We start from the raw sequence: 72,089 nt of genomic DNA, 5'->3' as shown, positions 1-72,089 counted from the left end.
GAATAAGCTGCAGTGAGCTGGAGTCATGTTTGACACTGAAGCTGAACGTGAGGCAGGAAAGCACCGTTTGAGACGTGAACTATATCAGGACAGAGAATCACTGACTAACATATTAATTTATCTCTTTAAACAAGCCTGAAAACATCGACCATGGTAAACACGGACAGCACTGTCCTGTCACATGATGCATGGAGCTGCTGTGATAATGTCCCTGTAAAAAGATAAAGGGCCTTTTCTGCGGCGCACATGCCAGCCAACTCCCAGCGGCCTCTTTGTTGACACAGTGGCCACAATGGGAGCTAAAGGCCTCCCATTATGAGGCTAACCCCGGGCCCAGCCGCTGCGCTGCAGGGTTATCCAGTGCAGGCCAGCATGCATTGGCCAAAGCCCTCTTGAATATTAGCCTGGATATATAAGACTGCCCCCCTGCCCCCTGCTGCATTGTTCGCCGTTATTCTGTTCCCACAATGGGACATCACACTTTGGAAGTAATTTTCAAAAAGGGGAAGCCAATCAAAAATAAAGGCACTTATTGTTTCTCTTTTGACACACATTGGTGAGCGGCCTGCCCCTCCCTCTGCCGTCGCTTTCTCTGCCTGTGTAGGCCTAAACCCCGGGCTTCATTCATGTCCATTATACGCACAAATTAAATAAAACCCCCAATGGGTCCGAGGGCAGCGGAGAGCCACGCTGGCCGCCAGCGGCGGTGGTGTTGGGAAGAGTCTGGGTTGAGAGGAACGATATGGAGGGAAAGGGAGATAAGTGGCTGTTAAAAGGAGACCAGAGAAGGGTTAAAGACAGGAATCAGACATGACCAGGTGGAGGAAAGTAGAAGTAAAGACACAGAAGTAGAGGGAAGCTTCTAAAGTGTTGATGCAGGAGATGGATTCAGAGTTCTGCAGGAAGTTCGCCAAAGCAACCGTGTTTTTGGAGCATTAACGCCAACAAATGGCTGGAATACTGATGGGAAATGTGTTCATTTGGGATTTCTAAGACTTCCAGGAGCATTACTTGGAGTTTGGACAAATGGCATCCATTTGAATTTTAAACTGGCTTCACTCTGGATTGTCGTATAAATGTCTGGATGGATATTTCCACATCTTTTCTGTCTGCTCATGGATTGATGGACGCCTGGGGATAGAAAAGAGGAAGGTACGTCGCTGCTAACCAAAGAGGGAGGGCCCTCGTTGGGCAGGTGGTTGGGGTCTATTGGCGTATGATCAACAGCGTTATAGTAAACGATGTGCTTTTTAGCGGAGATGTTAGCTTGGCTCTTACACTTTTAACTAAAATGCTGTCTTTGTTTGCATTTCTGCCTTTAAATGTCTCTTGAGTATGATGCAGAAGTCATGAGAGAAAAAATCTACTTGAAAAACCTTCATTTATCTGTAGAAACATGAACGGCCCCCTCCTCTAAGACTAGAGCCTCTTTGACAGCGATAGACCACACAGATGGACCACCTCGGGCCAGACAGTTCTGTCTGTGAGGGGACGAAACTTATAGGCCATATTACCTCGTGTATTTAGAAAATGTCCTGGAGTTGCACTCACTAACGACAGCACCTCTTCTCTTTAGTTTGTAGATCTGAGTTTATGTTGCTTTTAAAAGTATGCTACGAGACGTACTGAAGCGTTGGGCTCTTTGTAAGAATGTACCGTGTTTCCACTGATTACCTAGACTGTGGGGGCCTGCCAGAATCAAATGCACCTGCTAATGTTAAAACCCTAATGGCAAAAAAGTTGGGAATGGAAAATGGAAATTAAAACAGAATGCAACGACTGTCAAATCTCATAAACCCATATTTTATTCAGAGTAGAACATAAACAACATTCCAGATGTTGAGCCATGCTGTTGTAAAGGATGTGGTTTAGTATTATCGTGCTAAAATAGTCAAGACGTTATCTGGATGGGAGCGTATGTTTCTCTAAAGCCTCTCTCTACTTCTCAGCATTGGTAGTGACTTTCCAGATCTGTAAGCTGCCAACGCCAGAGGCACTAATGCAACCCCATACCATCAGAGAGGTAGGCTTTACAACTGAAAACAAGCTGGATGGTCCCTCTTATCTTCAGTCTGCAGGACACAGAATCTATGGTTTCCAAAAAGAATATCAAATTTTGATTCCCGTGACCACAGAACAGTTTTCCATTTAGCCTCAGTCCATTTTAAATGAGCTTTGTATTTCTGGATCCTGTCCACATCTGGCTTCTTCTTTGCATGGTCCAGATTTAACTTGCGTTGATGGATGGCACGGCCAACTGTGTTGACAGACTGAAAGTGTTCCTGAGCCCATGCAGTGATTTCCAGAACAGAATCATGCCTGATTTTAATGCAGTGCTGCCTGACAGCCCAAAAATCAAAGCTTTTAATACTGACCTTCAGAGTATCCCTTGCATACTGATGTTTCTCCAGATTCTCTGAATCTTGTGATGTTATGATATGCCTGGGATATTCAAAGTCTTCCCAATTTTACATTGATTAAAATTTTTCTGAAATTGTTGTGTAATTTTTAGTTAGTTTTGCACAGACTGATAAACCTCTGCCCATCTTTACTTCTGTGAGACTCTTTTATACCCAGTCATGTTACTGACCTGTTGCCAGTTAACGTAATTCGATGTAAAAATGCTCCTCCAGCTGTTCAACAATACCACTTACTTTTCCAGCCTTTTCCTGCTATCAAATTCAAAATGAGCTAATATTTTTCATGACTGGTAAATGCCTCAGTTTTAAAATCTGATTTGTTGTTCATGTTCTATTGTGAATAAAATACAGGTTTATGAGACAACAAATAAAACATTCTATCTTTATTTACATCATTCATAGTGCCCAAACTTTATTGGAATTGTATATTTTTATAAGGTAGAAACAATATTTTTCTCCAGGGGTAAGCAACTGAGAAATGATGTGCCATTCGCAAAAAAGCCTGCTCTACAAAATGGCCCTTTAATGTGAGTTACTGTAGCTAGCTCCTGTTTGAGTGCCAGTTTCCTTTCCTTCATCTGTCATGTAATCCACATTTAAAAAGCCAAAATGAGAAAATGAAGAGCCGTTTGGGAGCCAAACAACCAGCTCTACTCCGCTGAGCCTTATGATCCACCACAGCGAGTGAGACTGGACAGACATCAGCTGATGAAACACGGGTAAGATCAGAGTTTAATGAGCTAAACCAGGATAAAACTGTACTGAAGCAAACTTTGTGTTTTTTTTTGCTGGAATATGTCACTTCTTTCAAGACACAAAAGTAACTGAGGAATAAAGAACGCTTATGTTTTTGCACTTTGAACGTTTGGCATAGTCGTAAACGGTTCAAAACATGGCCTTTTGGTAGAGTTTATCCATGCAGAAATCACTACTTGATCCCCAAGGGGAGTTCTCTGCTGTTCAGTGACATCATATGTAAAAAAGGTAATGATCCTGATGTACTGTCCACCTCTGACTGTTTAGGACTTAGTTTGAGTTAGGAATATTGAACCTTATGTCTTGTTGTTTGTGGAAGTGCATTTATGCATGAAAATAGCAGGAATAGCTACATGGAAGTGCTGCAGATGTGTAGCTGCAAATGTCTGGAGAGTAGAGGCACGACGTGACCCTTTATTGGGTACCTAGGATTTGTATTTTTGTTTTTAAAAATGATTGGATTTACACTAAAATTCTGGCATCCTAGCAGTCCTAGCCCCAGCAATGAGGAGCAGGAAATACAAATACCACAGAGATAAATGATCATAATTTCAGATTTATCTGATACGGGTGCAGGGATGAGACCTTTAAAAGGAAGGTGAAGTTGGCGACGGGAATCTGAAGAGGAAGAAAAGGTTGTTGAGTAGGGGAGGAAAGGCCAGGTGGAGGAGAGCTACTCTTTAGGCTCTTTGAAAGCTCCAGATCCGGCTGAGAGCTCGACCCCATTTAGGGTGAGTGAGCCACGCCGAGGAGAATGGTGAGAGAGAGAGAGAGAGTTCAGCCCCGCTCAGCACTTAAAGGCCCTCTGCGGGATGTCTTCATTCTTCCCAGAGCCCCGACCCCCCCCTTCACCCCCTGCCCTGAACCTGGCGCTAGAAAAAGGAGGAAAAAGCCCTCATTTAGGAGGAGAGGACCCCCATCATCCTCTGAGGGGGGTCCTGATATCTAAACTTCTCCTCAGCAGGACGGAGACAAATGTCAGGCACAAGGAAAGGTTTGGTGTCTTTTATCGTTTCATTTGGAGATCGATTTCTTGGCGCTCTGCCTCTAATCAAAACATTTGACCTTTTCTGAAATTTGGAATTCAGAATTAGGGGATGCGTTGTTTACAGCTGATGGAAAACACCACAAAATCATCTTCCTCCATAGAGCTCACATTCTAGCCAGGCTGAAGCAGCTAACTCAGTCAGGAAGCTGCTGGTAGGGGTCAGAGGGATGAGCCGGGTTAAGCTCACAGAGGTGTCAGCGCTGCATGTTTAACCCCTGGAGCTGACAGTCAGCTGTTTTCTCTGCTAATGTGCAAAATTAGCAGAACTGTAGAGCTGTCAGTGCATTTGTCTGAAAAACAGACTCCAAATCAGGAAAATGGCATTAAAACGGATATTTAATCTGTAAAAACGGAAAGTCAAAATCAAAAAAATGGATTTGTACATGTGCGACAGTTTGTAGCATTTACAATCATTTATGTCTTTGTTTCGTGTCTGCTCTTTACTGGACAAAAAAAAAAAAACATGAAATGTTTAACTAAAAGTGTCTAAACTATCAAAGTAGAGTGAAACTAATCTACCATGTCTATCATTTAAACAAAACAAGTTGGTACACAACAATGAAAGCAAATGATACGGGCCATTATTTACTGCCAATAAAGTCCAGTATTTACAGGCAATATAGAACAATATTTCACCAAATAGGCTGATATTTACGATCAATATAGGCCAATATCTACAGCCAATATAGGCTGATATCTACAGCCAATATAGGCTGATACCTATAGCCAATATAGGCTGATATTTACAGTCAATATAGGCTGATATCTATAGCCAATATAGGCTGATATCTACAGCCAATATAGGCTGATATCTATAGCCAATATAGGCTGATATCTACAGCCAATATAGGCTGATATCTATAGCCAATATAGGCTGATATCTATAGCCAATATAGGCTGATATTTACAGCCAATATAGGCTGATATCTACAGCCAATATAGGCTGATATTTACAGCCAATATAGGCTGATATCTATAGCCAATATAGGCTGATATTTACAGCCAATATAGGCTGATATTTACAGCCAATATAGGCTGATATTTACAGCAATGTTGGCTGATATTTTATAACCAAAATATGTCAATATGGACAGCAATACAGGACAATCTTCAATGTTTATATAGGCCAGTATTTACAGCCAAAATAGGACGATCTTTAAGCAAATGAAGGCCAATACTTTACAGCCAATATTTGTCAACATTTACGGTCAATATAGGACGATCTCTACATTAGAGGTGGGTAAAATATCGATTAATTGATGCATTGCGATATTTCCTCCCCCCATTCAATATCGATTCAGCAAATCCTCTGAATCAATTCGCCTCCTGGCCAGTGGGGGTCGCTGTGCGTGTGATTCGCGTTGTGTGGACAAAGGCCGCACTACACCAAACAACAACAACCAACCATAACCATGTTATGAGAGGTTTATCACAATTTCCAAGAGGACAGAAGTAGTCTTTAAGTTTACATGCACTTTACTTTTTCAGTGTTTATACAGAACTGTCATGTTTTTTACTTTTGTACTCCATCTGCACAACTAAGTTATTATTTTGCAAATTTTTATTTTAGATGTTTTATTGCTCAAAAATATGAGGTGACTTACCAAATATGTTCACATGGGCATGAAAATAATTATTAAAAAATTGTCAACAGGTTATTTGTGTATTTCTACTTCTTACTGAATAGACATTGAAGCACTTAAATCAATATCGAATCAAATTGATATCGAATTGAATCGCAACCTAAAGAATCGTAATCAAATTGAATTGTGAGGTTCTTAACAATGCCCAGCCCTACTCTACATGATATGATATCGTCTCTATATGATATTTACAGTCAATAAAGGACATGTTTGAAGCAAGTACAGTCAGGTATTACCACCTAATTAATGCTGATAATAACAGACCGATATGGCTGATATTTAGAGCCAAAATTTGATTATAAATATTGAAAGACGTTTTCCCGCCTGCAGATACGAATACAGTCATTCCATACATCCTTCATACTTCTTTGGCTTTACCAATTCCAAATAATACCTTATGGCTCCATGCCAGATATTCGTCAGGGCTTTTCTTGTAATCACGTTACCTCAAAAAGATGACATGAAAATCCCCACAGAGCTAAGCATGCGTTCTGTACACAGTCATGTGAACAAAACAATGGCCAAGTAGGAAGAGAGCTGACTGAAAGAGGAAGCACAACAACCACAGCAATTCAATGCTCACCTCAAGCTCGCTCTCCGTGTCCACATCATCCAAAGTTTTACATTTTATTTTATTTTTAAAACTAGGAGATACACTGAGATTTACACAACATAATGTGGTTGTTAGTGACTGAATCTGTTCATGTGCTGAGCTTTTTCTTAGTAAAGAAACAAAACTCTTCCATCAATTACCTTGTCCGGGAGGCTCCAGGCTTGGTTCAGTCCCTGTCCTTGTGTTTATGAAGTATTCTTCTAAACGGACCCTAGATTGTGCCTGAAGCCTCTGATTTAGCTTTTGAGTTCTAGCAGTGTATCAAAAAGGTACCAAAAGATCCATGTGTTTTGATTTTGCTGTCATTGGTGGATTGCGACGCTGAGGTCTGTGATGTTGCACTGATGCTGATCACTCTGATGTGTTCATTATGTGTGTTTGCATTGGGCTGACTCTGCTCCCTCAGAGGGACTATCACTGCTGCTAATCCTCTTCATGGTCCACTAATCTGTTTTCACCGGGGTCACTCCAGCACCGTCCTCCCTCCCTCCCTCACCCAGACCCTCTCCCTCTCTCTCCTCAGTGTCTGTTTCCTCCTCAGCAGGCCTCCTTTCTTCACTCTGCAAAGGTCACTTCCTCCTCCTTACCATACTCCCGCCGTGCTTCCCTCCTATCCCTCTCTTGCTGCTTTTCTCTCTTTGTTAATCTTGTTAAATGGAATCAAAGTCAACATGTTGATCATACAAATAATCCTTCCTCCAGTTGTATCTTTAACGGTTATTAATTAGAACCATTTTTAAAAATGTGGACTAATCTGATTGACTTAGCCCTTTCTTTTACCCTCTACTTTTACGAGCCTTCCAGGGCCAGCTGCCTAGAAGCATCCCCACAGGATGATGCTGCCACCACCGTGGTTCACAGTAGGGATGCTGTGTTTGATGTGCAGTGTTTGGCATCTTTTCACATGGCCAAAAAGCTCTATTTTGGTCTCAAACCAAAGAACTTTTTTCCACTTGACCATGGAGTCTCCCAACTCTTCAACAGTGGCTTTGTCTTTGCCACTGTAATGTCAACCTTTGGCTTTTATTGCTTTCATGGCATCATTATGAAGCTTTTTAAGGGTGATTTGGAAGGTGCACGCACTGATCATGTCATGTACAGCTGCAGTTTCTCTAAAGGCAGATAATTTTCCCATGGAAAGAGCTGTAGTATCTTAAAGATATAAAGGCTGTCTGTCTCTGATTCATTTCACAGCCTAACTGCCGGGTTTCTGTTAGTGATGAGAAAATTGGTCATTAATTGTGAAAGTGCTCAGAGGCAGATGTAGTTGAAATGACTGGCAGTCTTGTTTACATCATGAGCTCTGTGCTGGATTGTCTTTTTTTAATAAACTTGGAACAGATGTGAGCGTTTAAGTGCTGTCCAGCTCAGAAAAATATGGATTTCTGGGTTGTTTCTGTGTCTTAATGCTGCTGTCAGCATGCCATCTGTGTATTAGAATTGATAGGATAAATGTGAAGCTCGGTCCGTCTTGCAGACAAGCAAACCCATTAGCGAGGCCGCGTTTGCGATCGTCTTGTAAACGGAGGCCCCGGGCATTCATTAGGCATCAATCAAAGGACGAGGTGCGATGATTAAACGATGAGTGCGAATGCTTCAGTGTTCCGCACACCAGGCCACTTTACTCTGACACTTGAAAACGGGTGAAAAAAAGATGATGTTAGCGGCTGGAGCTGGTTAATTTATTCATGATTAAAGAAGAAGAATTCAGAAACCTTGAAGTCAAAGATTCCAACGAATGCTGGTGTTGCAGAAAGAATGCAGAGTGGTCGCGTTGGCTTTCATTAACCGTGAACGTACTCTTGATTTAGGAATTCACAGACTTCGTTCATATTTCAGAGCTTAAGAAGTATGAACTGGTATTTAATAGGTTGCCCCTGAAAATATGTGACACAGGAGACAAGTTTGAGATTTGTGCTGCACTTGAAACTTTCACAGTGAAGAGGAATCTTTCAGGTTTCAATACAGTTCGCTTGGTTCAGGGTCAGAAGCATGAGAAAGGAAAGCTCTCAATCAGAACAGCAACAAAAGACGACAGATGCTGCGTAGCTCCGCCCACCTCTACTGCTTCCTTTTCTACAAAAACATTACTGCCATGTATTTAATAAACCTTCAACTACTGTCTTATTTTATTCACTTTTAAGCCCAAGCCGTAGTTCTCTTGCAGACTGAGTAAGATCATAAAAGCTTTCCAGGGCTGGCTGCCTAGAAGCATCCCCACAGCATGATGCTGCCACCACTGTGCTTCACAGTGGGGACGGTGTGTTTGATTTCTTACCAATCATCAGCATAAAAAACTAAAATCCCCGCCTATTTTTGAGGACAAGGACTAAATTCTGTTAATAGACGGTATAAATTCTGTCATGACCTCAGCCAAAAAGTTCTCATTTTGAAGTGGGACTTGTGTTTTGGTTGTCTGGTCAGAGAAATATAGTTGAAGTCAAATCTTTACTGCGACACTTCATTCATGCTTTTGATATTTGTACAAAACAACTCCATATTATCATAATTATGACTCTCATACAGACCTCGTGGAAAGGTCTTCCTAAGTATCTGAGACATAAAAGTCTTCAATAAGAGATAATCTGGGATTGCCAATGCTAGATGTACAGACAACACTGTTATAGTGGGTTTGTATATTGTCATTAATACAGGGCACGTTTTCATTTTAGATACAAACAGCTGTTGAAGATGCCTGGTGGAGGATCCACTGGTATAAGAAATGATGACCCCAAGTCTTCGTTCTTCAAGAATCTTCTGTTGGAAGGACAAGGACTCTAGAGAGGATTCATGGGATCAACCTGATGTAAGCACTGACAAACAGCCTTAAATGTGATTGGATAAAGGTGCTACCAGAAACATATTTTTATATGTATCTCCACTAGGTGGCAGTGTGAGCAAGGAAAGCAGGTCAGAAAGACGTGCCTGTCAGTCATTCCTCTTTGCACAACTGAAGAAGTGCCTCTGCCTCAATATGTCTGCTACCCACAACGTACAGCGGATCATCCTCAGAGTTAATACCTCCTCATCTTCACCTGGTGAACAGAACGAGCTACCGCAGTCTCCTGTGGGACTACTTTGACTACATAGCTGATGACGATGGTGAACCGACACCAACAAGCCTGTGTGCAAAAGATGCTACGAAACATTAATGTGCAAGAGAGGAAACACTTCAAACCTCGCCAAGCACCTCAATGACAGACATTCAGACCTCACAAAGGAGAACAAAACAAGACAGGTCAGCACGTAAGCAAGCGCGTTAGCCCGCTAGTGGTGGGAAATAGTTAGCAGCTAAATTGTGTCACATGGTCAACATAACTGTAACACACAGTAAAATCTTAATAAAACAGTCAAAATATAGTAATTTATATAAAGACTATTGAAAGTCATGACAAGGTTTTAATAAACTGTAGGTGTAATGATTTTTCACAGCTTACTATGATAATAGTGGGAGACTGGCACTAGAGGGGGGCGACATTTGGTCCTCTGTTTAATCAGTGAGGCCAAAAACTCAACTTTAAATGTCATCAGATCGTAAATAATAAAAAATATAATTTGTTTACAACCTGATTATCCTTCTGATCCACTAGGTATCGAGTATTGAACTAGTACTGTTTCTGAGTATTGTGGTACTAAACCTGGTATTGGTATCGAAGTTAAAATTTTGGTATCGTGACAACAATGCAACAACTGGTTCTTCACCAGTCAAAGCTTTATGGTAGAGTGGCAAAGAGAATGCTACTATTGAAGAAAACGCAGAATAAATCTGGACTAGAGTTCACCAAAAGGCATGTGGGAGAAAGTTCTTTGGTCAAATGAGACCAAAATGGAACTTTTTGATACCAAACACACCATCCCCACTGTGAAGCATGGTGGTGGCAGCATCATACTGTGGGGATGCTTCTCAGCAGCCGGCCCTGGAAGGCTCGTAAAGGTAGAGGGTAAAATTAATGTGGCACAATAAAGGACAATCTTATCCAGTATGCAAGCGAACTACCGCTTGGGAAAAGATTTTTTTTTTTTTCTTTTAAGACGATGTGCTGAAGCATGCAGAGAAAGCTCCAAAGACAACAAGGGGAATGTTCTGGAGTGGCTGAGTCAAAGCCCAGACCTCAATCCAATAGAGAATTTGTGGCTGGACTTGAAAAGGGATGTTCACACCTGATCCCTGCTCAAGCTGACAGAGCTTGAGCAGTTTTGCAAAGAAGAATGTAGTTACAGTGTCCAGATGATAGATTGATTTCAAGGCTAGAGACTCCAGGCTGCTAGAAAAGAACAAAACTATGAGAACAACACTGGAGTTTCCCATCATGGACATGACATCACAACAACAGTGCCACCATGGGAGTATGGAAGAAGGAAACATTAACATTTGATTAGATAGAACAACTTTAGGTGTATTTTGTAGCTTTAGCCTTCATCAGTGAACACAGACTATTAGATAAAGCTGCTGTTACAGACATGACTGTTTTCATCATCAACCCTGTCACTACTGTGAATCTATCTAGTGTAAGGAGGCAGAACTTGTGCACTGATCACTCATTTAGACACATGTCATCTGCTGCTGTTGTATACATGAACTGTCTGTTAGTGTACTCTCTGCTCCGTCACTGAGGCTGAACTCGAGCTGACAGCTTGCTGTGACAGAGAGCCTTAAACAAACCCGCTGTGTCGGCCGCTGCACACCAGATATGCCTTTGATTCTATGAGCTGAGTGTTGGCTTTGACATTTTCTGACTAAATACCACGGTAACAACATGCCGGGATACGTTTCTCATCCTCTGCTATGGTCTGGACATTTTTCCCCCCTGTGATTACTTCATGATTTTAAAAACAACACGTTTACTTCTTATTTAACACTTCTGAAGGCAGCCGTACTTCCACAACAATCTGAATACATCCCAAACCTGTTACAACCAAAAACACCTGATGGAAACCGAACTAGCTCAAACAGCAGACATTTTCCAGCATGGCCCCATTGAACGCAACGCTTGTTACAGTGATCTCTGGTTATTTCCAGTCAGACTAACTCACCCCACACTGTCCAGTGCAAACAAACCAGTCTCACACACACTTGATGCCTCTCAGTGCTGTTAAAACAAGATTTTGTTGGATTCTAGTGAATATGTAGCATTTGGTGATTGTTATAGCCAAAATATCAGTACAGGCTTTTCATCCAGGTGGTTCAAGATTCCTGTGTGGAAAATGAGTCATTATAAACTTCACTTCTTTAAGTTCTGAGACTCCACAACAGAACCAGAACCAGAACCAGAATCGTGTCCATCTGAAAGCAGTATGCGTCCTGAGGTTGCGGAATCAATCAGAACTCTTGGAAACCCTATTTACACTGCATTCCACATTATTATGCAAATGATGGTATTGTGTCTCAGGGCTCTTTGAATCACTGAAATCAATCTCAGACACCTGTGATAATAAGTTTGCCAGCTGAGCCTAATTAAAGGAAACCTACTTAAGAAGGACGTTCCACATTATTAAGCAGGCCACAGGTTTCAGCAATATGGGAAAGAAAGATATTTCATGAAAACTAAAGTGTGATCATCGTACTGTGAAGAAATTTGTGTTTGATTCAGAGCACAGACAGGTTCATGCAGATAAAAGCATAATGAGGAAGGTTTCTGCCAGACAAACTCATCAGATTAAGAGAGCAGATGCTAAAATGCCATTACAAAGCAGCAAGCAGGTATTTGAAGCTGCTGGTGCCTCTGGAGTCCCACCAACCTCAAGGTGTAGGATCCTCCAGTCATGCATAAACCTACTATTCAGCCACCCCTAACCAATGCTCACAAGCAGAAACGGTTGCAGTGGGCCCAGAAATACATGAAGACTCATTTTCAAACAGTCTTGTTTACTGATGAGTGCTGTGCAACTCTGGATGGTCCAGATGGAGGAGTAGTGGATGGTTGGTGGATGGCCACCACGTCCCAACAAGGCTGTGACATCAGCAAGGAGGGGGCAGAGTCATGGGGAGAGAGCTGGTAGACCCCTTTAGGGTCCCTGAAGGTGTGAAATGACCGCGGCAAAGTATATAGAGTTTCTGACTGACCGCTTTCTTCCATAGTACAAAAAGAAGGACCGTGCCTTCTGTAGCAAAATGATCTTCATGCATGACAATGAACCATCTCATGCTGCAAAGAATACCTCTGTGTCATTGGCTGCTATGGGCATAAAAGGAGAGAAACTCATGGTGTGGCCCCCATCCTCCCCTGACCTCAACCTTACTGAGAACCTTTGGAGCATCCTCAAGTTAAAGATCTATGAGGGGTGGGAGGCAGTTCACATCAAAACAGCAGCTCTGGGAGGATATTCTGAAATCCTGCAAAGAAATTCAAGCAGAAACTCTCCAAAAACTCACAAGTTCAATGGATGCAAGAATTGTGAAGCTGATATCAAAGAAGGGCTCCTATGTTAACATGGAACTTGGCCTGTTAAGATGTTTTTGATTGAAATAGCCTTGATTTCAGTAAATATGACCTCCTAATGCTGCAAATTCAACAAATGACCACTTTCAGTTCTTCACAGCCTATAAAATGTTTTAAACTCTGTTGTGCTTAATAATGTGGAACAGACTACCTGGCAGTCTGCAGGTTGTGTGACTGATTCTTATTCACTACTGTGGAGTTTAAAAGTCCAACGTCTGTCTGATCCTATAGCTGAAGGTGATAGAAATCTGACTGGTAATCCAAAGCTTCCCAGTTCAAATACAAAGCAGGCAGGCTTGATGTATTTTGAAGTCCAGTGTCCAAAGGAAGTAGTGAAAACCTCAGATAGACTTGCATGTGTAGCTCTTCCTATAGCCTAGAGGGATACAGGGCTACCAGGGAAACTGGAGGGTCTTAGCGGTATATCGTCTATTTTCAAAATTTGAGTCCAAAGAAAGAAGGGAGACACTTTGGGAGCTTCTAGAGCTGTCTGTCTTTGTGGCCAAGAGGAAGAGAGGTCTGGCTGGGAGTCTGAAGGTTGCAGGTTCAAATCTTACTTTGGCTCTGTCAATTTTCAAGCTTTGACTCCAAATTAAGAAGGGGAAACCCCTGGAAGACCACAGCAAGTGTCTGTCTCTGTGGCTTTGGGAGATAGCATGCTGCCTGGTCTTCAGGAGGTTGCTGGTTCAAGTCTTCCCATGGCTTGGTGAAAACTTGAGTTCGAAGAGAGAACCTCTGGAAGTCTTAGGGTGGAGGTTGTGTATTTTAAAGTCCTACATCCTAAATTGAGAAGATAAATGCGCCAGGAGAAAATTCCCCAGTGTGAAAGGTACCGGTGGCGCAGTGGGTTTAGCACACTCTCAAGCACCCAAGCGGGCACGAGCACCTGTGGCGGGAGAGGCTGGGGTTTGGAACCCAGTGCGGCCGGTACCTGGATCGAGCAGTGCCCTGTGGAATGGGGTCAGGGGGGGCCGTGTCCCCCCTGGCGTCTTGTGACATGTATCAGCAGGGGTTATGCAACAAAAAATGGTGAGTAGAAATGATAGTAGTTGCCTTATGTAGTAGTCTACAACTTTGGTAGCTTGTTGCTAATTATAGTAGCAACTTTAGTAGCCCAAGATAGTTGTTGCCAACTATAATTGTCACCTACTATTGTCAATTATCTTAGGCAACTCTTGTAGTTGACGACCACTATAGAAGGCGATATCTTTAGCAGGAATATAGTAGGTGACAACTATCTTGGGCTACTAAAGTTGTAGACCACTACTATCATTTCTACTCTCCAGGTACACTGGGTTCTGAACTCTAGCTTTGCCCACATTGGGTGCTTGAGAGTGTGCTAAACCCACTGCGCCACCGGTACCTTTCACACTGGGGAATTTTCTCCTGGGACTTTTATCTTCTTCATTTGGGATGTTGGACTTCAAAATTCACAACCTCCACCCTAAGACTTCCAGAGGATTTCCCCTCTCACAAAGCCGTGGGAAGACTTGAACCAGCAACCTCCTGATCACCAGGCTGCCCACTATCTCCCAAGGCCACAGAGAAAGACATTTGCTGTGGTCTTCCAAAGGTTTTTACATTCTCCCTTAAGACTTAAATCTTGAAAACTGACCAAGCCATGGGAAGACTTGAACCTGCAAACTTCAGACTCCCAAGCAGTGCTTCATCCCACTAGCCTACAGAAACAGACACTAGCGGAGGTCTTCCAGGGGGGTTTCCTCTTCTGTCTTTGAAGTCGAAGCTTGAAAATTGACAAAGTCATGTTAAGATTTGAACCTGCAACCTTCAGACTCCCAGACAGACCTCTCTTCCTCTCGGCCACAGAGACAGACATCTCTAGAAGCTCCCAAAGAGCATCCCTTCCTTCTTTGGACTCAAATCTTGAAAATTTACTAACAGTCTTTAAGATTTGAACCTAGACCCTCCAGTTTCACTGGTAGTCATGTATCCCAGACGCTGTGCTGTTTCTCATATATATAAAAGTTTACAGAGGCGTCAATTCAGCTGGTCAAAGCAGAATATTTCTCTCAGTTTACTCGTTTACAATCTTCTATAAAAACGTCTCTCTGCTGTTCTTTTTCAGATGCATACTCAAAGACAGAACGCGCCCTTGTCTGTGTTTCTGCCGTCAATGAAAAAGCAGAAACTCCAGGCCACTCAGCGGCTCTACATCTGACCGGTGCATGGCAGCGAGCGGAGAATGGCGGCCTGCAGCGTGCCAGCAGAGTTTTTCAGCTCTCTGAGAGGCTGCAGCACCTGACAGATGCCACTCGGGAGCAAAAAATCCCCCGAGGGCTGAAAAGATCGTCCACATGACGGGAAGCCAGCGGAGCGGGAGGAGAGCGGAATACCAAACGAGTATCAGAAACGTGGGAGCAAATATCTGTCCATGTGTATAACTTTGTTTTACTGCTGAAAGAAAAGAACATTTATAAAGGATCCAGTATCTGATCATTAAAATTATGGACAATTAAGATTGTCTTTTGTAGTACTCACACATCCTGCTGTCTTTACAGTGACCTAAATGTGTTTTTATCTCTACTTAAACAACACTTTAACAAACTTTTCTTTTTTATAAATGAGTTAGCTATATCAATACATAAGGGGAGCTGGTCTAAGCAAAGAACCTTTAGAAAAGAGTATGAAGGCTTTAAAATGAGCATGAATATTGATTTTTTAAAATATTAATTACCCTTTACTGTCAAAACCTTGGTCAAAATGATCCACTGTTGAGTATTGAAATAGATATGGTTGATGATTTATATCAGGGGTGTCGGACTCAATCACAGCAGGGGCCGGATTCTGAATTTGATCCAACCTGAGAGCCTGACAGGATCAACATTTAACCATCAATTGTCAAGATCATTTTCACCAGTGATGAATTATGGGAAAAACTTAGCTCTGGTGATACGTGATAATGAGATTAAAAAAGGTCAAAAAATGAAATTTAAAGTCAAAACAATGTTTTTTAAAGGCAAATATATGAAGAAAAACTTTGAAACAGTGAAGTTAAAATAGGAGATTTGATTAAAAATTGGGAGGTTCAAAGGTCAAAATATAAGATTTAATAAAAAATTGTGCATTTCAAAGGGCAAAATATAAGGTTTAGTCAAAAATTGGGAGGTTCAAAGGGCAAAATATGAGGTTTAGTTAAAAATTGGGAGTTTCAAAGGGCAAAATAAGAGGTTTAATTAAAAATTGGGAGTTTCAAAGGGCAAAATATGAGATTTAATTTTAAATTGGGAGGTTAAAGGGTCAAAATATTAGATTTAATTAAAAATTGGGAGGTTCAAAGGGCAAAATATGAGATTCAATTAAAAATTGGGAGGTTCAAAGGGCAAAATATGAGATGTAATTTATAATTGGGAGGTTCAAAGGGCAAAATATGAGATTTAATTTAAAATTGGGAGGTTCAAAGGGCAAAATATGAGATTTAATTTAAAATTGGGAGGTTAAAGGGTCAAAATATTAGATTTAATTAAAAATTGGGAGGTTCAAAGTTCAAAATATGAGATTTAATTTAAAATAGGGAGGTTCAAAGGGCAAAATATGATATTCAATTAAAAATTGGGGGGAGCAGGTGGCCTAGTGGTTAAAGGCACTCCCCATGTACGCGGGCAGCTCGGGTTTGAATCCAGCCTAAGGCCCTTTACCGCATGTCTCACCCCCACTCCTGACCCTGTTCCTGACTCTATTACCGTCCTTCTCTATCTAATAAAGGCACAAAAATAAATCTAAAAAAAAAAAAATTGGGAGTTTTAAAGGACAAAATATGAGTTTTAATTAAAATTGGGATTATGGAACAGCCTGGCTGACAGAGCCTTACAAAGGGAAAACAATATGGTGGTTAGCTAGCTGTATTTTTATTATTTTTTTTTTTTAAAGATTTATTCAAGGTGGACTTTTTGGGAACAGGGATGAGGGTGGAGAGAGACGTGCGGCCACAGGCTGGACTGGAACCCCGGCCGTCCGCGTACATGGTGCACACCTTAAACCACTCGACCATTTGATTAAAATGGATAAAAAGACATTCAATCTTGGGTCTACTGGTGAGGATTTAATCATTAAATTCACACAAGAAAATACTGTTAGTTCTTCTTAGCTGCTCTTGAAACGGTAGCTCGTGCATGCAGTGTTTTCCAGCAGCAAAGAGGAATTGATATCCGTTTTTTAGTGCTAACATTTAGCATGCCAAATTTTCAGTACTGTTTGGAGTGTCTCTTCATGAATCACTGATATTTTATTAGTTCTTTACAATAGTCTTGAGCAGACGTGTATCCAGACTGTGAATTTTACTCTTTTAACCCGTTCTTACCAAGTACACTTCCTGGAACCTTGAGCAAACAGCTTCAATAAGTCAGTTATCACAGGAAAACCAGCACTGATATTCTGAGATGAAGACATAAATAAGTCAAGATCTGTTTCACATTTATTGTGTTCTAAAAACTATTTTGTATTTTCTTCCTGATAATTTCCCAGCGAGATCTTCATGTGTGATAGAAACAGTTTGTATTTCTCATAAATTAACCTGTCTTCACTTCCTGCAGGTTTTCAGTGTTTGATGGCATGGTTCTCTCCTTCACAGATGGTGACAGACTCTGCTAAATGACACCTTCACTTTAGGGTGACTGCTCTCTTATTCTCAGTGAACCTAAACAAACCCAGTCTGCAGCTGCTCAGTAATTTATTAAAGTTTTATTATTGAAAATGGAGAAGATATTTCTGAAATGTATTATCAGGAGGATCGCTGTAGTTCGACGTGCGAGGGGTTAAATCTCTCCCTCTCGCCTCACATCAGCTTTCGGTGAACTAAACAAAAGCGGCGCTCTGAATGGGCACGTGCTATGGGCGTCAGTCACCTGTTTCCTAGCAACGGGCACAACAGAAAGGCACCTGTGGCTGTGAATAGGACGCTGTGGAGCTCAGCGTTTGACAAAAAAAAAGCCAGGGAGCAGAAATACAGTCTTTGACTGATATTTCTAACGTTATTAGCTCTGTGTGTTAGAATTTAAAATCATACGCCCCTGGCTGTTCATCCTCAAACCCTCATAACTTATCATTAGTGATAATTAGCTTTACAGTTGACTTTAGGTCATTCATCTCCAACGGGGACTCCTCCTATTGTTCATTGTTTTAAATAACAGACATTTTTTATTGAGATGATTATTAATAATGATTTAATTTACAGCATGATGAATGATAAGGATGGTTTATGGACCACCATGTCTTCTTTATTTTGTTTTTTGCTATTTGTCTCATGTTTCTGACTCACTGCAGCTCATTTCTTCTCTATTTTTGGTCTTTATTTAAATGACAGGATGCAGGGTAGGGGAGGAAATCAGGGACAGAAAGAGTGGAGAAAGACACGGCAGAGAGGAGCCAGTGAAATAAAAACATGGTCAGATTTAAGTCTGCACTCAGACCTGGACCCCTGACAGACCCAGAGAACAGGTCCTTCCAAGTTCTGATTTATTGATATCAGCTAGCATTGATAGCATCCTGGCTAACAGTCCCTCATTCTGGAGCTGAAAACTATTATTGGGTTCAAATGTTGAAAGTGTTTATGTGTGCCACTTTTTGACCACTTTTACCACTTTTATTTGACACTTTTCATCAATTTTTCTCAAGTTGTGCCCAATTTCTCCTCTTTTAATCCATTATTGCCATTATATACAACAATTTCCCACATTTTAACCCATTTTTATCGCCTTTTCTGCCCATTTCTTCCACTTTAAGCCATTTTCACCACTTTTAACACCCATTTAAACCACATTTCACTTTTTGCCCCTTTTGCCAATTTAACCCATTTCTGCCTCTTCCCTGCCTCAGTTAACCCATTTCTGCAAGTTTAACCCAATTTTCCCACTTTGATCCCATTCCGCACCTTTAACACCCAAGTTTGTCAAACCCATTTTTCCAACTTTATTTTTCTGCTGCTGTTTAATAAAATTTCACCACTTTTCAACTCATTTCCCCACCTTTTAAGCTGATATAGCCACTGCAAACGCCTTTCAAATTTCTGCCTCTTTTAATCCAATTATGCTATTTTTAAAATTACGTTAACCACATATTCCACCAATTTTCCCATTTTAAACCCATTTTTATCACCTTTTTTTTTTATCTATTTCTGCCACTTTCTGCCTCATTTTGAGAGTTTAAACCAATTTTCCCTTCTTTTTGATCCATTTCACTGGCTTTAACACCCATGTTTGCCACTTTAAAGCCAAGGTACCAACTGTAAACGTGTTCACAACTTTTCTTCAACTTTTATGTAGTTTTTGCCACTTTGAATCCATTTCTGCTACTTTTTAAATCAATTTCACCACATTTTCCATCAATTATTCCATTTGAAACCCATTTTCATCACCTTTTCCACCAATTTTTGCAGCTTTTAACCCATTTCTGCCATTTTTAATCCTGTCCACCTCCCTTTCAGCACATTTCTTCCCTGTTTAAGCCATTTTTGTCACTTTTAAACCCTTTCCACCACTTTTTTTCTGCCCATTTTTGCACCTCTATTCCAAAACTTGCCATTTCCTGTTTATAGTCGCCTCTGTTGACCAGTTATTTCCACTATTAACCGCTTTTAAACACTTTTTACAGCCATTTCAACAAAATTTCACTTTTTGCCCATTTTCCCCACTTTTAAATCCCATTTCGCCACCTTTCCCCCATTTCTGCAACTTTTTAGACAATATTGCCACCATTGACCCTTTTTACAACTTGTATGCCCATTTCTGCCAATATTATCTAACTTTGGCTACTTTTCCATATTTCTTGCCACTTTTATCTAATATTTGCCATGTTTAATCTATTCATGCTACGTTTTTAATTAATTTCACTCCATTTTCTGCAAATTTTGTCCATTTGAAACCCATTTTCATCACCTTGTTTGCCATTTTTCGCCTGTTTAACCCATTTCTGCCACTTTCTGCCTCATTTTGCAAGGTTAAACCAATTTTCCCTTCTTTTTAATCCATTTTCACTGGTGTTAACACCCATGTTTGCCACTTTTAAGCCAATACAGCTACTGTCAACCCTTTCACAACTTTTCTGCCCATTTCTGTCACTTTTATCTAATTTCTGCTACTTTTCATAGATTTCTGCCACATTTAAAATCAATTTTACCAAATTTTCCAGCAGTTATGCCATTTTAGACCCAATTTTATCACCTTTTCCACCAATTTTTGCGACTTTAAACCCATTTCTGCCACTTTTAATCCCATTTCACCTCCCTTTTAGCACATTACTTTCCCTTTTAAGCCATTTTTGTCATTTTTAAACCCTTTTCACCACTTTTTTCTGCCCATCTATGCAAATTCTAAACCATCTCTTGCCTTTTCCTTTTTTTTGTCACCTCTGTTGACCAGTTATTTCCACTATTAACCGCTTTTCACCACTTTTTCCAGCATTTCAACAAAATTTCACTTTTTGCCCATTTTTCCCACTTTTAAATCCCATTTCACCACCTTTCCCCCCACAACTTTTTAGCCAATATTGCCACCATTGACCCTTTTTACAACTTGTATGCCCATTTCTGCCACTTTTAAAAATCTCATTTCACACCATTTTTTTCCATTTTTGACCCATTTTAATTCTGTTTTCAGGAGAAAGGATTTACATTTAAAGTTGGTGATACTACGGCACAAATGAATAGAAAAATACTTGTTGATTTGAAATAACAAATATGCATATTATAGTTTAACTTTGAATTAAATCGTGGTTTTTGGACCTCCATGGGCCCCAGAGAGCTCTCCCCCTTAATAATAATAATAATAATAATAATACATTTTATTATATAGGTGCTTTCACCCAAGGACACTGAACAAAACAGATAAAAACAAACAGTGAAAAACAAGTTAAAGGGTGTAACAGTTAAACAGATGCTTGTCCCTCATGAACAGCCTGGACTGCTGTGACTGTTCTTCAGTGTGCATGGTTGCATGGTTGTGTCCAACACCTCCAGGTTAGGCGGGTCCCGGTCTCCCGTACTCACATCCCACCCAGAACACCTGAAAGATTCCAGAAAATCATTTTGGATCAGTTTTCCCAGAAGTGTCTGCCTCTCCATGGAAAAGCTTTTAAAGCTGTTCTTTCTCCTGTCAGTTTTCTCTCATGTTTGTTTTTAAATATAAACTAATAAATAAAAAGATGACAGAAATAAAAGCCTGCCTCTTCCTCTCCCTGTTTTTTTTTTTTTTTTTTTAGCTTCTTAAAAACCGATGACAGAGGGACTCTTTTTTTTTTTTAGGTCTCGCTCTCTGACGTCACCACAGCCTCGAGCCCCCCTACATGCAAATCACGTCTGCGCTCGAGCCTCTCCATTGGCCGTCTCGCGCTCATTTAGCTGCTGTCAGAGCGCGCGGCCCAGGCACGCTGCGGTAACTTTTCTCCAGTTCAGCTTGAACCAAAGTGAAGCTCCAACAAACCCGCGGCTTTCTCCTCCTCTGAGCGCGTGGAGGACGGGGAAAAACAGGCGGGAAAACAGAGGAAGTCTACCTGAGAGTGGATTTGTTTCTTCTTCTTCTGCTCGGAGCGTCAGATCGATTATTTAGAGTTTGTGGATCAGAAGGAGGGTGGAGGTTGAGTCTGATGTTTGAGTCCCACTCTTCCAGCTGAATGTACAGCATCATGATGGAGACGGACCTTCACTCCCCCACGGTGCCGCAGACTAACCCGTCCATCCCGGGGGGACACCCGGGGGGAGGAGGAGGAGGGGGAGGAAAAGTCCCTCAGGAGCGCATCAAGAGACCCATGAACGCCTTCATGGTCTGGTCCAGGGGTCAGAGGAGGAAGATGGCGCAGGAGAACCCCAAAATGCACAACTCTGAGATCAGCAAGCGGCTGGGCGCGGAGTGGAAGGTGATGACGGAAGCCGAGAAGAGGCCGTTCATCGACGAGGCGAAGCGGCTGCGGGCCATGCACATGAAGGAGCACCCGGACTACAAATACCGACCGCGGAGGAAGACCAAGACGCTGCTCAAGAAGGACAAGTACTCCCTGGGTGGGGGTCTGCTCGGCTCCACGGGGATGGCTGCAGGCCAGAGGCTGGAGAGCCCCGTGGGGGGCCAGAACCCGGGCTACGCCACGCACGTGAACGGATGGGCGAACGGCGCCTACTCGGGCCAGGTGCTCGCGGCCCACGCCATGATGCAGGAGGCTCAGCTGTACTCGCAACACCCGGGCTCCGGAGCCCACCACCCGCACGCCCACCACCACGCGCACAACCCGCACAGGTACGACATGAGCGCGCTCCCGTACAGCCCCATCTCAAACTCTCAGAGCTACATGAGCGCGTCCCCGCCGGGCTACGGAGGCATCACCGGCTACAGCCACGCGCACCAGAGCTCGGGGGTCTCCCCGCTGGGCTCCCTGGTCAAGTCCGAGCCCAGCGCGAGCCCTCCGGTGTCCACAGCGCGCGCTCCGCCGCCGTGCCCCACGGGAGACCTCCGGGACATGATCAGCATGTACCTGCCGAGCGGAGAGACGGCCACGGGAGAGCCGGGCGTTCACAGCAGACTGCACGTGCTCCATCCACAGCACTACACGAGCAGCGGCTCGGTGAACGGGACAGTCCCCCTGACCCACATTTAACCGTTTCTGTGTTCAAAAGAACCAAAAATAACGGGCGGAGTTTGGCTGCTGCCGAGGATGAAGATGTAAATGACCGGCGGTGAGAGCCATCAATGCAATCACTCTGATCGATCACTGATCGATCACTCTGATCAAACTTTTCTATCAGTTTTCTTTCTGTCTGAGTTTGAACCTCTGCTCTCTGGATCAGAGCATGCCAACTTTTCATTTGAACTCGAATCCGTGAAGCCTGGCGCGGGTTTGGAGTGGAGTTAAAGGCGCCACGGCGCGTGGAGGATGTGTGTGTGCCGCTTGAATTGATTTCCACTTTTAATGCTTGTAAACATGTGAGTCAGTCGTTGTAATTTGAATTTGTTTCTGTTGTTGTAAAATCTTGTACATTGTGAATAAATAGGCCGACTGAAAACATTCAGTGGAAGAGAATTCACCTTTACGCACACTTTACGCACAGTTTTACGCACAAAAGGAAGGCGAAGATGCCACTTTTTATTCTTCTAAAAAGGCTAATTTTAAAGTTTGATTTCTACTAAATCAAAATCTAAAATCCTGTTAATGTAAGCTTCATATTTTACTGATAAACTGGTTAAATTCAGTCTTAAAAACGGGCCAAATCCGATCAAAACGCGCAAAAGAATGTTCATTTTTATTTTATAAGGTCAAATCGATTAAAATGATTGTCCGAATAATTCAAGCTTTTAATTTATTCATCTCCTCTTTGTTTCTTTAAATTAAATGAATGCATTCCTCTTTGTTTCTGTGTGCCACACCGTGCGTAAAGCTAAGCTTTAATTCAATCCTCATGGATGATGGGTAATATTACAGTTTAAAAAGATGAATATTTAAAGAATACGGGCTTTAAATGAGAAAATAAGGCCTAACTTTCCTGAAAAAAACACTTTCAGCTTCTATTTTTCTGCTTTACATTTCCACGTCCTTCTCGTATCTGTCTCGGATAAATCCAGCCTTATTTAATCACATTTATGTCCACGTTTTATAGGCAAAAGTTGCATTGATTTATCTTATTATTTCTGCCATTTATACGTGAAAATATCCAAATATAGAGGAGCTTAAATATGAGAATCAAACAGCTGATTGATTTTCCTGTTCGGCCTGCTGGGACAATATTTCAATTCAAATTTAAAGCTTTAGAAATCTGCACAAAGACGGTCATGATTTCAAAATAAATTCACTTTAAATTTGGCTTTAATGTGGCTGCATGAGAATGAGAGATGTGGACATGCTGAGTGGATAAGGTTATTATTATTTACTGCATTAATGCCAGATTTGCATCAAAATCTCCTCCTGTGATTTGGATGAAAGTGAGTTTTTCTGTGCAGCTCTGGGAGCTTCAGACATGCTTGTGCAGGTGAGAAACACTTGTTGATTGAGGATTATTCTGAAGAGAATTCCCACGGTTACACGCTCAGATTTAGAGGAGAATAAAAATGAAAACAGGTTCAGTTTTTGTGTTTTAGAACTCTTTTAATTTTTGCGGATGTTTTCCTGACTCCATTGTTGTTTTGCAGGCTTTCTAAACGCCTTACATGCTTCTGTATTCTGCTTTTTGAGTTGTGTTTAAAAGGCCTTTCTGTCTCATTCTCGCCCTCTGCTCTTTTTTTGCACCCTCAAAATTGTGCAGAGTTCTCCCTGCGTTTGCATGCTTGATTTTCCACTCACAGGCCGGGCGGAGCAAACTTTTTTTATTCCTACCCTCAGCATGGTCTGGCTTTTAAAAAAGTAAACCCTCCACCGCGCGTGTCCTCGGCTCTCTGAATTCTTCTGCTCCTCGCCCGCAGCAGAAAACACCTGCGTGTCTGCGTGCTAAATGATTTCCTCCTTTAAATGTGAATCCGGCAGAGTCCGTGGAGTGAATGAGAGGAGGAGGAGGAGGAGGTGGAGGAGGAGAAAGGGGATTAGTCGGGGTGTAAGCCGGGGGCCGCCCGGGGGTCACGGTGAACAAAAAGCCGGCAAACAGCACGGCGGGTTTTATGGGAGTAATTCCCACTCGGGTCTGGACTTTAAACAAAGAGGGCAGGGAGATAAAATCACTGAAATAAAGATGTTTTTATGGATGACACGGCTTTAAAGCACAGTGCTCTTATTTCTGAGGGTTCATGTAAATATTTGGATCGATACGAGACGAGTTTAGTTTTCAAAATCACATTAAACTTGAACATAAAGATCTGAACGCATCAAAATAAATCAGACATAAAACAAAAAAATCTGCAGCTATGGTGATTTTCAGTCATAATATCTCTGATTGTTTTTACACTTCCCATTTCACTGCTGTGTTTCTGACAACAACAGTCAAAGTTACGTCTTATTTTTTATTTTTAAATATGTTTTGTACATAAATATTAGGAAAATTCACTCTAAATGTAAACTGTTTTCCAGCCTGGATGACTGAAGGGATCAAAAAGGCTGCTTTAAAATGTACAAACAGAGTTTTAAAGGTTTTCATGAACATTTGTTGTATTTTATGACTCTTAAACATGGACATGTACCGGTAAAAATAAGCTGTTTGTACGTTTAGCTCAGCGTGTTTTTATTCAGCATGATAAAGCTGCTATTATTGAGTGTTTTTTTCTCTAAAGATAAGGTCACAAAGAGGAGATATCAGCAGGATTACCGCAGCAAAGATGTTAAAAAATGACGAGCTGCACTGAAATCAGCAAAATTCATTCAGAATTTAAAAGGTTTTTGCAGCCTGGATGTCATAAGGAATTAAGAGTGTGCATTTATTCTCTAGAAGTATAAATATACATTTTATTGCATTTTAAGGTGCTTAAATCTGGACACATAAAGGGTCACATAACTGTATTCATGCCTCATACTCCTAGTGTTTTTATTCAGCCTCTATTATTGGAGATTTCTCTCCAGATGAGGTCAAAAATGATCCGTTATCACTCTCTAAGAGGACAAATTGTCAGAATTTTGCCCACAAAGATGACAGTTAACAATAAAAATGTTATTTTACTGCACTACAAAACTTAAATTTATCAATCCTGGATAACACAGGTCATTTAATATGTCCATTAAACTCTTATTTTAATGACTATTTATGGACATTTTTTATATTTCATGGATTTGTTTTACAAAAGCGCTCAAAGATTAGTTTTGTTAAGATAAGGTAAATAAATTCTTTATAACTTCCCAAGAGGAGACACTTTCAGAAATCAAGGTGTAAAAATGACAATAAACCATAAAAAATAAGAGGATGCATCACATTACAGCACATGATTACATTTACAGATATAAAACATATTTATACGTTTTAACACTTTAATGTGGACATGTACGCGGCTAAAAAGACAGATTTTTACCGCTCATTCTGTGTGTCTTCATTGACATGATAAAACTGCTGCTTTTGCCTCTAAATATCGATCTAGAGGGATTTTTTTTGTCAAGATAGGGTCACAAATCCTCTTTTTTTACTTCCAAAGAGGAGATATTTGCAGGGTTATAAAAATAAAGATAGCAGAGAAGCCTTAAAAATGACACGATCATTGCACTTATGCACAAAAATCTGCAAAATGCATTTACACAAGTGGCTGAACATGTCCACTTTGAGTCGTTTACTCTTCATTTAAAAGGGTATTTGTGCTCTCTTTATGTGTTTTATGATGCTGACATATAGATATATAGGGGGAAATGACAGTACTCATGTTTTGACCTGGTGTGATATCGCTCTGGTAGGATTTCTTTAGTCAATAAAGGTAATAAATGATCCTTCATTACTCTCAGAGAGAGGATATTTGCACAATTATGAAAATAAAGACAGCAGAAAAGCATTAAAAATGACACGATCATTGCATTTCTGCACAAAAATCTGCAAAATGCATTTACACAAGTGGTTGAACATGTCCACTTTGAGTCTTTTACTCTTCATTTAAAGGGGTATTTGTGCTCTCTTTAGTATTGATGGTGCTTAAATATAGATATATAGAGGGAAACGACAGTATTCATGTTTTGACCTGGTGTGATATCGTTCTAGATGGATTTGTTCAGTCAAGAAAAGATAATGAATGATCCTTCATTATCCTCAGAGAGAGGATATTTGCAGAAACACCTGAGCAGAGATGACAGTAAATGGTAAAAAAAAGGAGAAGTTGCGATACATTACTGCACAGATATCAGAAAAATTCATTCAAAGTTGAAAACGTCCTGCAGCCTGCATTATGCTAAAAAAAATGTCCAGATCAACCCTACAATGCTTGGTTCAATATTCACAGTGTCTGTTTATAAGAGGATCATCATCAGTGTGATGCATTCCTGAGACTCTAAAGCTCTTTTAAGGTTTTACTGGCACACAAATATCAGAGCTGTGCACAGAGATGATCGATAAATCAAAAGAGGATGCCCAGGTGAGATAGGAAAGCTGTGAACTGAAGCTGAAGACGCACTTAGAGATTTCTTATTGGTAGAGGGAGAAGTGGAGCTGCTGCAGGTCAGAGCACAGAAGTCCAACAATCTTTTTAATTTCAGACAAACTTTCTGGTAAAAGAAGTCAAAGGTGAAAGCACGGTAAAGTCAGTCCAGGGTCCCTCTGTGCCTCTGAATAGGTACACAACCGAAAGCATGGCCCTAAGCAGCATCACCACCTTCAGCAGACGATGCAGCCTGCTCTACCCTGTGGCCCCCAACGGGCCCCAAATCCCAGCCAGGCTGACTGATGGCTGGAACACACAGTGAGCTCCGGTGCTCCATGGCCACCCCGCCTCCATTTATCATCAATAAAATCTATCATCACGCCATTTTGTTTGAGAAAAGTGGCATCTGTCGGCCATCAGAGAAGCATATCGTGTGAAAAAATGGAGCACAGATTTAAGTGTTTAATTTTGCTGTTGATACTGGATTTACGTGAAGTACAGCGAGCAGCATGGACACCAGCTAAGGGAAACACCGGGTCTCTATTTAAACTCCAAAAAACAACCAAACAGCTTAGTAGCTCATTTTAAGACACAATTTTACAGAGTTCCTTGCAGGAAATATAGAAAAAAATACTGCATTAGTACTTCTGCGATTATCACCTGTGAATACTGCTCACAGTGGATTAAAAAGGGATGAAAATGTCTTTAAAAAAGGTTAATGGAGTTAAAAAAGGGTTTTTATGCTGCTTAAATCTGGAAACACCAGTCACAAAATAACTGTATTTGAGCTTTTTATGAGAGATGTTTTCATTCAGTGTGATAAAAATGTTGCTTTGCCACTAAAGATGATAGAAAACTGTAAAAATGACCAGATGCAGTGCTTAACAAATTTATTAGACCACCTGTCATATTTGTCTCAGAGACCATCCAGCATCATGAAGTGCTTTAATGCAGACTCTTTCATTTTCAGTGAGCTCTCCACGTTTTACCATTTTGAACAGGAATGAGGAATTTCAAACTGAATTCACCCAAATTTGAGCCGGCTTACTGGGCTTCTCTGAGAAGTCAGAAATTAATCAAGCATAATATTCAACCACTAAAACTCATTTTTCTGTTCAGGAATGCAAGTAAATAACTATAATTTGACATATTAATCAAGAAATATTAATGTGCTTTACTATTTTTTCCTTTTTTTGGTAAATCAGTACATTTGAAAATTCATGGATAACAATAATAATTATATTTTAGCATTAAAAATATCATTTGGGTTAAAGAGCTTCTACATATTGGTGTATTAACCATTGAAGAAACATAAGAAATGATTTTGGTAATTACCAATGCTGTTAATTTAGAGCAGCTGTGGCATAAACTTTACTTTGGTTAGGGTTAGGGTGGTCTAATAAATTTGTTAAGCACTGTACATATCTTACTGCACAGAGGGCATTAATGTGCATTTTTTAAGTTTTCAACCAAAAACCCCATTATTACTCTTTGGATTCATACACTGTGATAAATCTGCTCTCTAAAAACCACTTAAGGTGGATCTTTTTAGTTCAGATAGGGAAATAAATGATCATGTTTCCTTCTAAAGAGGACTTATTTGCAGGAATAAATGCACTGAGGTGATAGATAATAATGAAAAGGACAAGATGCAATTTATCACTGCACAGAAATCTGCAAAAAACATTCAAAATTTAAAAAATAGTGCAGTGCGGATCACTTCAGAGATTAAAAACGCCCACCCTTGACTCTCTAACTCTTGGTTTTAATAGCTTGTTTTTTTGTATTTTTATGCTTATCGTGGATCTTTTGGTTCAGATTAGGTTATAATCAATCCTCGATCAATCCCAAAGTTTATTCAGCATTTAAAATCAGAGATTTTAAACATCCACTTCTAGTCTGTAACTTCTCATTTAAAAGGGTGTTAATGTTGTTTTCGTTCTATTTTATGGTCCTCATTGTCAATTTGTACCGAGCAATATAACGGATATTTGCAGCTTTTACTTGGTGTGTTTTATTCAGCATGATAAAGCCTCTAAACAACGCTCTAGAATGATCTTTTCTGTTAGGATAAAGTAACTAATCATTATTTAATAAAAAAAGAAGAGATGCAATCAATTACAGCAAGAAAAAACAGATGAACGTAGATCATAAGTTTGTTATAAGGTTGTAAATTTCCTCCTTCAAACTTGATAAACATAAATGTAAACTACATAATGCATTTGCCAAAAAAGCTCACAGTCTTCCTTCAAATATCAACTCTGTGACATGTCTGCGAGGAAAGTGAGGGAATAATCTAGAAGACATTTGAACTTTAAAGTGTGATGAATCAGATTATCAAGGATGCACTCAGATAAAGGTTTAACTTCAACACTTTAATGCTACAACTAAGCAGCTCCCAAAGCACATTTTCTTCTTTTCCTGTTTTTAATGCATGAAATTCTTTTTTTTTTCTGCATCAAATGAACGCACAGTGGAGTCATGTCATAGACGTTTAAGAGAATATATCTCTACACTGCTGCAGATGAATATGCTTGATAAATCTTGCAAAGATTCAGGCAGGTTCCAGCACAGATTATGGGAGTAACAGGTCAAATAAGCACGCTCAGGATGCTTCAGTTTTTCATCCACCTTGGGGACAAGTCATGGAACTATTTCAAACAAAAGAGCTACAACTAAGCAGCTCTGAAAGCACATTTTCTGCATCAAAAATGCAATTTTCTGCACCATATTGCACATTTTTTGCACATATTGGAGCCATGTCTTTACTGCTGCAGACAAATGCATATGTCTGAGAACCGCCAACGTTAAACCGAGGTCAGATCTTTTTATAAGCACACTTAAAAGGCAAATATGTGCAGCACTTTAAGGCAGGATTAAGCACAATATTTGTGAGTATTTGGTCAAAAATGCATGCTTAGGATGCATAGTTTTTTAGCATGTTTGGGATCATGTCAGATAACCTGCTTCAATATCAGTGCCTCAATTAAGGCGCTCCAAATCTCACATTTTCTGCATCAAAATCATACATTTCCTGATATTTTTGCATCATAAAGTCGTGCCACATCAGCTAAGAATAATATTTTATTTTGTAGCTGCTGACAGATGCATATGTTTGAAAAATCTTCGCCTAAGAGGTGAGTAAAGTTTCTTTTTAATTGCACACTTGAAGGGCAAATATGTGCAGCATTTTCAGGCAGGATTGAACACACTGTTCAGGACGGTTCAGCTCAGGATGCTTCATTTTTTTTTCTTGCACCTTTGGGTCAAGCCACGGAACTAAAATCAACAAAAGAGCTGCAACTAGCCAGCTCAAGAATGCACATTTTCTGCATCATATTGCACATTTTTTGCATCAAATTTTTGTCTATGGGAGCCATGCAATAGAGTTTAGACAATAGGTCTAATGCATATGTTTGAAAACCGCCACTGTTACGCTGAGGTAAGATTTTTTTTTATTTGCACACTTAGAGGACAAATATGTGCAGCACTTTAAGACTGGATTGATCGGGGTGTTTGAGACTGCCTGGTCAAATGTGCACGCTCAGGATGAATCAGTCTTTCAGTCTTGGATATATGGAAGTTGAATAAAATGCACATCTGGAGAAAAATGTTTGTTTGAAAGGTCTTCTCTAAAGAGCTGCAGATTGATCAGGACATTTGGGATTGATCAGTCAAACATGCACGTTCAGGATGCTCCTCTTGTGTCTGCCGGTCTCCTCCCTCCCCTCGTCTGTTTGGACCCTCCCGCTCCGGCTCTTATAACCCCGTCCACCCCCCTCCCTCCTTCCCCATCCTGCGTGCTCCCGGTGTCCTAAACGTGGCTAATCGGCATCAGTTTATCACGCCTCCGCATGCTTCCCTCCCTCTCCTCCTATAAAAACGCTCACCTCCGACGTTGGACCCGGCTCTGTCACGGGAGATTACGGGGGACCGATTGCAGCAGAGCGAATGTGGCGCGAGGAGATTAGCCGGGACGCCATAGAAAATAGCAACGGGGCCAACAGATTCCTCGCGAGGGGGCCTTATCGTGCAATTACACGTTGACACGTTTTAACCATTTTTCAGCCTCTTAATCCGAGAGCCCCCTCCCCTCCCCGTGGCCCCCCCTCCCCTTCCTCTGTCTCCAAAAGCAGACCTATCGCTGCTGAGGGAGCTCTCTGTCTGACTCTCTGCCTCTTTCTCTCTTATCAGCCGGCGCTAATACTCCAGAACATTCAAAACCAGCACCAAAAAGTTGTCCACTGTCCGTCTCTGGTGCCATTAGAGAAACTCTAACAGCCAAATTTGGAGGAAAAAATTAAATGATTGTTAAAAGTTGTTAAAAAATATGAAGGGAAATTAGCAACAAATGAGATTCAAAACAGATTTAAGCAGAATTAAAATGGAATTACCAAATATCTCACCAAAACCACTGACCAGGACAACAGTCATTGTTGTTATGTGTTGTGGTCAGTGTTAATTTCATCAACTAAAACTATGACTAAAAATGTTCGTCAACAGCCTTTTTTCCATGACAAAAACTAGACTGAGACTTAACAAAAATAGATCAGTGATGACTAAAACTGACAAAAATTAAGTTTAGTTTTCATCAAGATGACTAAAAATAAACTAAAATGTAATTTAGTTTTTCATCGGACATTCAAAATCCGTGATATTTCTCCACTGTGGGTAAATCTGTCAAAAAACAATGCAACTGTATCTATTCTGCCTCTCAGCTGTAGAAAGCAGGGACCCCAGGTTTGTCAGGGTGCAGAGAACACACTACCATGATTTGGTACCAGATTTAGGCAAGAAAATAAATGCTTGGACTAAAAGTAAAGACTAAAATGTGAGGACTTTTATGGAGTAAAACTAGACTAAAATGTTTTGAGTTTTCTTCAACTAAAACTAAACTAAAAGTAAAAAGGATAGAAATGACTAAAATGTGACAAAAACTAAAATGCATTTCATTTAAAGACTAAAACTAAGACTAAAATTAAAAATAACTGCCAAAATTAACACAAAACAGTAAGGAAGCTGTTTTTGCAGCTTTTGAAACTTGATATTCTTGTAATATGGAGAGTAAATATTGAGTGTATCCATTCAAAGTCACTATAAAAATGTGTGCTGGTTGTAAATAAAAGTGTTTAGTGCTCATCAAGTTTATCATACCACCTATCATAGAAACTGAATATTTTCTACGGTCTCCTTTGGCCTTGATAGCAGCTTCAATCTTGCTGCTCATTTTTTATGTTTTTCTGTGATTTGGGGTCATTTTTTCCTTCATTTTATGTGTGTGTGGTTTTTTTTTGTTTTTATCTTAATTTTTGGTAAATCTTCTCATCTTTTTTTCCCCATCATTTTTTTCCCACCTTTTTTTTTCGTGTTTTTTTTTTTTACATCAATTTTTTTAGAAGTTTTTTTTTTTTTTTTTTTTTTGGTCTTTTTTGTTGTAATTTTTTCAAGAGTGCAATATCCATGCATAAGAATCAGCACCTGTTTCCTGCACAGATTTTCCACCAATCTAACACAGCATGTTAGCATCAAAGCTAGCATTGGGAAGCAAAACAGGCCAAGAAAAATGTGGCAAAAATATCTCAATCGCCCCCTTGTGGCAGGCTGCAGTAAAGGTGCGCTCAGTGCTAAAGGTTAAATCTGAAAGAAAATACAAATATTTTGAGGATAATTTCTTAATTAGACCAAATTGTTCGTATTAGTTCCTCTGAAAGTCCGGCCTCCAAAGTGTCTGCTAAAAATAAAGCTGGTCTTTGTACAAACATATTTGATGACCCCTGCCAGGCTCTAGTCCATAAAACCTGAAGGTGTCTGACATCCACCAGTTAACTTTCACTTCCTGCCTCTTCCTTGGCTCATTTTTAAAGTATTGACTCCAAAGCGTCCTTGACCACACTGAGAGGACACTTCCTGTCATTCCCTGTTTGTCTCAGAGACCATCCAGCATCATGAAGAGTTTTAACGTGGACTCTTTCATTTTTTTAAGCTCTCGATGTTTTACCGTTTTGAACAGGAATGAGGAATTAATGCACCTTTTCAAACCTAATTTGGAGCCGGCTCATTGGGCTTCTCTGAGAAGTCAGAAATTAATCAATAATAGCAATAATAATTATATTTTAGCATTAAAAATATCATTTCAGTCAAAGATTAATGATTCTGGTAATTATTAATGCTGTTAATTTAGGGCAGCTGTGGCATAAACCTTAAATTCTTTTCCATCCTTCACTGCTCTTCCTCTATTTACTTTTAGCAAACTCTGTCCAAGGGAAGCCATACTATTGATAAATAAAAAGTACTAATCAGAGTCTGTAGGATAGACGAGGTAAATGTGTAGCAGATTGCCGGCTCGTAAACCCAGAAAGGCGAGGATTATTGTGTGCATGAAAACAGAAACGTCCTCACCATTCTTCTGCCGACACATCACTCTCATCAGCAGCTGCAACAGGAGAAAAGAGGATGTCAAATACATTTCTTTAGTCCTTTTCTTTCTCTTAAAGATGAAAACGTTTCAGTGATATGTCTTGCAAATACGACCCTGATTCCAAAAAAGTTGGGACGCTGTGTAAATGTTAATAAAGAAGAATGCAATGGTTTTCAAATCTCATAAACTAATATTTATTCAAATACCACATAACAGATGTTAAAACTGGGAGATTTTACCGTGTCATGAAAAATATGAGCTCATTTTGAATTACGGCAGCAAGACATCTCAAAAAAGTCGGGACGAGGCCAAAAAAGGCTGGAAAAGTAAGTGGCACTAATGAAAAACAGCTGGAGGAGTGGAGAGGCAGAGTCTTTCAGAGGTAAAGACAGAGACGGGTTCACCAATCTGCAAAGAACTGTGACCAAAAATTGTGCAACAAATTCAGAAAAAAGTTCCTTGACGTAAAAGACTTTGAATAACAAAGTCTCTTTCAGGGAAAGCACTGACGATTTCAGCAAAACCACATCCATCACAACAGCATGGCTTCACAGGAAAAGAGTCTGGTAGCTGAACTGGCCTGCCTGCATACAAGACCATTGCTACACAATGGTAAGCACGGCCTTGTCCCAACTTTTTTGAGATGTGTTGCTGCCAGAAAATTCAAAATGAGCTCATATATTTTTCATGAAATGGTAAAATGACTCAGTTTCAACATTAGATATGTTGTTTATGTTTTATCTAAACATAATAAAATATGGGTTTATCCGATGCAACAATCATTGTTTACTGTTTTTATTTACATTTAACACAGTGCCCCAACTTTTTTGGAAATCAGGTTGTAGACATAGTAGAGAAGGTTACACTGTCCAAATTGCACCAATATATTTGCAGCACCTTTCTCTTCTCAATGCCACTGCAACAAAAACACAAGTCTTGGGCATCCTGTGATGGCTAATTTTAACGTTTCTGATTACCAAAAAATCCTACACCATCAAAATTTTTATCAAGAAAAGATACAAAAGTTTGGTTGATGTCTCTTACATTTTGGTACTGAAACACTGCCATTTTTCTTGCAACTGTTCATTAAAAACAAAAAATATATTCAGTAGCTAGGGACTCTGTGGTGACTGTTGCATTACACTCCAGGAGGGGGTGCTATTTCTCTACAATGCTATATGATGTACTCACGATTCTCCTGCAGATCTGCAATCTCACAACGCTGTACTCAGCAGCTGCAACACAAAGAAAAAGGGGAGCATTAGCTGCAGAAAAATTAGCAAAGAAAGAAGATTCTTTTGCGCAGGTTGTGTCATCACGTTGCATTAAGATAGTTCTGCAAACATTCTTAGAAAATTAGCTTCTGCAAAAGAACAACTTTGCCTGAAAGAATGCCATTTTTTTTTCCAACTGTTGACCATTCCAGCGGTGACGATGCTCTGCCTCTTGCTGAGATGATCGCAGATCAGACTGCCCTCTGCTGGACAAACCCATGCATTTCTAAATTATCCTCAAGTGTTGCTTTCCTGCTTTTATGTTCTGTAAAAAAGTTTTCTTATCAGCACATATCTGAACCAAACAATGGTTTGATTTAGGAGAACATATCAATCTTCCTTTAAGCTCAATGCTAACCCTGGTAATGACATGCAACTTTACAGCAAAACTGGACCCTTCAGGCATGTTTCAGTTTAAAAAGTCAAATGTTTTTAGACCGTAAATGTCTGCAGAGTTTCCTCATTGAATCTTCTCATTCAGAGAAAAAAACATTTTCATGATATTTGACTTTCTTGCTGTATTCCAGTATAAATCGCCTCACTTTTCCTGAAGTTGTAGAAACTTCTTTAATTCCTCTCTTATAAACTCCTTCCAGTCCTTTTTTTCTCTCAGAGTCAGCGGGCATCAAACGTCCTGCTCAGTGTGTTGTTCCACCATGCTGCTCAATTCAATTAGAGCCTTTCATGACAATCAATTAGGGAGTACCCCCTGGATCTCCCCGGGGGCCTATAATCATCACACACCGTCTGCTCAATTAGACGGGCACCGGGGAGCCCCGCCCACCTCCAACAAGGATGCCTCGCTGAGAACCACAAGGAGAGGCATTTCACTTCAGATTAGGGTTTTTATTTTTTCTGTATGAGCCGTGTTTAATGAAGATTTCACTCCTCAAAGTTTGTCGTTTCTCTGCTTATTAAAGGTTTAACCACAGAAGGTTTGACGGCATGTTTCTCTTTGCTTTTGTGTGATCACTCCTCCATGTCACAGTCAAACACGGAGGTTTAAGTTTGGTTGTCTAAAGCGTACTAAAACACTGAAATACTTAGAGTGAAGGATTATTTACCTGCTGCTTTTACAAACTTAGAGTTAAATGTTTACAGTGCCTATGAAATGTATTCATCCCCTTTTACTGGTTTTATAGATCAATTATGATCAACATAATTTGGCTTTTTTGACAAAAAACCCTGTAATGTAAAATAAGTGACTGCATGAATATTCACTCCCTTCCAGTCAGTATTTAGTCGTCATCTATGGCTGAAATCACAGCTCTGAGCCTGTGTGGACAGGTCTGGACAATGTCATTTTCCTCCATTCTTCTTTGCAAAACTGCTCAAGCTCTGTCAGGTTGTACAAGGATCAGATGTGAACAGCCCAGTCACAAATTTTTACTGGATCGAGGTCTGACCTTTGACTCGGCCACTCCAGAACATTCACCTTGTTTTCTTTAAACCAGCGGTGTCAAACTCAATCACAGCAGGGGCCGGATTCTGAATTAAGGTCTAACCTGAGGGCCTTAAAGGGTCCACATTAAATCAAACTGTCAAACTCATTTTTACCGGTAATAAATAATGGGGAAAAAATAAGCACAGATGATGAATATTTTTGAGATTTAAAAAGTCAAAATGATAAGTTAAAAGGCTCAAAATCTGGGATAAAGATTTAAACTTATTCATGTAAAAGGTCAAAACATGAAATTAGATGTTAAGATAATGCTTTTAATGGGCAAATGTATAAAAAACAAAGTCACAATTATGTTATTAAAGCCAAAATATAACTTGAAATTTAAAATTGTGAATGTAAAAGGTCAAAATATGAGATAAAAAGTAAATTATAAATAGAAAAAGCCAAAATATTAGACAAAAGTCAAAATAATAAATTGACCATGTCAAAATATGAGATAAAAAATCAAAACAATAAATTGAAAAAGTCTAAATATTATCTAAAAGTCCAAATAATAAATGTAAAAGTTCAAAACATGAGATAAAAAATCAAAATTAGAAATTGAGAAAGGCTTGATATTATCTAAAGTCCAAATAATAAATGTAAACGGTCAAACTATGGGATTAAAAGTCCAAATAATAAATTGAAGAAGCCTAAATATTACCTAAAAGTCCAAATAACAAATGTAAAAGGTCAAACTATCAGATCAAAAATCAAAATATTAAAATTGAGAAAGGCTTGAAATTATCTAAAAGTCCAAATAATAAAAGTAAAAGTTCAAAATATGGGATAAAAAATCAAAATAATAATTTGAAAAAAGCCAAAATATTATCTCAAAGTCTAAATAATAAATGTAAAAGGTCAAATATGGAATAAAAAACAAAAATAATGAATTTGAAAAAAGCCAAAATATTAGCTAAAAGTCCATATAATAAATCTTAAAGTTCAAAATATGGGATAAAAAGTCAAAATAATAAATATAAAAGGTCGAAACATAAGATAAAAGTCCAAATAACAGATAGAAGTCATAATAGTGCGATACAAAATTGAAAATATGAAATGAAAATACAAATGAATCCCACTTTTCTTTTGATCTAATTATCTTTACTCTTTATATTTTTTCACATTTTTTTGACTTAAGAATATTTGATATCATCAACGTTAAATTTACATTTTTATACTGAAAGAAATCTGCAGACCTCATATCGTAGGGTCAGTTATAATAATATGATATGATCTTACGGGCCGGGAATAACTGTACCACAGGCCGGATTTTGCCCCCGGGCCTTGAGTTTGACACCCTTGCTTTAAGCTTTCTCTGTACGCTTCAGGTCATTGTCTTGCTGGAAAATAAATCTTCTGCCAAGACGCATTCATTTATCCTCTTCCTTTAGAAGTCTTCCAGGGCTGGTTGCTGAGAAGCATCCCCACAGCACGATGCTGCCACCACCGTGCTCCACAGTGTGGTGTGTTTGGCTACTTGTCTTCCGGCCAAAAAGCTCCATTTTCGTCTCATCAGACCACTTGACCACGGAGTCTCCCACATGCCTTTTGGTGAACATTTTCTCTGAGTAGCTTGGAGTGTTCTTTTGACTTCACGGTAGCCAGGAATACTGATCAACCAGTGAGTGGACATTCCAGATACAGGTGTTTAAACTACAATGAGTCTAGTGAAAGTCAAATCATAGCCGTTCTGATAACACAGCTTTTAAGAAAAAAAGTCCTTGGAACCAAGATTGTATAATTTCTGTTCTGTTAAAAAACAAACAAACAAACAAACAAAAAAAAAACCAGGAAACTCGTCAAAATGCCAAGTTCTGGCACTGAATCCACACTTGGCACTAGACAATGTTTTGGTTAGTTTGAATTAGAACTGTCAGCATTAATCAAGCTTCATTAAAGTCAATATTAAGTGCATTTTTTTAACTCGTGATAGTTTCATGCTTTATTGTCCCCTTTGGTTAAGGGTCTCCCTGCAGCCACAGTGATGTAAAATAAGTCCACCACTGCACCTTAATGTCTCATTTCACTCACAGACAGCTCAGTGGAAACATCAGAGGTCATCTGAACCTTGTGCAATCAAAAATTTACTTTTTTATTTTCTATTTCCTTTTTAATCCATAATACATCCTTTTTTTCCTAACAGAAAAACCAACAGAAAATAGGGAATAATTCTAAAGTTGTATTATCATATAGATCTCACTCTGCATCTTAAAAAGCCTGGTATTTTTATTTATAGCATGCACTCAATGTTCTGATGTCGCTGATAAAAGGACCCACCATGAATGTGTTTGAGAGCTTCCTCTGAGGTATTCCTGCTGAAACTGTCCATGTCTATCATTAATATTGAGTAAAGATATCCTGCCCAGGTAAAAAAAGCATGTGGTACTCCCTAAAGTGTGGTTAATATCAGTTCAGAGCCTTAATCCAGGACAATGAGAGCTCATAAAGCTGCAGCGTTTTTCTCTGAAGTGATTATAAATGCAGGAGCAGAAGTGAGGTCTCCTCAAACCAATTACCTCCAACACCACGCGCCTGCTGCTTCTCCAGGCTTCAGCCTCTCTGCAGAATAAAGAAAAATAAGAGAGGGCAGGAAACGCTAACGTGATTATACCTGGAGCCGCAGCTCAGGTAATCACCGCAGTTAAAAGGTCTCCTGCAGGTCCAGAGGCCGCTGAACCGCTGGCTCTCTCTCTCACCTCAGCCGAGGACGAACGCTGTCATTTACAAGCTGCAGGTGAGACGTGCTTTACCTCTGCGCAACCTCAAATCAGCTCCAGGAGCAAAAAACACAGGTCTCAATTAGTGCCAGTCATCAGGCCAGGGGAAGTCATTATTTAGTGATGTTTGAACGCGGAGACCTCAGAGTGTGATTTGAACAGAAATGTGACACTTTCTGGGCTGAAACTACAAAAAAATCCATCTTTCAAAGCCTTTAAATTCTGAGTTTAATGTAAATACTCATGCTTTATCCTGCCGAGGGTTTCTCTGACATCCAAACATTTATATTTGATCATAAATCAGACGTTTAAATGCAGAACGAGGAAAATTTGCAAGCACTTGGAACAAGTAATGCATGCAAAGACAGGGTCATTTGGCCTTAAACTATGTAGGTAGGAAACACTTTAATACATGCATGTTGAAAAAGGCTGACTTAAGGGAAAATGTTGCTAATAATTTATGACATAACTCTCATAATGGAGACTTGTGCAGACAATATAAATTTTAATGAAAACCGACATGACCCTCTGCAATTTTCTCATTCCAGGAGGTGCAACGTCTTTTAAAGGGATATTTCAGTATTTTTGAAGTTGAGTTGTATGAGGTACCTTGCAGTAAAAGTGGCATTAGCCTCCAGTGATTTTAATGAGCACTGCTCCTTTAAAGAGGACTTGCTGGGGGTCCCTGTTTTCAACTCTATCCACTGTCCTCCTCTGTCAATAAAGGCACAAAAAGCCCAAAAATACATCAAAAAAAAAAAAAAAAAAGAAGGACTCTGGTCATACCGGACAGTAAGCTAGGCTATACAGTGTAATATGGGTACAGTTTCTCTGTGGGATTTAGTGAGTTTTTGATAAATGGGCCACAAAATCAACAATATCAAACATTTTTGGAGCGTTTTTTTTTTTTTTTTTCCACCCAGAATGCCTCTGTGTTTTTGACTCTATTTTGCAATGCAAGAGCATATAACCGGCAGCCAAAGCCTGCAAAATCCTTCCAAAATGATGGACCAAAGCTCAGGCATCAGTGTGCAAACTAACCTTACTAAGCAGATGGACTGTCCAGATTCCATGTCAGTCATCAGGAAAATCCATCTGGCAAAGCTCCAATCTGAAATGGTTGTCAGGTCTAAACGGACCTGACCGATCTGGAAGGCAGAACATTAGCTGCTGCTGCTGTAGTGATTAGCTTGGATGTAGCTAGAATGTAGCAACAGTGTTTTCAGAGCTTTACCACATTCCTTTATTTTCAGTCATTATTAAGAGCCACACTGAAAGCTCCTATTGGTGGAGATGTTTCTTCTCTTCTCCCTATCGTCCTCAGCATGAGTTTTATCCACCAACAGCGCCCTACTGCTGAGCTTATGCTACTCACCAGAGCTGAGCATGCCTACTACCTCCTTGTGCCTCGCGTTCGTCCATGTCTTACATGGGAGGTTTCCCAGATAGACTGTTTCATACATCTACTGCATGTGAGAACAGTGCTTTGACTGTGAATCACTTCCTGTAGGCGTTGCCCTATAAGCACTGAGATGAAGCCCTTTGGTAAGGTTTAAATGAGGCGCCTATAGAGGCGTTCTGCTCAGAATGCTTGCACATGCATGTGAACAAGTGCCTATATAATGTGTTGGGGGGTTTGTTTTGGACACCTGACTGTAATACCATTTACCCCGATAGAATTTGGGACGTTAAGACGAGTAAGACGGTATTTAAAAAAAAACAGATAATGCCCAATCCAAGCTGAAAGTCAGAAATATGTGAGTGAAATCAGTTAGTGATGGGTAATTGATGTCTCTGCTCATTATATATTCACCCCTCTTACTCCCAAATGAACATTAATACAGAAAATAAATTATTTAATAATTATTATTCTTTAAATCAACAATTGAAAAAGCAGTCATCAGTTAACAGCCATCAGGAGAAGAATTGATCGGTGTTCATTTGACTATTTTGAGTTGAGAAATATTACAAATTTGGAATGTCAGATGAAAACTAAATGACAATTTAATCTAGTTTTAGTCGTCTTGATGAAAACTAAACTTAGTTTTTGTCAGTTTTAGTCATCACAGATCTATTTTTGTTAGTTTTTGTCTAGTTTTTGTCATGGAAGAAAAGGCTGTCGACCAACATTTTTAGTCATAGTTTTAGTCGACGAAATTAACACTGCTCTGTGCTGCACTCAACGTGATCTAACAGTGCAAAAATGGTCAGAGGTGTCAAAAGTATTCACATTCATTACTCAGGTAGAAGTATAGATACTAGGGTTTAAAAAGACTTCTGTAGAAATTGAAGTATCAACTCAAGCTTTTTACTTAAGTAAAAGTGTAAAAGTACTGGTTTCAAAACTACTTAAAGTATAAAAATAAAAGTAATGTAAGGGGAAAAAAGGACATCAAGGACAAAAGCTCAGGCCGTGCCACAGGGGCCTATAGTGCACTACCCCAACTCCCCCAAAAAACATTTTTCTAAAGGCCATAATGACTATAACGTTATATTAAAATGTTAATGTTGAAAAATTTGGGATGCACCTGTTTCAGCCACATTTATGTCCTTGAAAATGAACACATTTTAGTAAAATGCAAATACATTCAAGAACCATATATGTGTACTACCAACCTCCTCGCTGGTGCTTAGTTGGGACATAAGGTGAGATAAGATATTCCTTTATTAGTCCACTGAGTCTCTGCCACAGATATCTTTGTACTAGGCTACATACGTCTGCTATTTCCTTGCTGGAGTGTGACCTGGTTTGTGTTAGGTGTGCAGGTGTGATGGATCGCATACAAACTAATAGGGTGTTGGAATGGTATTATGTTTATACTTCTCATCCAACCACAGTCAAATTCACTCTATTTGGATGGTGCGATTTATCTGGATAGGTTTTGGGGGTTTTTTTATTTTTGTTTTTTTGAACGATGACAAGCCGGAATGAAAACAAGCTGAAATGAAATAGGAGTAATGAGGCTATTTTTAAAATGTAAGGAGTAGAAAGTACAGATAATTGCTTGAAATTGTAAAGAGTAGAAGTAAAAAGTAGGCTGAAAAATAATTACTCCAGTAAAGTACTAGTACTTAAGTAAGGTAACGAAGTATTCGTACCTGACACCTCTGATAATGGCGGATGCTACGAGGGAGGCTCAGTCTATGGGGACTGAAGTGTTTGAGGCTCAAGCGACTTTTAAGTCTGACTTGTGGACGCATTTTGGTGTCAAGCATTAGTTCACGCAGGACACCGTAGCTGAGGGCCATCATCGCCTTCCAACTTTCACAGCCAATCACAGTGATCCATTTAGATATGACGTCTTTCTCACTAATCCCTGCTTGTATTAATGCTAATACACCACACTGCTGCTGCTGGAAAAGCTTCCCCTCCTCCACCCCAGCCTCCTCCTTTACAGCTTAAAGCTCGTCACACCCTCAGATACAGATTCATGCTACTATGGATTTATTTGCTTCTGAAATAATGTCATTGTTTCAGAACACATTGTCATAAATGTATCTGTCCATATTTGTCAAATAATACGTCAAATAAAGAACCTACTAATTGCAATCACGATATTGGGGAAAAAAATGCAATTCGATTATTTCTGTGAATTGTTCAGCCCTAGTTATAACTGTAGTTTTTGCTTACATTTACAAAGAGCATCAAACTTCTTCTGTCCTGCAGAGCGACTTCACTAACTGATGTTAAACACGGCATTATTGAGTTTAACTTCATCATCATCAGAGTGAATATTCCCACCAGTGACCAGACTGACTACAGCTCCATTTGGGCCATGCAGTTGAAGAGCTGGTGAATCACAGAGCATGTGTGTTGGGTAAAACAATATGCTAATCTCCGGCATGGAGTGGAAGGATTTAGTGCATAAAGGAGAGAGAGGGGAGCATGCTTGTTAGCGATAGCCTGGCTCAAGATTCCTACAGACACCCACCTCCTTGATCCACTTCCATAGGCCTGCCACTGAGTGTGTATTAGCGAGTGTGTGTCGTTGCATATGGTTTCATCTATACATGCTGCTTTTCCTGTCTCTGTCATTTGTGGATGTTGAATATTGAATTATCCCCCCGTTCGTTGTGTGTAGGTGTACGTCTACGCATGTGTGTGTGTTTAATGTGTGTGTTGTGTTGTGTTGTGTGTGTGTACAGGAGGATGATCTGTGTTGGCAGCTCATAGTTGTGGACTCAGATTAAACATGGAGAGGGATTCAGTCTGAGGGTATTTACAGATTCTCATTATAGCCTCAGAGTACGCCGAGCGCACACACATAAACACACACATTAAAACACACACTAATCTTATCACCTATACAGCTTAATCTGTTTACTGTCATTACACCCAATTTCAATGGAACCGTTTTTATTTTTTTACTTTTTTTAACCTGGTTTGTCCCTGAAAGTTCAGTTTTTATAAAAGTGCACACATTTAGAGGGGGAACAATATCAGGTTTTTGTGCAGTGCATGCTGGGATACGTAGCCCATGGCGCTGTGCAAAATAAGCAAGTAAAGACAAAGAAGAAATGAGTCAGTGATGTAAACACGAATAACTCTGGGTGTAAACCTGAGCTGACCTCAGCAGAAGCCTCCACATGTGTCTCCCTTTATTTTTGTTGTTATAATAATAACATGAATTTTAAAAAATCCCTTACTCTGACAAAATCCCTTCTTTCTTTCACTTACATGCACAAGTTTAAGTTTTCATGTCCATGAAGCTTTACGAATTTGAGTGTATCAAACTTTCAAACTTAAGAGTTTCTTTAAAATCCTGACGAATTTGTCCCTAAGGACGAAAAATTTAAACTTACCAAAAACTGCTTTAAAAATCACATTTATTCGTATTTTTTGTGCTTTAAACGGCTCAGTCTTTTAAAATGACTTCAGCCTGAAATACACATATCAAATATTAATGATATTTTTGGAGGATTTTAACTCCTGTATGTTCACAAGAGTCCACTGTTTTTATCAAATAAAATAAACAATAATAATCAAAATAATTTCAATATAATAAATTTAAAGGAATATTGAGAGTATTATTCTTTTTTTTTGGTTTGTTTGGTTTTTTGCAGTGTCAGATAATAGTGTGAGATAAAAACTCACACTCGTGGTCTTCAGGACAAAAATGTACTCTTCCTAAAATTAGCTGTTAAAATATTATTTATTAGTATTTTTTCCCCATTTTAAATTAGTCAAACTTTTAAACTATTTCAGCCTGAAATACACATCAAATATTTACTGTATATTTTTAGGGGTTTTAACCCTTGAAAGGCCAGCATGTTTGCAAAACTCCACAGTTTTTATTGAAAAGATAAAAATAAAAAATAAAACAATGCCTCTAAAATACATTTCAAGGAGTATTTGATTATTATTATTATCAGGGCCAAAGAAGGGTCAATGATTGCAGCAACATTGATTTTCATGCGTCATTATTATTGTTTTAATTATCATTATTATAATAATAATAATTATTATTATTAATTTCTTTGCACTTCTTTACACTCGAGGTCCTAAGGGCAAAAATGTTCTGTAGAAACATCATTGATTAATATCTTTTCCACTTTAAACTAGTCGATCTTTAAAAACAACTTCAGTATAAAATATGCATATCAACTATTTATAATTCTATTTTTGGGATTTTAACCTTTTAAAGGCCAATATGTTAATTCAACTTCACTGTTTTCAATAGAAAAAAATCATTAAAAACTTAAATGAAATACACACACACACTCACCATTAAACAAAATCAATAGTCACACACTTATCATTTCAGTAGCAAGGCAGCCATGCAGAAAACAGCAAAAAATTGTTTTAAGTGGGAAAAAGCAGTGCCATCTAGTGGACAAATATGAAAACTAAAAATTGAAAGCTTGTAATCCAAAATGAAATCTTGACATAAAGGAATTCATGCCTTTTTATTAAGTTAAATGTGGGATAAAAAATGTCTTTTTCAATGGTTTTTCAATGGGACATTTTTGGTCCTTAGCAACAAATGTGTCAGGTTTTTTGCAGTTTAGCCATTTTAGACTAATTTAAGGGACTGAGACTACAGTTCTAAATAACATTTTGAATGGATATTGTCTGGCAAATTTGAGCTATATTTGTTCAACACAGCTAAAATGGCTTGAAAAAAAAAAAAAAAAAACTGAATGGCACAAAATGTCCCTAAGATCTCTTAAGGGTTAAATATCAAACAGTATTTGATTTGATAATAAAACGTCTGGTTCAGGAGGTAGCAGTGAGATAGCAGTCTGTTAAACTAGCTAGCTGTGTGTTCCAAAGGGTCAATTTTAGGTCGCTTTTTATTCACCACTGATATCAACAATATATCTTTTCCTTAATAAACCCTTATGTCCATTTCTACACTGATGACACAGTTATATATAACGCTGCTGACTCTATACATCTTGCAGGAAAAAATCTGAAAGTCTTTTAAAGCCTTGTCAAAGCTTGATGAGACAGCCACTGTTGGAGGAAACTCAGATTGCATACTCAGTGAATTAACAGGTGACTCTAAATTGCCCTTAAATGTGAGTGTTTGTCTCTCTATGTCAGCCCTGTGACTGACTGTCGACCGGTCCAGGAGGTACCCCACATCTCGACAGCTGGGATCAGTCCCAGCACTCTGCAGCCCCAGCAGGACGTACAGCTGGATTACATCAGCATTATTTCATTACATACAGGATGTGAAGAGTGGCCTCCTGGGTAAAATCTTTATAAACGCTTAAATCTCCCAATCAGCTCCTAATATGGACCATTCTCTGAAGTTGTCAAAGTTGTCAGCCAACTAACAACAACAGAGTTATCAGTAAATTCGGGGATATAAGCAGTAAAAATGGTTGATTAGACAGAAAGTGACGCTGCTTTAGCTTTTACTCACATGAAAATACTAAAAATGTACAACTCATTCATTAGGATGTTTAAAACCAACAGCAAGGTGAGCTTTTAAAGGTAAACATGAGAATTCAAAGACTATGGTGCAGTGTGAAAGAGGAGCAGCAGGTGAAACCGGCTTTCAGACTCGACACTCGTGTCAAACATGGTCAGGAGGAAACTTTACAACAATGCTCCCTTTGTCTAACACAAACTTTTTCTTGTTTTCTTTAAAGTCGACAGCTCGGTCGGAGAAGAGGAGGAAGCGAGGGATGTGGAAGGATGAGAAAAGACAGAGGGAGGACGAGCGGGAGCATCCATCCTTTAACCGGCGGGGAGTTATCGCCCGACAACAGAGCCGCTCCAAACGCTTTAAAAAGCACATTTGAAGATGTATTAGTGCATCCTGAAGCCAACGGCTGCCAACAGAGGGCTGCTCGCTGGGGCTGTGTGGCTGTGTGCGTGGTTTTTTGTGTGTAGCTCCCTCCAAATTCCCTTAGCGAGCGTTGCTAAGGTGCTTTGGGGATGGGATTAGCCGCAGGCTCATCACACATTCCCTAAGAGAAAAAAAAAGTACGGAGGAAAATAAAAGCAAAAGATGGAGAGGAAGAGTTTAAGAAAGAAGGGAAGGAAGGCGACAGGAAGGAGAGGTTTATGTGGAAAAGATGGATGTGAGAATAAGCGATGGAAAGGATCTGAGAAAAAAGTGATGAAAAAGTAAAAACAGAAAAAGTAAGAAGAGTGGGAGCTAAGGGAGAAGATAAAGAAAACATGAAGACAGAACAAAGACAAGTAAAAGGAATAAAACTGCAGGAGTGAAAGATGAAAGAAGAAAGTGTCTGAAATGTTTTGAAGGTCAGAAAAAGAGAAGAAAGGAATAATAAGGTAATAAAAAAGAGAGACTGGAGAAAAGAGAGGGCAGTAGGACAATTATTATGAAAAAAGGAGCAGGTAAAGGAAGGATGAAAAGACAATCTGGCAACCCAGATACACTGATCCTGACTCTGTAAGCTGGATCAGAGGACATGACACACTATTAACAGGCATGGATATTAGGAAGTGTTGTTAAAATGCATGTTTGAGGCATGACTAGACAAGACAAACTCGGGTGCAGCCTAAAAATTTGAAAGCCACGTAGGAATGCATTTTTCCTGTGTTTTATTTTAGAAAGTAAAATTTCCATATACTCTAGATCAGTGGTTGTCAAACTTTATTTTGCCCAGGCACACCGAAAATCAAGCCAAAGTCTCAAGGCACATCACACTCATGCCTTTGCAAAATAGCCTCTTAAACATGTGTGCAATCCTCAATGGCACAAGGGTTTTTTCTCTGGAAGAGTAAGAAGAAAAGAGGCTGCACAGAGGATGACAAGGTACCAGGAGTGTCCTGCAACAAGATATGATGTTGTGAGCCGACAGCGAAGCAGCTGTGGTTCTTAACATGAGAGCAATGAATCAGTACAGAAGAGAAAGGGGAGGCAAAATGAGGGCGAGAGACTACGACGTGTTGCCACGGTTACACAGACGACGAGTGATATACCGACATGCATTTAAGTGTATTAATTTACATAACTGTAAATCATTACGTTTTATGCCACTTCCTGTCTTTGGTTCACAAGTTGGCCTGCTTTGCTTTCACACCTCAAACGAACCGCACCAGGGTTTGTTTGGAAGTGAACCAAGACCCCTGTTTTAAAGCCGACAGGAGTTCGTATGAGCTTTTACACCGTGCCAAACTAACCGGTCAATCCAGGAAAAAAAAAAATCCCATATATATCTAAAGCTGCGGTACTCAACCCTGCTTAAACAAAGTGCCAAATTGTTGAAAAATACATCTGCTAGAGCCACAATCTAAGAGGTGAAAAGTGGCAAAAATGGTTTAAAGTTAACCTGACACACCAGATGGATGTGTTTTACACATCCAGCTGGTGAATCACTCATGGACAGCGCTTGGGAAAGGGCAGAGGCTTTGAAAAAAAACTCGGAGGATGTTTGGATGAGATTCTGTGTGTCACATCTTTACGGGCCAAGCAGAGTAACAAAACACGTGACGTAGCCGCTACCGAGGAGTAAACTCTATAGAGAACTGCATAACGTGAACCATGGCAACTGTAGACATGTCACTACACGACTTTTGTTGTTTTTGAAAAGAAAACAACTCACCGCTGTTCTTTGTTCTTCTTTTAACGTAGAAATGTCAAGTTCTGATAAAACTGGCGCTATAGCAGCATCCATGCTAATCTCTTCTGCCATAATTGCACAGGCCTCTTGTTGCTGCTTGCTTATGTCATGATTCCGACGCACCCGAAATACCGCCCCTCAATGCTGATTGGTCCTGTCACTTTCTAGCCACCGGTGAGAAACACGGAAACGGGCAAATCCATCTGCTTTGCAAGGTTAGGTTATAGAGGCAGTAAAAATTGGTTAAAGGTGGCAAAAATGGTCAAAAAATGGACATAAATCATGGAAAAGGGGCAAAATAGGCATGAAATGGGAAACACTGGGAGTAAAGTGGCAAAAAGGGTGAGAAGTGACAAAAAAATGAGTTAGATGTGGCAAAACTGTCAAAAAGGGACAAAAATGTGGCAAAAAATGAGTGAAAAGTGACTAAAATGGGCAAAAATTGGCATGCAATTTCAAAAGACAGCTTAAATGATTGTATAGTGTCTTTTAGTTTCAATGAAAAGCACTTTATAAATAAAATGTATTATCATTTATCATTATCATTAAATGGCCGAAAAGTGACAAAAAAGCAAAAAAGGGGCAAAAAACTGCAAAAAGCAGGATAAAAGTGGCAAAATTGGGTAAGATCTGGATAAAAATGGCAAAATGGGCAAAAAGTGACAAAAAGAAGTGGCAAAAATGGGCTAAAAGCAGTAAAAATTGAATTAAAGTGACAAAAGATTGCAAATAAGGGCAATGGAATTAGACAAAAAATAAAGGTTGACAACCCAGTTAGGCAGTTTGAGCCTACTGTGTAAGCGTGGGAAACAAACTGATTAAAGTGACTTGCAATGGATCATCTCTGAGGTCAAAGTTTCCATTTTAAGGTTTTTTGGAGCAATAATATTTCAAATGAAGACATATAAGAGCCCCAAATATGTTAAGTATCAATGATCTAAAGCTTCTCACATGGGCTGAAGCGAAAAAGAACTGCACCATTACTCAGCGGTCCAAAGTAATGTTTTCTGATGAAAGAAACAAAATGGTTTGATTTAATTTGTAAATCAGGGTCCCAGAGTCTGGAGGAGGATCAGAGAGGCCCAGAATCCAAGGACACCAGACTCAACAAACTAGACGAGCTGAAGGCTGCTACCAGGGCAACCCAGCAGTGCCACGGACTGAGCGCCTCCATGCCACGTCTCATAGACGCAGTAATTTGTGCAAAAGGAGCTCCGACCAAGCACTGAGCGCATAAATGAGCATCATTTTCAGCATTTCTGCAGCATAAATGAGGGGATGATATTCTAATTATTCGAGATGCATGTGTAGATTATGAATGTAATACTTATGCAGGCTGATATTAGCAGAATCCAGTCACTGGAGCATCAATAGCATCGCTACTGACATCAATAACATAAGGTAGGGATGTATAAAGGCAAAAAGGCCCAGGACGAAGGGAAATAAAAAGAGAAAAACACACAAACAAAAGACAAAATGATGGGAAAGGAGAGAAGAAAAGGAGAATAAGTACTGGAAATTCATTACAGTTCAAGAAAAGACAGTTGAAAAAGTGGAAGTAATGCTGTAAGCAAGAGAGGGATGAAAAGGATTGAAATGGACAGATTTGTGAAAATGTGATCAAGTCAGAAAGAAAGAGAGCAAACAAGTTTTACAAGGTATGGAGGCAGAAGAGGAAATAAAGGCAGATTTAATAGTATAAAGACGACACGCAACGACAAACTACGGAAAAATTGGGAGAACAAGATCTGAATGTTGGAAAAAAGAGCGAGGAATTGATTTTTAGCAGGAAAGAAGAGGAAAAGAGAAGAGAAAGGATGGAGTAAAAGCAGATAAAAGTAAAAAGGCAAAGTTAAAAAAGAGAGGAAGAAGTGAGGCAAGAGGGTGAGAAAGTTGAGGGTAAAAGGGGCAGAATTAGGGGGAGTAATGGAGGAGTAAAAGAGGAAAGAGTAGGAGGAAGAGGAGGGGAGTGAAGGAGTGATCTTGCTGACTGTTGCGTCAGCCGTTCACCGAGGGCAGTGTGATGAGAATAAGCTGCATAATGAAGCGTGGAGGAGCCGAGAACCTCGTCTCAAATCCATCACTGCTCCACTTTTTGGCAGGTTCGTCTTCCTGGAGATTAAAGATGAAACTGCTCATTTTCAAGATGCTGCTGGTTTATTTTTAGAGTGCTGCACTTCCTCGACATCACCTGTCAATCACAGCGTGTGGGCGGTGCAGTGGCATGTTTTCAGGGGTCTGGGGGACCTTGAAGATCCTTTGTTTGACCTGAAACGAGCCTAACATCAATCTGTTCAAAGCTAGACCTACAGGACACAGTGTTGGGTAGATAAAGGCAACGAAACGGAGTGATTGGTGGCAGAAAACAGCGTAGACTGGAGCCGGTTTTCTGCCCCACACTCTGTGACCAAAGAGTCCCACCTCCTGGTGTCAGTGTTTACAGAGTTAGGCTATGGCTCGGCGTCATTTTAGCCGGACAAATGTCTCCATTACCACAGGGCTACCTGCTTAAACTGATCGGTCATGTGTCCTAACCTCAGTTGGTTTGCATGTTTTGATTACTCCTACTTATTTGGGACTAGTCGGACCTAGGAATGGGAGGTAATATCGTATTCTGGGGTCATTAAAGAACAGCCACGGTATTGCTTTAATTACCGTCATGAAGATGGTGCTGCGTAATGATGCCTTCAGAGTACAAGTCCATTCCCACCAGCACCTGTGAGGATGCTTTAAACATGAAGAAAGAGCTTCTGACAACGATGTCGGCATGTAGAAGCTCATAGGCCACAGCCTGGAACAGTCAAACTGTTGAACGCAAACCGCTGGATGTAAAGTCATCCACAACTTAAGTTTAAAAACCTTTTAATGCTTCTTTCTGGGTGTAGATGAGTGATTAAACAATATATTCCCTTAAGTGTATCTATCAGACAGTCAAACCACTATTTTGGTTTAATAAAAGAATTTCACATCATGAGGGAGAAAAGCTGTTAAAAGTGGCCTTTCTGGTTAGCAGCAGTAGCTAATCAACTGAATACTTACGTAGTGGAAATTTTTGTATTTAGGTGGATTTGTGCAACCAAATATGAGACTGGGGGGCAGTACACATTTGTGTCATGACTAAACGAAAAAAAAACTCTTGGACCGATGCGCAAAACCCAACAGGAAGTCCACCAGCTGTCTCTCAGTTTCAAAATAAGGCATTTTTTGATGAGACAAATGACTTTAACCTATTCTAACTTTAAAAAACAATATTCTGTGATCTTCTGCTCTTTCGTGCAAGACAACAATATCACACTGAACATGCTCACATGTAAACATCCCATCAAAGCACTCCCTACTGGCAACAGGAAGTGGCACATGTGGGTCACATCTTCATTCCTCTTTTTATGCTTCAGCTACTGAGCTCTGATTTTGAAAGGAAGGCCTCAATAATTGGCCACAACACAGATATGCTTTATTGAAGGATGTCTCACTGGCGATGGTAAGTATTTCAGTATCTCGCCAATTTGACAGGAAGTATGTTCGCCTCTCATATCAAACATCTGATTGCCTTTAAACTTCACATATACAATCAAGGTGTGCCCCTCTACATATTCAAAGGTTAATTTCATTGTTTTGATGTAGTACCCCTACTGGCAACAGGAAGTGGCAGGAATGGGACATTTCTTCACTGGCAATTAATTTATCACGCCGTTTCACAGGAAGTGACTGTAACTTTTATAAGAAACCTTTGATCTGCATTAAATCTCACATGGTTACAGTCTGTCCCTCTACATATCTAAGTCTATATTTAAATGTGTATCACGTGTTTTGCTAGTGTGCCACCAACTGCAAGAAAGGCAATTTTTTTTCTTATTTTACATGATAAGTAACATTGCAAGGAGGATCGACATGCAGTTCAATTTGGGCTTTTTTTAATACATGTGGAAAATTTCTAAAATTCTGTTTTCACTTGGTCATGATCGAGTACAAAGTTTAAATTAATGAGAGAAAAAATGAATTTAAATGACTGTAGCATCAGGCTGTACCATGATGGGGGTCTGAATACTTCCTGAATGCTCTAAACATCCATCTTTCTACTGCATCCTCTAAATATCCCACTATGCCATAGACTTTAGACTATGTTCTATGTGGTTTAAAGTGCGCTGTTTACTTCATCTTTGGGCCTGACCACGCCTCATTTTAAGGCAAAACACCAATGGGTGCAAACAGGAGCATACATTCATTTGTTAAAATTATTCAGGTGGAGGATAGGAATGACAGCTGCGCTGCACACCAAAACGCTTTGTGCCAGGTGTACGATAGCGCCCACAAAGTTAGATGAAGATGCTGCATAAAGTACAACAGGCTGTTCACTTCCACACATCCACTGTTTGCTGTGTGCATGTGAAGCAGAGGGATCGGGCTAATACCTGGGTCATAGGTGTGGTCTGTTTGATCTCCTGTTACCTGCTCTGATACCTGAGCCTAGTCTGTTTGGAAACATTTACAGAGAGCCGACAGCTGCCAGATTTACCCCTGTTTCTATACATCTGTCGTTTTTTTCTCTCTACATATCCATTACTGGACCTTTTCCTTACTCTAACATCTATGATGAAAATACATGTAGAGAAATGTGTCATAGAAAAATATTTTTAGATTTTCTAGGTTTTTCTTTTTTGGCTACTTGCCTCTTCTTTTTGATTCAGGTACAGGTGATAATTTTTTTTCATAATTTTCCTGTAGTTTTCTTTTCAGCGTTGTATTTCTCCATCTCTGTTCCCTGTCCCTCGGTGCGTCCGTTTAAGGTTTCCATGATCTCATTATGACTATGAAAAGGGACAGGTAATGCAATCTGGTGTAGCGTGGCATGACTGAGTATGTGTGAGTGATTACCTGAACAGTCAACAGAGTCTCTATTTCAGCCTCTTATCTCATCTAGAAATAATCATCTAATCAGCACACACACGTATATCCATAGCATGGACGTAAACACACCCTCTCTGCACACAGTCCATGCACAGAGCACAAACCGACATACTAGTGGGAAAACAACTAGTCATGTCAGTGAGACTACATCCATGTACTGATGACCCAGGCCCACAGTTGGCTGGGGCCCTTAAGAAGCCTGGGATTTAAATACTGAGGGGCCCTGCTCTTCCCTTTAAAAATGTCACTGTGGTAAAGTCCACCCATCGCCCTGCAGGGGAGAGCAAAGCCTGTAAGAAAGGAAAAAGGAAGGGGGATAGAGGAGAAGAAAAACTAGAAGAAAGCAGGGATAGAGAGCAAGATGAGGATATAAACTAGAAGAAAGCAGGGATAGAGAGCAAGATGAGGATATAAACTAGAAGAAAGCAGGGATAGAGAGCAAGATGAGGATATAAACTAGAAGAAAGCAGGGATAGAGAGCAAGATGAGGATGATAAACTAGAAGAAAGCAGGGATAGAGAGCAAAAGGAAAATGACAAACTAGAGGAAGGCTGTGATAGAGAGCAAGAGGAGGATGATAAAGGAGAAGAAAGCAGGGATAGAGAGCAAGATGAGAATGATAAACTAGAAGAAAGCAGGGATAGAGAGCAAGATGAGGATATAAACTAGAAGAAAGCAGGGATAGAGAGCAAGATGAGGATATAAACTAGAAGAAAGCAGGGATAGAGAGCAAGATGAGGATATAAACTAGAAGAAAGCAGGGATAGAGAGCAAGATGAGGATGATAAACTAGAAGAAAGCAGGGATAGAGAGCAAAAGGAAAATGACAAACTAGAGGAAGGCTGTGATAGAGAGCAAGAGGAGGATGATAAAGGAGAAGAAAGCAGGGATAGAGAGCAAGATGAGAATGATAAACTAGAAGAAAGCAGGGATAGAGAGCAAGATGAGGATATAAACTAGAAGAAAGCAGGGATAGAGAGCAAGATGAGGATATAAACTAGAAGAAAGCAGGGATAGAGAGCAAGATGAGGATATAAACTAGAAGAAAGCAGGGATAGAGAGCAAGATGAGGATGATAAACTAGAAGAAAGCAGGGATAGAGAGCAAAAGGAAAATGATAAACTAGAGGAAGGCTGTGATAGAGAGCAAGAGGAGGATGATAAAGGAGAAGAAAGCAGGGATAGAGAGCAAGATGAGAATGATAAACTAGAAGAAAGCAGGGATAGAGGGCAAGAGGAAGATGGTGGAGGAGAAAAAGCAAGAATAGAGAGCAATATGAGGCTGATGGGGAAGAAGAACTCAGGGTTAGAGAACTAGAGGAACATGATAAAGGACAAGAAAGCAGGGAGAAAGAGCAAGATTAGGATGATGGAAAAGAAGAAAGTAGGGAAAGAAGGAGAAATTATGATAATTGAGAAGAAAGCAGGGAAAGAGAGTGAGATGAAGATGATGGAGGAGAAGAAAGCAGGGATAGAGAGTAAGAGGATGATGATTGAGAAAAAAGCAGGGACAAAGATCCAGATTAGGATGATGGAGGAGAAGAAAGCAGGAATAGAGAGCAAGATGAGGAATACAGGAGAAGAATGGAAAAAATGGGTGGAGAAATGGCAAAAATTGGTTTAAAGTGATTTTAAAAACGTAGGAAAAGGTAGCATATTGGGTCAGAAGTGGAAGATTAGGGTAAAGTAAACATGTGACTAAGAGAAGTGGAAAAAGTGCCAAATGAATTTGCATAATTGGTAGTAAAAGTGGTTTAATTGGCAAAAAAATAGCACAAATAGATAATTTCAACATCCAAACCCAACAACAGCTTGCCACACTTGTCAGCTCCAAAATGAGGGAGCTGTGGATTTCTGCTGAACTGTCTTCGAACTGAGCCAGACTGTGACAAAAACAACTAACTTTAGAGGATGTCAGTGATTACATTTCAGCCGTTGCAGCCCGTTTTAATGCTGCAGACTGGTTCTACTGAAGCAAACAGGAAATTCCTTGAGCCTGTTAGTCATTTGGACTCCTAATTATGTAAAGAATAGGGCTAAATGCCACTTGCATCAGTCTAACACATAAATTAAAATGCATTTAAGCTGCATGTCGGCTTTGACAAACAGCCAGTGATTCATTTAATTTAATTTCCACAGGATTAGGAAGGTGAGCATGTTTGTGTCTCAGAATATGCTCAGTTTGCAGGTGTATGATATTAAAAATCACATATTGAACGCCTGCAAACAGCAAGAGGAGGGAAAAATAGATCAATCTGAGCGATGGAGAGAGAGAGGAACAACGATGAAAAGAAAGAAAGGAAGGAATAAAGAAGGAGGGAGGGCGATCGACTGCTCTGACCTCTCCTCTCACACAAAGCCTCCCCTACCTTAGAAACCACAGCCTGTATCAATCGCCCCCCCTCCTCCTCTGCTCCTGCGCTCTCTCAGCTGCCCGGCCCTCGTGGTTGGACAGCCGATAAGTTGGAGGCGAGGACTAAAAGCTCCCGCAGAGCGAGCGACAAAAGGACTCCTAGAGCCGAGGAGAGGAAAGTGCTCTCTCACTTTCTTCCTCTCTGACCCCCCTCTCTCTCCCCCCCGCTGCAGGGGGACATTATGGACGTCATTATTCTGACCCTCCAAGTCGTTGCTGGAGCTTTGGGGGTTTTAACCTGCCCCTGTGAGCGTGGGTCAGTGAGTGTTGGCGTGTACGTGAGCTCTGCAGGTGTCGTCCTGCCTGCAGAGAGAGAGATGACAAGAATTAGGGGTCATTTTTCTCTTTCCTTTGCACTGAGGAGCTCTTTACATTTCTACTGTACACACTTTGACATGCATGAGAACACTGCTGCATGTTTTACCACTACTGGCAGTGTGGGATGAGGATTTCCAAACAGCTGTCACCCAGAACATCGTCCTCGAACATGCTAGATCACAGGTGGCAAACTCAAGGCCTGGAGGGCCAAACCCAACCCATGGAACGATTATATCTGGCCTGCAAGATCATATCATATTTGTATTACAACTGGCCCACCATTATGAGGTCTGAAGATTTTCTCCAGTAAAATAATGTAAACTTAACCTTGATTTTTAAAATATCCTCGTTAAGCCATAAAAATCTGAAAAAGTAAAGAGAAAGAAATATTTCATAAAAAGTCAAGAATGTGGGGAAAGGAATTAATTGGTGTTTTACTTCATATTTTGAATTTTGCATCTCAAGATTATGACTCAAACTTATGATTTTGACATTTCATCATTCAACTCATAATTTGGACTTAATGTGTCACATATGTCTTTAAGATTCCCAATTCTAAACATTTTGAATGAATAATTTTTACTTTTTATATCATATTTTGACCTTTTACACTCCCAATTTTGACTTTAAGTCATATTTTTAACTTTTTAAGTCATCATTTGAATTCTAGCTCATATTTTGACATCTTCAACTCCTAATTTTTTTGCTTTTTAATCCCATATTTTAAACTATCAGACTCACATTTTAAAATTTTAAGTCATATTTTGACTTTTAAACTCATGATTTCAAATTTGATCTCATATTTTGACCTTTCAAACATATGATTTCAACTTTCTCCTCTTATATTTGCTCTTTAAAAATATGTATTTTCTATTTTTAATATTGTTCTGATCTTTTGAACTAATAAGTTGGAATTTTTATTTCAGATTTGAGCCTTTAAACTTATCATTTTAACTTTTTTGAATTTCTAAGTGATTCATCATTAATGGTGTTTTTTTTAAATATATATTTTATCACTGGCGAAAATGAGGTTATGGTTTAATGTTGACCCTGTTAGGCTCTCAGGTTAGGCCTGAATCCAGAATCTGGCCCCTGTTGTGATTTGAGTTTGACACCCCTGTAGATCATTTCCAACATTTCTGCATAGCTGTCCAGCTAAGGGAGGCCCTGTGTTACTTTCCTTCTTGGGGCCCAGAATCCTTAGCTACACCCCTGCTGTTTAGGTAGCAGTACTGTTTTAGAACTATCGATTTAGTACCGGTATCGGAAAAAACCCAAACGATACCCAACCCTGACCTTCCCTTTAGGGCTGGCGATGCTTTAAAAGCCATGAAGGTTAAGTTGCCGGTTCTAGACAAAAATAACTGGAATGCAACTCTGCATTTTAACCCTGTGTGGTGTTAGAGTTCATGATCAGAGGTTTCTTCCTGCCGTGATCATCTTCATTGTCCTCGCCGTCTCTCTCCTCGCCTCTGATTGTTCCTGCCCTCCTGTCTCCTGCTCTCTCCGTCTGAAGAGGACCTTTAGCTTTTAGCAAGGCCTGCTGATGTTGGAGAGAAGAGGGGATAAAAAAAAGAGGAGAGAGGAGGAATCAGGACGGAGGCTGTAATAGGAGACGCTCAGCGGGAGGGCTGTTTACTGTCACTGAAGGAGGAGAGACAGAGGGGTGAGATGGGGAGAGGGAACGGTTGAGGATCAAGAGGAGATGGGGGAAGTTGAGGAGAGAAACAGAGTGAAAGAAAATGTTTCTAGCCTTTAGCATCAGAAATACTAAATATTGAAGCATTCATGATCCAAAAAAAACATTCAAAAGTTCATGTGATAGTTTTCTGTGTAATTGACAGAGTTTTTCTTTAAGGAAAGCAACTCTCCTCTAAAATGTTCATGATTTGGTTCATATGTGTGAAACGGCACCTGGCTCAGTAAAAAGAGAACTCAGAGATTCTCTGACAGAGCTCAAAATCAAACCCGTTTAACCCGACTGAAGCCTCACAGTGAGAGCAGCTGCTCTGATTTAACTGTCAAATGTCCATTTGACTCAAACACGTTTAAAATCAGGAGCAGGATTAGCCGGCAGCAGAGAGGATGCACCAATGTGTTCGTAATGATAGGAGAGGTTTAAATCACTGCTGACTGTAATCACATTTTGAGGTTTTCATGTTCGCTAACGCTGCAGCTACACCTGTCACCTGAACCTCTGCACCAACCAGACGACTTGTTGCATCAGAAAGTTACAGGATTATCGTGCCATGTTTACACCAGTACGACACAACATAACAGTGCCAGGGTTTTGTTGATCAGTATCTGGTGAGTTTTACTGGAGTAGTAGTTTAAAAAGCTGGCAACGTGACAACAACATTACATGCACAGACTCTTCACCAACACCAACTCTTTGGATGAATCAGCAGGGTTCTAAAAAGCTCCAACTTTCTCCCTGTTTATATATGGAGCAACTATTGTAGCAAAACTGTTTGCAAATGTGTAAAAAGATCTGCACACAAATCCGCAAATGTGTAGGTAGATTTGCAAAGGTCTGCAAATGTGTGCAAAGATATTCAAATATGTGCACATATCTGCAAATGTGTGCAAAGATCTGCAAATGTGTGCACAGATCTGCAAATGTGTGCAAAAATTTTAAAATGTGTGCACAGATCTGCAAATGTCGGAAATACTTGCAAATGTGTGGACAGATTTTCAAATCTGTTAAAAGATGTGCAAATTTGTACAAAGATCCACAAATGTGTTGGCAAATGTGTGGACATATTTATATTTGTCGACTGATGTATTTTGGTTCAGGAACTCTCTCTTTCTTTTGCTCTACATTGACAGAGTTCTAACAAGCCATCAATTATTCTCTGCCTCTCAGTTAGCTGTCGATACACACGTGACTTTTGCAACACTTCTATTAGCACCATCTGCAAATGTGCACTCAGATCTGTAAGTGTGAAAGCATTGCGTTTTGTTGCCCTCGGGCTGTCCAGCCTCATAGCATATGCATCACACAGACCAGTACTCAATGCTGAGTCAAGCAGCACTTTAGACCTAATCTCACAATTACAAACTGGTCTACATATTTGCAGAATTGGGTTCACATTAGTGGATCTTTATACAAACTCGTGACTCTTTTTTTTTTTTTTTTTAACAGATTGGCACACATGTGCAGAGCTGTACACACATTTGTGAATTTGTGCACACATTTGTAAACAGTTTGCATTAAGATGCAAAGTGATTACGCTGATTGCTTTGTGTGGAGGCATCTCAGTGCATACTGAGAAGGATTGCCTGGTATTTGTTTCTTAATACGTTAGACCTTCCAGAAATGTAACCGTATTACTACCAGGTAAAACATGTTATATAAGAAGCAGGTCAGACCCAGCACAGCGAGCTTAGCATGCCTCCAAAACCCTTCAAGTAAAAAAAGAAGAAGAAAACAATGTGGACATTAACGCTTAGGGGAGGTTGTGCACATTTTACTCGCTTTTCATTCAAACTGTGGTCACCTGGTATCTGAATGTCAGAGCGGATCATAGAGCCGCTTTCTCCATGCAACTAAAAAAAAAAAAAAAAAAAAAAACTGCACAAGTATGTTTTTAAGATTACACAACGAAAAATTTTCCAACAAATGCCAAATAATAAATGACAACAAAAAAATACCAGAGACAGATCAGAGACAGAGCAGCTCTGATTCAGTGATACTGAGGTAATATGCAGCTGTAAAGAGAGAGGAGAGAATCATTAACAAAAAGAATTGTCATATTCAGCCTAAATGAAACCACTTAAACCCAGTGTAAGCTTTGTTTCTTTGTGTAATGTCGTATTTTTCTCTCCTTCTGTGAGCTTTAGAGCTCTGTTCCTGTCTGCTTCTGTTTCAGGTCAAAGATCAGAAAAAAAGAGGAATATAAGAAGAAAATAAAAAACGTCGTGCCTTCAACAAGTTTTTTACAATTTTAAATTTTGCACTGACCTCCAGATGGGAGCAGAAAAGACTGTATATTACATTTATATAAAGTGTTGTGTTGAAAAAAGAGTCACTCAATACTGTTGAACGGTGGGTGAACACTTCACATAGTTAGCATTATTCTGCCCTGTCTGTAAATCCTTGAAGATTTGCAGGTTTGAGAAAATAAACTGGGAACATTTTTGAAAAGGAGACAGTAACCTTGGAAGAAGTTGATGTTTTTTTTTCAAATATATAGAATAAAGTTGCCAAGAAGTCAGCCAACTTAAGGTGAAAATACTTTAGAAAAAACATTCCTTTCACTTACTGTACATGAAAAGATCCACATCTCTTTATGTCACTTTAATGCATTTTTACATTTAAAATGTACAAAAACAGTTTTTTTTTTAAGTCAGAAGAGTGAGTTTTTCTCAACACAAACTAAGATGCTCTGTAGATTAATAATAATAACAATTATTATTATAATCAGTTGGAGCAGTCCATCTGTGTCCCACATTGAAAATACAAGTTTTCAATTCCATTCCCATAAATTAAGTGTTCAAAATACAACCCCAATTCCAAATAAAGTTTGGGCACAGTGTAAAATGTCAAAATAAACAGAAGATAATGATTTTCCAATGTCATGAAACACATTTTATCCACAACAGAGCATAAACAACATATCAGATGTTGATATTTATTAATTCATGAAAAAGCTCATTTGGAATTTGATGGCAGCAACACATCTCAAAAAAGCTGAGACAGGGCAACAAAAGGATGGAAAAGTAAGCGATACTTCTGAAAAACAACTGATAAGGTAAACTGGCAACAAGTCAGTATTATGACTTTGTCTAAAGGAGCATTTTATAGAGGCAGAGTCTCTCAAAAGTAAAGATGAGCAGAGGTTGGTATCTGGGGCACCAATGATCTTCGTGGGGTGTGAGGGTTTGTCTGCTCTAAGGCTGCCAAAGTAAGATTTGAAAATATTGACTAAAACCATGAAAAAGCAGTTACTGAGTAGTTTATATAAAGGTCTTCTGATAAGAAAAGCATGCATCGGCCTTTTTGAGGCTTTTATCAGTGAAACACTGAAAATGTGTGGTAATTTTTGACACCAATGTGTCATTATTTCTTCGCTCTAGGGTCCTGGAGGGCTCTGCTTTTCTTAGGTACATGTAGAGGTGCTCCAAGGAAAAATGGTTGGAAAACACTGGTCTAGACCACTGGGTCTCAACTGTTGGGTCGGGACCCAAAAGTGGGTCGTGAATCCCTTTTCAGTGGGTTGCGGATGTGTGCCTGAGAAAAAATTGTGCCAAATTGTCTATGTGACTCTACAAAACCTGCATGTTTTTACCTGCTTTATTGTTTTGTTACACCTTTTGTACTGTTATAGGCCCTAGCTCTATTATCTTTTTTAATAAAATACATCTGATTGACCAAAAAAAAACTCCAAAATTTGGGTCACCATTTTCCTTCACGAGTCGATGGTGGGTCCCGGGACCCAACCAGCTGAGAATCACTGGTCTAGACTGCTGGTTCCCAACTTTGGGTCCAGGCACCCTTAATGGAAGTGCCTATTTTTTCAAAATCATGATTAGAAAAATAATGTATGTCGGGCCATTCTGTTAGTTTTTGAAAGAAACTCTTAAAACTTTTACTTTTATATTAATAAGAATCCAAACTCAAGTTTCAAATTTGCCAAAATGTTGAAGTATCCCTTTAACTTTTAATTTTTCACCGTGCCACTAATATGGGGCCACAGTAAAGGATAGTCTAATAAGATCCGAAATTTTGGAGAAATCTCTGTGAGCAAGGGGCAATTCAAAGGTCAATATTGTCAACACATTTGGCCGTGCCATCCACTGATAAAAGTTGAAGCTGTATTGTGCAAAGATGAAGTCAAATGGGAACAGGATCCAGAACCGTGCTGTCTTCTCTGGGCCAAAGCTCATTTAAAATGAACCGAGGCAAAAATGGAAAACTGTTCTGTGGTCAGATGAATCAAAATTTGAAATTCTTTTTGGTGCACCTGCGTGCGTTGTGGATGGGTTGGCTGAGAACATACCTGGAGAGAGGTACATGGGCCTGGCGCAAGCCTGGACAATAGCCATCAGGAGGCCAGAGCAGTACAGGACCATGGTTGCTATGGCGAGGTGCTGAACCTGCACTTGCTCCTCTACCTTGTAGTTTTGGATGAGACCCTTCACCTGCCCAGAGAAGGATGGATTACTGCTGACATGGCGTGTTCTTTACTGCACATAACAGTGTGTTTTGGGGTTTTAATTGGATGAGGATATTTCTGAGAACACAGCATTTGTGGCAGGGATAAACAGTGGAGGAAAACCTCCATTTTCAAAAATACCTGCCTACATATGTGCAAGGTCTGAGACAACAAAGCAAAATAATCTTTAAAAAATGTAACTATTCCTTTAAATTTGCACGTGCTCTGCTCTGTACCTTCACACAGAGTCTCCAGCCCTCACCTGTCGACTGCTTCACCTGCCCCGCTGGGATCGACTCCAACAACCGTCAATCATCCGTAAAACAATCCCGCAATGGACGGACGAGTCAGGAGAGAGGGGGATCGGGTTCACTCTCCTGGGGATCTGAGTGTGTGTGACTTAGCGTTTGTGTATGTGTGTGTTTTTGTGTGTGGGATCAACCAGCGACAGCTCAGCTCTGACTTCAAGCAGCTCAAGTTGACTCCAAGTCGACGGGCAGATAAACATTCAGGAGCGAGTGTTACAGGCTTTGTTGTCCTTCTAGAACAACCACTGAGAGCATTAATCCTTTAACTAGCAGAGGGAAACAACGACAGAACAACTAGCAATGCTCATTAAACACAAATAATTCTGTTTCACTTTGCACACTGATAAAAAAATCACACCATTACAGGATATAGCTAAATTCAGCAGTGCTAGCACCACCTGCCTTAGATCATCTTCGTGGGTTAACGCCCACATTCCTGAGCTGAATATTGCCACTAACTGGAGCTTTTTGGAGAATCACATCAGTGCTCACAAAAATGAAGCATCCAAAGAAAAGACCCCTGTAGCTACTGTGAAACATGGAGGAGGCTCAGTTATGTTCTGGGACTGCTTTGCTGCATCTGGCGCAGAGTGTCGAATCTGTGCAGGGTACAATGAAATCTCAAGACTATCAAGGCATTCTGGGGCCAAATATGCTGCCCAGTGTCAGAAAGCTTGGGTCATGGGTCCGGCAACAGGATAATGACCCAAAACACAGAGCTAAAAACAGCCAAGAATAGCTCAGAACAAAACATTGGACTATTCTGACGTGGCCTTCCATGAGCCCTGATGTAAATCCTCCTGAACATCTGTGGAAGGAGGTGAAACATGCAGTCTGGAGAAGGCACCCTTCACATTTGACACAGCTGAGCAGCTCATGAGGAGAAGGCCAAAATACCTGGGACAGGCGCAGAAGTCTCATTGACAGTTACAGAATCTGATTGCTTCAAAAGGTTGTGCAACTAAATATTAAGTTATCATCATTTTAGTCCAGGCCAATTTCATTAGTTTGTTTTTTAAAAATATTCTGTTGAGCCACAATTCAAAAGCAATGTCTGATTTTTATGAGTTTAAGCTTCAAGTTATTCCAGTGACCATTGTGGATCATCAGCATCAGTGGGAGGACGTCAAAAGACGGACAATATCAAAGACGGGTTCAAGGACTGCTCTTAGCCTCATCTTACCAACTGAGTGTGTGTGTGTGTGTGTGTGTGTGTGTGTGTGTGGGTGTGTGTGTGTGTGTGTGTGTGTTTGAAGGCGTGGGTCTATATTAATGTCCGCAGTTAAACGCTGTAATTATTGGCCCTCATTGTCCCCACAGTAAAGCCCATCAATCACAGCTGACTGTGTGTTTGTCTTTGAGTCAAAGGGAAAACTTTTATCTCCTATCAGATGACCAGTGAGGGAGAAAGAGGAGGAAAGGACAGAGGAAGAGGGACCACGGAGATTATTTGGTTTAGTTCTTTGTGCATTTTGTCGTCCTTCAATTGAGACATTAAATGAAAATACAGAGAGACAGTTCTGCTGAAGAGCCCAGAAAAAAAGAAACACACTGACATTTTCAAAATGAACAGCATCACTGTAAATGCAGCTGGTTTGAATTTATTTTGCTGCTGATATTACAGTTAATATTGCTTTGCCTACAGCTTATTTTATAACATATTTTGCAGCTGGTTTTCTACTGGTTATTAGCTTTTTTAGCGAGCTCTGCAACTGGTTGTCAAGTTTTATTGTAGCCAGTTTATTTTTAAGTGACCAGCTGGTTTGCATCTTATTTTGCAGATGTTTTTAGCATATTTTGCAAAATTTTGCATCTGCTTTACACTTAATTTTGCAGCAGTTTGAGTAGCTTCTTGGCTAATTTTGTAGCAGATTTGCACTTACCTATGCAGGTGATTGTGTATTATTTTCAACCACTTCTGCTACTGGTTATCAGGTTATTTTGCAGCTGGTTTGTTCTGGAGTTTTCCCCTGGTTTGCATGGAATATCCCTGCTGGATTTTAACATAGTTTTGCTGATTTAGCATCTGCATGATACCTAATTTTGCAGCTGGTTTAGATTTGCACATATCTTGCATTTTATTTTTCCACTAATTTTGACCATTTTTCCAGGTGGTTGTATGTTATTTTTGGCTAATTTTACAGCAGGTTTTGACGTTATTTTTCACAGTTTTAAGCTCATCTTATGGCTAGTCATAGCCGTTTTTTCACCTACATTTGTAGCTGGTTTATGGCTACGTTTGTTGTTGTTTTGCAGCCGGTCAGATTTTATTTTTTGGCTTATTTTGCAACCGGCATACACCTTTTTATGCAGCTGGTTTTATGCTAATTGCATGGCTATTGGCAGCTGGTTTGCATCTTATTTTGTTGCTGTCTGATCACAATTTTGCAGCTATAGCTCGCAGCGAATTTTTCAGCCAGATTTGAGCTCATTGTTTTATTTTGTATTGAACTCACGTCTTGTTTTGTGGTTGGTTAAATGCTTATTTTCAGCCAATTCTGCAACAATTCTGCAGCAGATTTGAACGCAAGTTTGCATCCAACTGTGCAGCTGATTTTTAGCTGCTTTTTTGCCTTTTTTCTACAGCTGGATTGTGCAGAATTTTTCAGCTTGTTTAAACTTATAATAGCAGCTTTCTGGTGAATTTTGTAGCAGATCTGCACACAACTTTGCATGGGATTGTGTGTCATTTTTGACCAATTCTGCAACTGGTTAGAAAGTTAACTTGCAGCTGGTTTGTCCTCAAGTTTTCACCTGGTTAGCATCTTATTTTGTTGGTAGGTTTTAGCTTATTTTTGTTTATTTTGCATTATACCTAATTTTGCAACTTGTTTGACTCTAATTCAGCAACTTTTTGGCTTATTTTGTAGCAGGTTTGTACCTAACTTTTCAGGTGTTTTTTTGGCCAAATTTTGAAACTGGTTATCGGGTAACGTTGAGCTGCTAATATTAAAGCTGGTTTAATGCTATTTGTAAGGTAATTTTGCAGCTTAATTTGCAAGCAGGTTTGCTTGATTTTTCTGTGTTCTTTTCTACTTTTACCAACTTTAAACAGTAACATTAAATTAATATAAACAAAGGGAGTTTACATGATATATATAAGTGAGGACCTTGAAAAACATAACTGTCTTTATTCTGCCCTTATTTCCAACCTTCCATGATCTGCAGACACTGACAAATCTGATCGCCGTGGGCAGAAGAAGTTCTGATAAAGACGAGGATGACACCAATAGACTATGAGAGTGAGCCCGGCCTGCGTCGATGCTGTATTCAGCTCGACAATCCTTGAAAACTCCCCGAAGGTTAGAAAACTTCACCGAGCCAGCGGCGCGGCTTCCCAGACTCGTCTTATTGTTGACGGCTCCACCTCGAGCACCGCGGCTCTCCAAGGCGTCCAAGGTTGTAGAAACAAAAACGCAGAAACAAAGATGGAGAGGCAGCGAGAGGAGAGAAAACGAGAGAGAACCGTTGCAAACAAAAAGTGAATACAGCTTCCCAAGGCTGCTCAGATTGGATCGATTCAGCGCTGAATGAGGCCTGTGAGGAGAGGTAAACATGCCGGATGATGTGTGTCTGTGTGGGAGTCTGAATCGAGTGAGTGAGCTCTTTGTCTTCAGTAAATGCAAGAACGAGGAGGAACGAGAATGAATCCTTCGTCCAAACCCATTGATTATGTACAAGGTTAGCGACTATAACAGGAAAATATTAAAAGCAGACAGTTGGACACAAACAGCGATATGAAGACCCTCTCCGTCTACCGCTCAGCGTCCTTGCTCCTGTCTGTTGTGCAGAACTATTTTTTATTTCTTTAACTCGGACACCGAAGTTAAGGAACACCCAAGTGCATCTTCTCCGGCTTTGGCAAAAACCATTAAAACAAGCCTTTTGTCATTTTGGTGCTTTTCTGGGTAAAATAAAGTCAAAAATCTGCGTTTTTAGCTCCTAATTTGATGTCAAAGGACATAAACGTGCAGCCAAGTATGCACTGCAGACACAACTGCTTCCACAAAATCTCCAGGTCCCCTTTTTTTAGCGGACATGGATGTAGGCGAGTCACATTAGAGCAACAACAGCAGCATTACAGCAGCTATGGTAACCCTCATGGGACATTTATCCAAAAGCAAGAGTGTATAATAATCACAGAGCAGTGTGATTACCTCACAAAGCTGCCCATACTCCCTCTCTGTCCATCTCTTAAAGCTTCAAGCTGATACACCTGTTCGCAGTCAGAATACGACCGGTCCAATCAGCATCACTGGAGGAGAAAGAAACAGGACTTAGAGATATTTGCATGTATGCAGCCACAGAGTCAGTCTGATCAGACCTGAACATTTATTAAATAAAAAACCAAGAACCACAGTCTCCTCTGTGGAAATCAAGTTTTTGCTCTTCACCTCTTCTCCACTGAAGCACTTGCAAGATCTAAAATTACAAACCAGCTCCAACAAAGTAGGGACAGGGCCATCATCACCACTGTGTAGCATCCTCTCTTCTTTTAACAACAGTCCATAAACATCTGGGAGGAGAGGTGGCCAGTGACTGGAGAGGAATGTTGTCCCATTCTTGTCTGATGTAGGCATCTTGTTGCTCATCAGTCCCTGGTCTTCTTTGTTTTTGTTTTATGATGCTCTAAATTTTTCTACAGGGGGTCTAGATTGCAGCCAGGCCATGCTGTTGTAAAGGAGTTGGTTTAGCATTGTCTTGCTGAAACAGTTAAGGCCTTCCCTGAAGGAGCAACATCGAACCGTGCCCAGGCCCACTTGCGTATTTACTCGGTCTGAAACAGCAGGTAGCTGTTTTACTACTGACCTGAGCAAAGATTATTTTTGTTTTGACCAAAGTCAATCCTGCAGCCATGGATGATTAAAATCACTTTTTAAGATGCCAGCAACTTTGCTCTTCATATCTGCACATCTACTACAGCTCAGAGGATTTTTATTGACTTTTTATTGACTTTTAGGAGACTTTTATTGCCTTTGCACCTCCTCTCACTGACTCCAACTTGTGTTCAGCTGTAAGATGAGTCACAACAGACCATTTATTGACTAGATTCTGATGATTTCCACCCCTTATTGAGAAAAAATGTGAACAAACTGCTGCACTGTTGAAAGAACTTTAGTTTTTACGATGACATCATAAAGCTGATACGGCGCTCTTTCCCTTATCTGGGCGTGGTTGTGTTCACATCCCATCCGAACCGAGCCAGAGTCCACTTGACTCGCGCCCGAGACCACTTCCCAAGTGGGTCTGGGCCCGGTGCCCAGGCACGGTTCGTTTGCATTCACACTTCCTAGACAAACCGGACTTTAGGCTCAAGTACACTCAAATCTGGGACCGGGCCCCTAGTGTGAAAGCACTCTAAAATGCCCCTTTCATACCAAGACATGTAACCACCTGATGCCAATTAACCTAATTAGTAGTAAAATGCTCCTACAGCTGTTTTGCATTAGTACCGCTTGCTTTTCCAGTCTTTTGTTGCTCTGTACCTACTTTTTTGAGATGTGCTGCTGCCATCAATTTCAGATATTTTTCATGAAATGGTGAATCATGAAAATCTGATATGTTGATTCTATTGTAAATAAAAATGAGTTTATAAGATTTGAAAACCATTGCATTCTTTCTTGTTTCATTTTACACAGCGTCCCAACTTTTTTGGAATTGAGGTTGTACTATTAACTTGTTCCACTGTTCCCTACTCTACTGTACATGTTAACAACAGATACAATAATAAAACTTATCAGACAGGCCTTCAGGAGGGTTTATGCTTCAGGAGAGCTGATTAAAGATGTGAAATCATCTCTAAATCCACTCTGAATGAGGCTGAGCTCCTGTTGAATTCATCTGTATGGCCTTTTACTGTCGTCTTTCTCCATTTGACCCTCTCTAATTATCCATGTAATGATACAACCCAGGGGGGAAAGGGGATCTCCCTCTGTATCCACGTACACATTAACGGGGCCTCGCTATTCCCACAGCAGATAGAGAGCGTCCCGCTGAAAGGAGCGATGGAAGGGAGCGAATTTCAGCCGTTAATTAGAGCCGACCGCGCCTCGTATTCACAGCATGAAAACTACCTGAGCATGAAAACACGAGATTGTATGGTGGATTAAAAACTATGACTACAATAATATCCAGCTCACAAAGCTCTTTTAATATGAAGATTCATTCAGAAGGTTCATTTAGGGAGTGGTGTTCCTATGGACATGGACATCTACTATGGCAACTGCACTTCACTTGGCTTTAACCCTCAGGCATCACTTGGGACATTTCTGTCCATTTGGGCAAATTTTTCGTCTTTCTCAGCTCTCCATTTTGGCTGTGTTAGTTCATATGGTCGAATTTGTTGCAACAAAGTTTCTTTCAAGGCAAATTTTTGAATTCAAATTTTAACTGCTCTAATAGGTCAGGGGAACACTGTGAAACACATTTACTACCCTTTAAAGCCATTAAGGACAAAAATGTCCACTTCCAAAACACTGCTGTAAAAACTTGACAGATTCATATTTTTCTGCTTTTTTTTTTTTTTTGCATAAATCTCTAAAACAACTTCAGCTGTGCTCAAAACTACCAAACATTCAATCATTTTGAGGATTTTAACCCTTTAAATGCTAGTTTGATTACTTAAAGTCAATGTTTTTTATGAATAAAAGTGAAAAAATGTGATATCCTCCTTAAACCAATTGTCGGCTAGCTGGGGCATAATTTCTAAATCCAGCTTGGACATGCCAATGATTAGTCAGAATATTGACTTTGATGCATTTTTAGCTTTTGTGTAGCATCTGATTTAAAATTTACTACCCTTTCGAGTCATTAAGGACAAAAACGTCCACTTCCAAAAACGGCAATAAAAATATTATACATTAATATTTCTTTCTGCTTTTTTTGGTCAAATCTTTTGATCAACTTCATTTCTAATCAAAGTAATTGATTATTGAATAATTTTCAGAATTTTAACCCTTTAAATGCCAGTTTGATTACAGGATGGTCATATTTTTTATAAAAAAGCTCTCAAAACAGTAATTATTTTCCAGTTAACTAATGTTAGGGGGGTGGGGGTGTTTTTTTAAAATCAGTCCTGGTTATGCCAAACATTAGCCAAAATATTGACTTTGATGCATTATTAGTTTCTTTGTAGCATCCGATTTAAAATGTACTACCCTTTCGAGTCACTTGGGGACAAAAACGTCCCATTGACTCCCATTCAAACCACATTTTTTTTATCTCACAGCCATTGCATGATATAATCATGCATTCTGTAATGTTATGGTTTCATTTTTTGAGAAAAACAGTGAAATTTGTCATTTTTACTGTTCATCACTAAAATCAGCCATTTACCCATTCATGAAGCCTGCAACGGAGTGGACTCGAGTCTTCCCAGGAATCACACATCTGGCAGCAGAAACATTGTGATTAGTTGTTTGATTTGTTGATTAAATGTTTGGTAGTTTTGAGCATTAGTTTTTATAGCAGTTTTTTGGAAGTGGTCATTTTTGTCCTTAATGGCTTCAACGGGTAGTAAATTAAAGTGATGCCTGGGGGTTAAAATTCCAGGCTTTAAAATTTATTTTTTGAGAAATTATATGTGTGTCATTAATCCTTGAGGGGTTTTTGTTGTCTCAGTGAAGTCAAAGCATGCCACTGACTGAAAAGGATGACTTCTGGGCTCCTTTTATAAGGTTACGCTGCCCCCTGCAGGAGGTCCAGGTATACTGCAGAGCTATGTGGCTAAACCAGCCGATATATTAAAACACTAACTTTAATAGGCATCAGTTTTAGCAGATCTCATCATAGGTGATCAAAAAAGTTTGTATCAGTCCCAAACTAGACAGAACTGTCAGCCTGTATTTGTAGTTACAGTTGTGTATGCAGCTAACACATTATAATCAATGATTTAAAAGTAAAAAACAAGAAATAGTTTCTCTCCCTGCAGCACAAATCCATCAGCGGCTGACAGCTCAGACCTTTAAACAGAGAGGAGGGTCACAGCAGTTATGTGAGATCGATAGCGGCCACACACAAACACGAGCGGAGACATCAGAGAGAGCGACAGAGCGCTCATGGACGCAGATAACTGCTCGTGTGTCTCCATCCTTTTATCCACAGCCGAAGCTTAAGCTTACAAATTAAAGGGTCATTCTGGTGTTTTGAAACCTGCCTAAGCTTAAATAAAAACCAAACCATACCCAACCCTGGTCCTGGGCTGGAATACCTGTTCAGTGAGAAACAGGCAGACAGGTGAGAATCAAGAAAAATTCTGCTAAAATATGTGGAAATTTCTGTTTCAGGGTAAAATCTGACATTAAATTCAGTACTTTTAACACCTTTAAGAAGACGCTCTCATGCAAATCTGCAGTTTGTGATCGTTTACATTAGTAACACATGTTTTGTGCTGACTGAACGATAAAGATGTGACAACATACAATAAAAAGGCTGGTAGTACCTTATTGAAGTATACAGATTAAGCTTTCTTGAAGCATTTTAAGAGAACAGAAAAAAGAAAAAAGCCCTTGTGTGATAAGCTGACAATGGAGGGTCTTTTTTTTTTAGTTTTACCACCTAGAAAAGCCATGTCACAGTCAGTCAGCATACAATTAGGTTTTGAGAAAAAAAGACAGCATTATTTCCCATCTTAAGCTTCTTATTAAATTCTTGAATTCAGATTTTGATGCAACACTGTCAAATAACTCCAACACTGAAGACCATTTCTCTCAGAGCGGAGTTGAAATCATGCTATGTGCTACTGTGTTGTCAACAGAGGTGGAAAAAGTACAACAGTATTGTACTCAAGTAAAAGTAAACGTTTTAACTAAAACAATAAACGTAAAGACATTCATAAGTACACACTCCGTCCTCATTTATGACAGCGCAGATGTCACCAGATAACACGGTCGCCTTTTTCACCGTCACACCAGATTCGTAGCGAACACGAGCAGCAAACCAGTACACAGAAATGTACCGAAGATAAACCAAACAATAAAAAATAATTTAGCTTACTTGTATTTGATGTCCAGGTCCATGTTTATGTGTAGCTGTAGAATCCGTTAAAGCCTCCCTACGTGTTTGTTTGCTTACATCCTTTCAGTCCGCCGCTGCTAGCTTAAACAGTCTTAAACACCAAGCTAACTAGCTACCGTTACTGCGTCATAGCGCCATCTTTGCGTTGTTTTATTTAAATTTGAAGAAGTTATGCCGTCCTTCATGTTGAGGAAATGGTGTAAAGAGTTTCATAAGTCACTCAAAAGGTGATTTTTCCATCGTGTTGTCCACCTACAGTTGAAGAGGAGGCTAACTGTTTTTAATCAAAGGTCATCTGTGTCACCTGGCAGGTGTACCTTCGGTCAGTTCAGGCTGTAATACTTTTCATGGCCATAAGGAAAGAGAGACGAACTCTACATAGATGTAGGCATAATGAAATAATGCTACATTATTCTCTTTTTTAGCAGACTAAAATTTAAATTTAACAAGGCTAACATCAATTATTCAAAACTAATAGGCCCAACAAAGCAAACAAATAACACAATATCAGCAAGCAGATATTATTTAAGGGTCTGTGTTCATTTGTTCAAGTAATTGCATTTATTATAAAGACAGAATGATGTCCACTTTGTCCTCAAGTGTTCCGGCCCTTGTATTTACCTGTACAAGCCCTCCAGGGCTGGCTGCTGAGAAGCATCCCCACAGCATGATGTTGCCACCACCGTGCTTCATAGTGTTTGTGGTGTCTGCCAGCATGGTATCTTGTTTCATGTCCAAAAAGCACAAACTAACGCACTCACCTTTTTTAATGAATTTAGTTGAACAAAGCAAAAGAATCTGAAAAATCAGAAGTATATCAAAGGCTTTACCAGGATGTATTTGTTTTATGCCTATTATCTGCACATATTCTGTATTATTGAACAAAAAAAGGAGGGAACATACAGTATGAAGAAGCCATCTTGGACATATGTGTCTCGCATATTTGAAACCCTGCCGTTTATATTGATTCACTCCTGTTTTTGATACTCTGAAATGATCTGCAGCCTGCATGCAAAAGCAGAGTCGAGCACTGGCCTTGGGTGCAGAGAGAAACCTTGAGCTTACTGTACATTGTTCCCATGTTCTCACGTCGACGCCTACGAGCTTTCAGCTAACTGCACGTCTTCACGGCGTACTTTGTCTGCTTTGTGTTTGATTCTATTGTGTGTCAGATTGTTGACGAGG

General features: G+C 39.8%; 1 protein-coding gene and 1 long non-coding RNA gene across 2 annotated transcripts; one reads left to right on the top strand and one right to left on the bottom strand.

Annotated features, from left to right (window-relative positions):
* Window positions 1-20,693: 20,693 nt before the first annotated feature.
* Window positions 20,694-71,221, bottom strand: LOC121506497. The gene is made up of 4 exons (XR_005991660.1): window positions 70,884-71,221; window positions 34,497-34,540; window positions 33,287-33,320; window positions 20,694-20,935 (listed from the first exon to the last, which is right to left on the bottom strand). It is a non-coding gene; the product is annotated as an uncharacterized LOC121506497 (long non-coding RNA).
* LOC121506496 (transcription factor Sox-1a-like) lies at window positions 21,292-23,266 on the top strand. Its single transcript, XM_041782337.1, has one exon. It carries the CDS (start codon window positions 21,543-21,545, stop codon window positions 22,515-22,517), a length of 975 nt encoding a protein of 324 aa, XP_041638271.1. The 5' UTR covers window positions 21,292-21,542; the 3' UTR covers window positions 22,518-23,266.
* Window positions 71,222-72,089: the final 868 nt, after the last annotated feature.

This window comes from Cheilinus undulatus, linkage group 24 (genome assembly GCF_018320785.1).
Source record: "Cheilinus undulatus linkage group 24, ASM1832078v1, whole genome shotgun sequence".
NCBI classification, from domain to species: domain Eukaryota; kingdom Metazoa; phylum Chordata; class Actinopteri; order Labriformes; family Labridae; genus Cheilinus; species Cheilinus undulatus.
The sequence above is the reverse complement of the archived record's forward strand: the minus strand, read 5'-3'. Positions and strand labels throughout refer to the sequence as shown.

What these genes read in the sequence shown, in the direction of transcription:
- LOC121506496 (XM_041782337.1), top strand. Translation starts at nt 21,543, where the DNA reads ATGTACAGCATCATGATGGAGACGGACCTTCACTCCCCCACGGTGCCG.